At 36.8% G+C, this 72,089-nt stretch overlaps 3 protein-coding genes and 1 pseudogene across 5 annotated transcripts; 3 read left to right on the top strand and 1 right to left on the bottom strand.

Annotated features, from left to right (window-relative positions):
- Nucleotides 1–19,359: 19,359 nt before the first annotated feature.
- On the top strand, nt 19,360–28,149 carry LOC107604997 (Tetratricopeptide repeat (TPR)-like superfamily protein). Of its 3 annotated transcripts, XM_088489241.1 has the most exons (4): nt 23,292–23,691; nt 24,608–24,674; nt 25,931–27,622; nt 27,767–28,149. In XM_088489241.1, the coding sequence occupies exons 3-4, from the start codon at nt 25,966–25,968 to the stop codon at nt 28,060–28,062; spliced, it is 1,953 nt and encodes a 650-aa protein (XP_088345367.1). In that variant the 5' UTR covers nt 23,292–23,691; nt 24,608–24,674; nt 25,931–25,965; the 3' UTR covers nt 28,063–28,149. The 3 variants fall into 3 exon arrangements, with proteins under 3 accessions (XP_088345368.1, XP_088345366.1, XP_088345367.1); XM_088489242.1 differs by lacking the exons at nt 23,292–23,691; nt 24,608–24,674 and adding an exon at nt 19,360–19,784; XM_088489240.1 differs by lacking the exon at nt 24,608–24,674 and having other exon boundaries at nt 23,091–23,691.
- Nucleotides 28,150–29,195: 1,046 nt separating this feature from the next.
- LOC107647386 (uncharacterized) lies at nt 29,196–37,419 on the bottom strand. The gene is made up of 11 exons (XM_088489891.1): nt 37,004–37,419; nt 36,242–36,304; nt 36,034–36,125; nt 34,184–35,008; nt 33,978–34,077; nt 33,748–33,873; nt 32,875–33,624; nt 30,516–32,741; nt 30,353–30,425; nt 29,934–30,082; nt 29,196–29,858 (listed from the first exon to the last, which is right to left on the bottom strand). Exons 1-11 carry the CDS (start codon nt 37,065–37,067, stop codon nt 29,524–29,526), a joined length of 4,803 nt encoding a protein of 1,600 aa, XP_088346017.1. The 5' UTR covers nt 37,068–37,419; the 3' UTR covers nt 29,196–29,523.
- Nucleotides 37,168–42,330, top strand: LOC148562814 (uncharacterized). Its single transcript, XM_088491006.1, has 2 exons — nt 37,168–37,275; nt 39,895–42,330. Exons 1-2 carry the CDS (start codon nt 37,168–37,170, stop codon nt 42,328–42,330), a joined length of 2,544 nt encoding a protein of 847 aa, XP_088347132.1.
- Nucleotides 42,331–58,595: 16,265 nt separating this feature from the next.
- Nucleotides 58,596–63,245, top strand: LOC148562813 (protein FAR1-RELATED SEQUENCE 5-like; annotated as a pseudogene).
- Nucleotides 63,246–72,089: the final 8,844 nt, after the last annotated feature.

Here is a 72,089-nt window from a genome sequence, read left to right as displayed (position 1 = left end):
ATCATTTTGATTATATCACCTGGAGTGGTATCAAGTTGGCACACATGGGGGCGGCCCTATATCGGACTGCTCAAAGTCTTCCTCTCCATGCCACTAAAGCTTTTATGGAGGAGGCCAAACAGGAGTTTGATCGGATGAAGGATTTAAAGGGGGAGCTTGAAGTAAGGGTGGCCAGGTTGGAGAAAGATTTGGAAAATGAAAAGGCTATTTCTACTTCCTTGGCTGGCTCTCTGAAACTGGCCGAGGACACGGCTATGCGGCATAAGGATAGTTATTTGACGTCTTACCGGGAGGTGTTGCGTCTGAGAGAAGAGTTGGAGAATGCCCGGGCTAATTATTCCGAACTCTAAGGTCATCTTGTTGGCAGTGTAACTACTGCCTATGAGAACCTGAGGGAACAAGTTCGGGTTATTGCTCCCAAGGCCGACCTGACCCTCTTTAGCTTGGAGAACGTTGTCAGGGATGGCAAGGTTGTCCCTGATGACGAGGATGAGGATGATGTCGATCCTCTCCCTGTAGCCTCTACCAAGGTGTCGACCTCTGCTGTCCCTGCCGAGGTTGGTCCTCCTGCTTCTGACCCCGACTGCCAGATCTTGAATCGGGATGACGGTACTGTAGATGCCGTTCCTCTCCAGACTCGACCTCCGTCTCCTCAGCCTGATGCTGCTAAAAAATCTTCTGACCCTTAGTTTTAATCTTTATTCTGGATATGTAGTTGGCCCGGCTTGTGGGCTTTTTTAAACTCTTTATGTTTTGCTAACACTTTCTTGTTGTTTGCCTAGCAACTTTTGTTTTTTATAAAAACAAATGGTAGCATGCTTCTACTTTTGCGGTAGGTTTTGGTTGCCTCCGAGGCTTTTTTAGTCTTGTGGATGATAACTTTGTCTTTTGTGCTTGACTTGGTATTTCTTTTTCTATGAATGTTGGAACCCTACAGCTTAACCTCTTTTGGATTGCTTTTGTATTTTGTATTTTGAATCCTTTGTGGTTGTGGCTAGGTAGGTCTAACTAAGAATTTTTTTTGGTTCGTTCTCGCTCTGGTTTTATTTCTGACGATTCGTAATCGATTCTTTCAGGTTGGTCTCCGAGTTGTTTTCGCAGTCCATTTCCAAGTTATATTTGTAATCCCTTTCCTGGATCTTTGTCAGATCTCTTTCAGGAACTATTTTGATAACTTGTTTCTAGTAGGAGTCCGATTTGGTTGTATCGGTCTCCTTTAAGTTATTTGTAGTCCTCTTTCTTGGATCTTTGTCAGATCTCTTTCAGGGACTACTTTGATAACTTTTAGTAGTAGGAGTCCGACTTGGTTATATTGGTCTCCTTTAAGTTATTTGTAGTCCTCTTTCTTGGATCTTTGTCAGATCTCTTTCAGGGACTACTTTGATAACTTTTAGTAGTAGGAGTCCGACTTGGTTGTATTGGTCTCCTTTAAGTTATTTGTAGTCCTCTTTGTTGGATCTTTGTCAGATCTCTTTCAGGGACCACTTTGATAACTTTTAGTAGTGGGAGTCCGACTTGGTTATATTGGTCTCCTTTAAGTTATTTGTAGTCCTCTTTCTTGGATCTTTGTCAGATCTCTTTCAGGGACTACTTTTGATAACTTTTAGTTTGGGCTGACTTTGTCATGTCGAGCCCTTCTGAGTTAAAGTAATCCTCTTTAATAGGGTTGGTCAGACCTCTTTCCAGGGTTTACTTATAACTCGGGTTGACTTGGTCCGACTTCTCAATGTCGGCCAGTCTTAAAGTTATTATTTTAGTGATCCGTAGGACCTCGTCAGGTTCTTTTTTTTAGATCACTTTCGATAACTTCTTACATTATTCTGTGTTCATCTTTGCCGATTTGTAGAAAGTGGTTGTCATCTCTAGATCGTCCTTTGGGTGAATCGTGTTTTCACCTTTATCGGACGGTTTGTCTTTACCGTGATCGTGCAGTGAAATTGTTTTTCACTTTCTGCCGATCTGTCGCTTTATAATCGGACGATGAATGCTTCAGATTAATGCGTCTTGAAATCTTTGTAGAATGTCTCAAATATATTTTATTAAAAGAAAAAGTAGAAATATATACATATGGGATTGTCTGAGTCTCAACTTGGTGCCTCATTAAAAAACCTTTTTAGGAAAAAGAGTGCATCCAATGATGAGATCTTTTATATCCTTTTTTCTAACTGTAGTACCTTCTGAGGTTGCAGGCGTGCCATGACCTGAGAAGCTCTCGTCCGTCGAGTTCAGACAGTCTGTAGTAGCCCTTTCCAAGTACTTCTATAACTCGGTAGGGTCCTTTCCAGTTTGCCGCCAGCTTTTCTTCTCCCGGTCGAGTTGTTCCGATATCATTTCGGATTAGGATAAGATCATTCTCCGCAAAACTTCTCGGCACTACCTTTTGATTGTATCTGGAAGCCATTCGGTGTTTTAGGGCTTCTTCCTTGATCTGAGCTCTTTCTTGGATTTCGGGTAACAAGTCGAGCTCTTCTCTTTGAAGTTGGGAGTTTGCTCCTTCATTGTAGTGAACTACTCTTGGCGATCCTTCCTCAATTTCTACTGGAATCATCGCTTCCGTTCTGTATGCTAATCGGAAGGGGGATTCCTTCGTGGTGGAATGTGGAGTTGTTCGATATGCCCATAGGACCTATGGAAGCTCTTCTGCCCAGGCTCCCTTTGCATTTTGTAATCTCCATTTTAGCCCAGCCAATATGACTTTGTTAGCCACCTCGGCCTGTCCATTGGCTTGTGGATGCTCGACAGAGGTGTACTGGTGCTTTATATTCAAGTCGGCTACTAGTTTTCTGAAGCCTGCATCCGTGAATTGAGTGCCATTGTCTGTAGTTATTGAATATGAAATCCCGAATCTCGTGACAATGTTTCTATATAAGAATTTTTGACTCCTTTGAGCGGTGGCATTGGCTAGGGGCTCTGCCTCAATCCACTTTGTAAAGTAATCCACTCCCACTATGAGAAATTTAACTTGTCATGATCCCTGTGGGAAGGGGCCGAGAAGATCGAGTCCCCATTTTGTAAATGGCCAAGGTGAAGTCACGCTGATGAGCTCTTCTGGCGGGGCGATGTGAAAATTGGCATGTTTTTGACATGGTGGACATGTCTTTACAAATTCTGTGGCTTCTTTCTGTAGAGTTGGCCAATAAAATCCTGCTCGGAGTACTTTTTTGGCGAGAGCTCGCGCTCCGAGATGATTGCCACAAATGCCGCTATGTATTTCTTCTAGCACTTCCTTTGTGTTGGAGGTCGGAACACATTTTAGTAAAGGTATTGAGATTCCTCTTTTAGCTCAACTTGGGTTCCTTGGTTGCTTCCTATTATCACGCCCGCGCCGCTTCCAGTTTTATTTAAGGAACCGTCCACGTAGAGATTCTATTCTGCGGGAGTTTCCGGGGTATCTGTGAATTCTGCGATGAAGTCGGCCAGATACTGTGATTTGATGGCCGTCCGAGCTTCATATTGGAAGTCGAACTCCGATAACTCGACTGCCCATTGTAGAATTTCGCCTGCTAAATCTGTTTTTTGTAGTATTCCTTTTATGGGCTGGTTAGTTCTAACCTTGATGGTATGAGCCTGAAAGTACGGGCGGAGTCGTCGAGATGTTAGGATGAGAGTATAGGCAAATTTTTCTATTTTCTGGTAGTTCAGCTCGGATCCCTGTAGTGCTTTGCTAATGAAGTAGACGGGTTGTTGCCCATTTTCGTCTTCTCTGACTAGTGCTGAGGCTATCGCCCGGCTTCCTACTGCGAGATATAATATAAGTGATTCTCCTTCTTGTGGTCGAGATAGGATAGGTGGCCGTCCTAAGAACTCCTTGAAGTTTTGGAAAGCTTGTTCACATTCTGTCGTCCATTCGAACTGTTTTCCCTTTCTTAAAGTAGCATAGAAGGGGAGAGATCTTATCACAGCTCCTGCTAAAAATCGGGATAGGGCGGCCAATCTCCCGTTGAGTTGCTGTACCTCTTTGACACAGGTTGGGCTCTTCATGTTGAGTATAGCTTGACATTTGTCTGGATTTGCTTCAATTCCCCTTTGTGTGAGCATGAAACCCAAGAATTTGCCTGCTTCAACTGCGAAGGTGCATTTTGCGGGGTTGAGTCGCATGTCATGCTTCCTTATAGTGTCGAATACTTGGGACAGGTCGGACAATAATGTATTTTCGTTCTGTGTTTTTATCAACATGTCGTCCACATAGACTTCCATGATTTTCCCGATGTGATCTGAGAAGACTTTATTCATTAGCCTTTGATAAGTAGCTCCCACGTTCTTGAGACCGAAAGGCATCACGATGTAGCAGTAGTTCGCCTTTGGTGTTAAGAACGACGTTTTTTCTTGATCTGGTGGATACATGGGGATTTGGTTGTATCCCGAATAGCCGTCCATAAACGAGAGGTATCTATATCCAGAGGAAGCATCTACCAGAGTGTCAATACTTGGGAGTGGATATGGATCTTTTGGGCAGGCTTTGTTGAGATCGGTGTAATCGGTACACATGCGCCACTTCCCGTTTGACTTTTTCACCAAAACGACGTTGGCTAGCCATAGTGGATACTTGACTTCTCTTATGAATCCTGCCTCCAATAACGCTTGCACTTGTTCTTCGTTTCTGCTGCACCGGCCGAGATCCTGGATAGACCGCTAACTTGTGGCACATTAACTTAGGGTCTATTCCTGGTATGTCTGCGGCTTTCCATGCGAAGAGGTCGACATTCTCTCGCAAGAATTGTATCAGTGATTCTTTTGAGTCTCCTCTTAGGACCGTGCCGATATTAGTCATTTTATTCGAGGTGTCTCCAATCTGAACCTTCTCTATCTCGCCTTCTAGGTGCGGACGGAGTTCTTCTCGACGCTGAGCTCCACCAAGCTCAATTGTATGAAACTCTTCTCCTCTGCCTTTGAGGTTTAAGCTCTCGTTATAGCAGTGACATGCCATCTTTTGATCTGCTTTTACCGTGGCTATCCCCTCTGTAGTTGGGAATTTCATGCATAGATGTGGAGTTGAGACTATTGCGCCGAGTTGATTGAGTGTTGTCCGACCTATGAGAGCATTGTAGGCTGAACTTACGTCGACCACAATGTAGTCTATTTTGAGGGTCCTAGATTGGTTCCCTTTTCCAAAAGTAGTGTGTAGCGATACGTATCCCAAGGGTTGTATCGGAGTATCTCCTAGTTCAAACAGATTGTTTGGGTATGCCCTAAGTTCACTTTCGTCTAAGCCGAGTTTGTCGAAAGCTGGTTTGAATAAGATGTCGGCAGAACTCCCTTGGTCTATTAGTGTGCGGTGTAAATTGGCGTTTGCCAGTATAATTGTGATGACCATGGGATCGTCGTGTCCCGGGATGATGCCAGACGCGTCCTTTTTAGTAAATGTTATCGCTGGGATGTCGGGTGCTTCCTCCTTTCCCTCAACGTGGTATACTTCTTTGAGATATCTCTTTCGGGACGATTTGGAGATCCCACCTCCTGCGAATCCGCCACGTATCATGTGGACGTGTCTTTCTGGTGTCCGAGGTGACCGTTCAGTTCGTCCATCATCTTCGTCTCTCCGTCTTTTTCTTTGGTCATCATCCCGGGTGGCCAGAAATTGGTCTAATTTTCCTTTTCTTACCAATTTTTCTATGATATTTTTCAAGTCGAAGCATTCGTTGGTAGAGTGCCCTCGAATTCGATGGTATTCACAATATTCCTTCCGATTTCCTCCTCCCCTTTTTCCTTTGAGTGGTCGCGCTGGGGAGATTTTTTCTGTATGGCAGACTTCTTTGTATACGTCGACCAGGGATGCTTTGAGAGGAGTGTAGTTGTGGTACTTTTTGATTTTCTCACCCTGTCGATCTTCTTTCCTTTTGGAGTCCTTGTCTTTGTCTCGGTAGGAGGCTCCAGATTTTGAGGTTTCTCCCAAAGCGTTCTCTTCCATGTTGATGTATTTTTCTGCTCGCTCCTGTACTTCGTCTAAGGAGGTAGGATACTTTTTTGATATGGATTGGCTAAAAGGTCCTTCTCGTAAGCCATTGATAAGCCCCATGATGGCGGCCTCTGTTGGTAAACTTTGTATGTCCATGCATGTTTTGTTGAATCTTTCCATGTAGTTACGGAGGCTCTCCCGATCTCCTTGCTTGATCCCTAGTAAGCTGGGTGCGTGTTTGGCCTTATCTTTCTGGATGGAAAATCTGGCCAGGAACTTTATGGCCAGATCGTCGAAGTTTGAGATGGACCTCGGAGGTAAGTTGTCGAACCATCTGATCGCCGTTTTTGTGAGAGTTGTTGGAAAAGCTTTGCAGGGAACGGCATCCGAGGCATCGGTAAGGTACATCCTGCTTCTGAAATTGCTAAGATGATGGTTGGGATCTGTAGTGCCATCGTACAAAACCATATCCGGAAGCTTGAAGTCCTTTGGAATTTTGGTCTTCATGATTTCCCTGGTGAATGGGTCCTGTTCTTTGCGTGATTTTTCTTCAGGAGTGGTCCGAGGAGCTTTTGTTTTGAGGTCGGCTTCTAATTGCTGTAGTTTTTCTTCTAGTTCTCGACGTCGCCGTACTTCTCTTTGTAGATCTTTTCCGATCTCCCGTTGTTGCTGGGTTTCTTTCTCTAGCTGCTTTAAACGATCTTGGAGTGCTTCCATGGCTCCCGAATTTGGTGAGTTTTTGTCCCTGTTGGATTCCGGTGTATCCTTTAGCGTAGTGTCCGCGTTCTTGTGATGTGTTCTGTTCTCCAGATCTGAATCGTGGTCATTGTCATGGCCGTCCGCCATGGTTTTGGGATGACTTCCAGGTTCCCCGGCAACGGCGCCAATGTTCCGAGGGTTACCTGAAACTGGAGGTCGATCTCGGATGAGATCTTCTGTACTGGTCGGAGATAACGTGTCTGGCTGGCTGATGACGGCCGGAGCTATTGGGTCCGACTCGTCGGATTTGCTACACTGCTGATCCTTGGCCACCGGAGGGTGGGGGGTACCTGCAAGAGACTCCGATGCTTAAGTTAGCACGGGTATTAAGCAGGTTTTTTATGTAGAATCAGAGTATGAGTTATACCTGGGTGCTCCAGTGTATTTATAGTAGCGTGGGCTGACCTTTCTGATAAGATAAGTTAGTTATCTTATCTTATCTTATCTTATCTTGAGTGAAGTCAGCTTATCTTCAAGGGAACCGCCTTTATCTCTATAGGCTGGGATTGCCTTTGGATTCTGGGTCGTGTTCCTCTATTTGGGCCCTTTTATTGGGCTTTGCTGTCGATTTGGCCGAGTTCTTCGTAAAGAAGTCGGTCCGCTTGACCTGAACAGGTCGGTCGCTTCGCTACTGAACATCCCGTTTCGGACAGCTCGACCCTGGGTATGAACACTAAGCATTTTGTTTTCCAGTATTACCACCGGATACATAAATGCCACAGACACATAACTGGGTGAACCTTTTCAGATTGTGACTCAGCTTTGCTAGAGTCCCCAATTAGAGGTGTCCAGAGCTCTAAAGCACACTCTTTTTGCTTTGGACCACGACTTTAACCGCTCAGTCTTAAGTTTTCACTTGACACCTCCACGCCACAAGCACATGGTTAGGGACAGCTTGGTTTAGCCGCTTAGGCCAGGATTTTTTTCCTGTGGGCCCTATCCACTGATGCTCAAAGCCTTGGATCCTTTTTATTTTACCCTTACCTTTTGGTTTAAAGGGCTATTGCATTTTTCTTTTTCTTTCTTTCTTTTTTTTTCGCTTTTTTTTTCTATTTACTGCTTTTTCTTGCTTCAAGAATCATTTCTATGATTTTTCAGATTATCAATAACATTTCTCCTTTTTCATCATTCTTTCAAGAGCCAACAATTTTAACATTCATAAACAACAAATTCAAAAATATGCACTGTTCAAGCATTCATTCAGAAGAACAAAAAGTATTGCCACCACATCAAAATAATTAAACTATTTAAAATTCAAAATTCATGTACTTCTTTTTCTTTTTGCAATTAAAACACTTTTCATTTAAGAAAGGTGATGGATTCATAGGACATTCATATCTTTAAGGCATAGACTCTAAGACACTAGTGATCATGTAATAAAGACACAAACATAGATAAACATAGAGCATAAAAATTTCGAAAAATAGAAAATAAAGAACAAGAAAATTAAAGAACGGGTCCACCTTAGTGATGGTGGCTAGTTCTTCCTCTTGAAGATCTTATGGAGTGCTTGAGCTCCTCAATGTCTCTTCCTTGCCTTTGTTGCTCCTCTCTCATAATTCTTTGATCTTCTCTAATTTCATGAAGGAGGATAGAATGCTCTTGGTGCTCCACCCTTAGTTGTCCCATATTGGAACTTAATTCTCCTAGGGAGGTGTTAATTTGCTCCCAATAATTTTGTAGAGAAAAATGCATCCTTTGAGGCATTTCAGGGATTTCATGGTGAGGAATCTCCTCATGCTCTTGTCCATGAGTGAGATCTCTTGTTTGCTCAATCCTTTTCTTAGTAATGGGCTTGTCCTCATTAATGAGGATGTCTTCCTCTATGTCAATTCCAACTGAATTGCAGAGATGACAAATGAAATGAGGGAAGGCTAACCTTGCCAAAGTAGAGGACTTGTCCGCCACCTTATAGAGTTCTAGGGATATAACCTCATGAACTTCTACTTCCTCTCCAATCATGATGCTATGGATCATGATAGCTCGGTCTATAGTAACTTCAGACCGGTTGCTAGTGAGAATGATTGGCAGCCTTGTCCAGATTTCTAGCAGGATCAGCAATAAGATCTCTCCCCTTCTATGCTACTCTAAGAGAGGAAAAAAGGTTTGAATGGACAACATAGTGTGAGCAGGCATTCCAAGATTTCAAAAGATTCCTGGGACAGCCACCTATTCTATCTCGGCCATGGGAAGGAGAACCACTTATATTATACCTCGCAATAGGAAGTCAGGCAGTAGCCTCAGCATTAGTCCGAGAAGACGACAGTGGGCAACAACATGTATATTTCATCAGCAAAGCATTACAAGGATCCGAGCTGAACTACCAAAACAAAGAAAAATTTGCCTAAGCTCTCATACTAACATCTCGACGACTTCGTCCGTACTTCCAAGATCACACCATTAGGGTTCGAACCAACCAACCCATAAAAGGGATTTTGTAGAAAACAGACTTAGCAGGCAGAATCTTGCAATGGGTAGTTGAGTTGTCTGAATTCGACCTTTAATATGAAACTCGGATAGCCATCAAATCGCAATATCTGGCCGACTTCATTACAGAATTTACAGACACCCCAGAAATCTCTACAGAATGGAATCTCTATGTAGATGGTTCCTCAAATAAAACTGAAAGCGGTGCGGGTGTGATAATAGAAAGCGACCAGGGAACCCAAATCGAGCTTTCCCTCAAATTTGGGTTCCCTGCCTCAAACAACCAAGCTGAATATAAGGCGCTACTGGCTGGTTTGAAACTGGCTAGGGAGGTTGGAGCTCAAAAGCTTATCATCTTCAGCGACTCACAAGTAGTCACTTCACAAATAGCAGGGAGCTACCAAGCCAAAGATCCCACCATGAAAAAGTACCTGGACAAAACCAGGGAACAGCTCAGACAACTCGGGGAATATGAGGTCCGCCACATGCCCCGAGAACAGAATGTCTGAGCTAACGCACTCTCAAAACTAGCCAGCACCAAACCAGGGGGCAACAATAGAAGCCTCATCCAAGAAATGCTGCAGAACCCGTCAATCTCGGAAGAAGAAAAGTCCTAGCCATAACAAGTCCGGATCAAGGATGGATGACTCCCATAATTAACTACCTCAAAACAGAAACACTCCCCACAGATAAGAAGGAGACAAAGAGGTTAAAAAGGGAGGCATAATACTACACTATCATAAACAATACTCTATACAAAAGAGGGATTTCAATACCATTGTTAAAATGTGTACTGACTTCCAACACAAAGGAAGTTTTAGAAGAAGTATACAGTGGCATCTGTGGTAATCATCTCAGAGCACAGGCACTTACCAAAAAAGTACTCCGAACCGGATTTTATTGGCCAACTCTACAAAAAGAAGCCACAGAGTTCGTAAAGACGTGTCCACCATGTCAGAAACAAGCCAACTTTCACATCGCCCCGCCAGAGGAGCTCATCAGCGTAATCTCACCCTGGCCATTCGCAAAATGGGGACTCGACCTTCTCGGACCTTTCCCTCAGGGATCAGGACAAGTCAAATTCCTCATAGTAGGGGTAGACTACTTCACAAAATGGATCGAGGCAGAACCTCTAGCTAACGCCACTGCTCAAAGAAGTCGAAAATTCCTATATAGAAAAATTGTCACAAGGTTTGGGGTTCCATACTCCATCACCACAGACAATGGCACCCAATTCACAGATGCAGGCTTTAGAAAGTTAGTGGCCGACTTGAACATAAAACACCAATTCACCTCCGTAGAACATCCCCAAGCCAATGGACAAGCCGAAGCTACCAACAAAGTCATATTGGCTGGGCTAAAACGGAGATTACAGGACGCAAAGGGAGCCTGGGCTGAAGAGCTCCCACAAGTCCTATGGGCATACCGAACAATGCCACATTCCACCACAAAGGAATCACCCTTCCGATTAGCTTATGGAATGGAGGCAATGATCCCAGTGGAGATTGAAGAAGTGTCGTCCAGAGTGATTCACTATAATGAAGAAGCCAACTCCCAACTTCAAAGGGAAGAACTCGACCTACTTCCAGAAATTCGAGAAAGAGCTCGGATCAGGGAAGAGGCATTGAAACGTCGAATGGCTTCAAGATACAATCAAAAGGTAGTGCCGCAAAGCTTTGCAGAGAACGACCTCATCCTAATCCGAAATGATATCGGAGCAACTCGACCTAGAGAAGGAAAGCTAGCAGCAAATTGGAAAGGACCCTATCGAGTCATAGAAGTACTTGGAAAGGGCTACTACAGACTGTCCGAACTCGAAGGGCGAGAGCTTTCTAGGTCATGCGCCTGCAACCTAAGAAGGTACTATAGTTAGGGGTAATAAAGGATCTTAGGATAAGGCGCACTCTTTTTCCTGAAAAGGTTTTTTAATGAGGTGCCAAGCCAAGACCTACAAATTGCCCGACTTAGAGGGATAAAACTCCCACATGTATATATCTGCATTTTCTTTTGAATAAAATTATTTAGATCTTCTACAAATTCTCAAGACGCATTAATCTGAAACGTTAAAAATTCATCGCCCGATTATAAAGCTACAGATCGGCAGAAAGTGAAAATCAAATTCACTGCACGATCGGGATAAATACCAACAAAGATGAAAATCAAATTCATCAGAAGGTCGACCAAATGGGAATTAAACCCAATTTCTACAAAATCGGCAAAGATGAAAAAAGAATAATGCAAGAAGTTGTCGAAAGTGATCTATAGAAAGGACCTGACGAGGTCTTAAATAAATGGATTGCTAAAAAATAACTTAAAGACCAGCCGACGAAAAGAAGTCGGATCGGTCGAACACAATAACCAAAGTTATAAAAAGTAAATCCTTGGAAAGAGGTCTGGCCAGCCCTATAAAAGAGGATTACTAAAATAACTTCGAAGGGCCGACATGATGAAGTCGGCCCAGAACATAAAGTTATAAAAATAATCCCTGAAAGAGACCTGAACAAGGTCCAAAAAAGAGGATTACTAAAATAACTTCGAAGGGCCGACATGATGAAGTCGGCCCAGAACATAAAGTTATAAAAGTAAACCCTAAAAGAGACCTGACAAAGGTCCAAAAAGAGGATTACTAGAAATAACTTAGAAAAGACCGACATGATGAAGTCGGCCTCCCACAAACAAGTTATAAAAAGTAATCCCTAAAAGAGACCTGACAAAGGTTTAAAAAGATGATTACTAGAAATAACTTAGAAGGGACCAACGCAAAGAAGTCGGCCCAAAAAACCAAAACGTTATAAAAAGTGATCCCTAAACAGAAGACCTAACAAAGGTCCAAACAAAACGGATCACTAGAAATAACTTCAGGCCGAAGTAAGGAAGTCGACATACAAGTTGGACCCAAATCAAGCCACAAGTATGAAAATACAAAGGCAATCCAAAGAGGTCAGACAATAAGGCTCCAACACTCCCAAAAAACCTAAAAGGTACCAGACAGATGCAGACAAACATGTCATAAAAAGCACAAGATATAATAATAACAAACTCAAGAGGCCACCAAAATCAGCCCCAAGAGCTTGAAAACTACTTTGTTTTTCAAAATAAAGTTGCTAAACAAGCAACTAAGAAAGTAGCAAAAAGTCAGAACCACCATTTACAAAATATAAAAAGTTCAAAAGCCCACAAGCCGGGCTATCTACACAAAAATTCAGAATAATCATTGAGGATCCGAAGACTTCTCAGCAACATCAACACGGGGTGAAGGAGGACGAGTCTGAAGAGGCACCGCATCCACTGTCCCATCATCCCGGTTCAAGATTTGAAAATCAGGATCCGACTGGGGATAACCAACCTCAGATAAAGGAATTGAAGAAGTCAGCGCAACAGAAGCTTTGGTGGCAGGCACTGAAGGAGGGTCGACATCATCATCATCAGGGTCATCAGGGACAATTTTACCATCCTTTACAACGTTATTCAAGCTGAAGAGAGTAAGGTCGAGCTCGGGTGCAAGAACCCGGACCTGCTCCTTCAGGTTCTCATAAGCAGCAGTTACACTACCTACAAGGTGGCCCTGTAGCTCGGTATAATCAGCTCAGGCAGACTCTAAATCATCCCTGAGACGCATCATTTCCCTATAGGTCATGACATAACTCTCCTTGTGCTTCAACGCCGTGTCTTCAGCCAACTTCGCAGAAGCCGCCAAGGCAATAGAACTAGCCTTTTCATCCTCCAACTCTTTCTCCAACTTGGTCACCTTCACCTCAAGCTCCTCCTTCAAACCCTTCATCTGGTCAAACTCCAACTTAGCCTCCTCCATAAAAGCCTTTGTAGTATGAATGGGAAGATCCTGAGCAGTCCGATATAAAGCTGCCCCCATGTGTGCCATTTTGATGCTGCTCCAAGTAATAAAGTCCAAATGGCGAAGGAGAAAAACATCGTCAGTAGGGATGGTGCCATAAGGACCAATTTGCTGGTTCACAAACTCGATAGCATCAAAATCAGGGGCATCAAGGTTAAAGGGCTCAGCGGTTTTCTGCTTTTTCAGTGGAAGAGCGCCAGAGGTAGCGACAGAAGCCTGTGGAGGATCAACCAAACGAACCCGAGGAGTAGGAATCATCCTCCTCGGTCCAGGAGAGCTCGGTACGGATGCCTTCGACTGAACCTGAGAAGACCCCTCCCCGGCCATCTTGGCCAAGATGTTCTGAGCTGCAATAGCTTTCCTCGCCTTCTTAAAGGCCTTCATAGATTCATTGTTTTTCACCATCTCTGGAAAAAACACAAAGATTGTTACAAATCAAGAGAGAAAGAACAAAGCTTGACAAAAAAGGAAACAAAACGAAAACTAGATAAGACAACCACTACCCAACTCAGCTCGGAGAAGCGAAGGATCCCCTAAAAACCTTTTTGTGTCAAGATAAGGAGGATGTCCCCAGTTCTCCTCCAGCACGTTAACAAAGGCCTATTCGACCTCATCCAACATCTCCCACGTATACCTCGACACTAAAACATTCTTTTGCCACTCTAAGGAAAAGGCGGGCTCATCGTTCTCATCCAGAAAAAAGGGATGAGCTCCTTCAACAGCTCGAACCTTAAAGAAATAATTCTTAAAGTCGCGAAAAGATTCACCAAACATGGAAAAAACTTTCTTTCTCTGGGAAGCTCAGAAAGAAACCCAGGCGGCCTTCTTCTTAACCACCCCAGTCTTTGCCAAAACAAAGAGATAAAAGAAGAGGGATTGCGAAGCAGGGATACCTAGTTCATGACACAGCAACTGAAAGATTTTTATAAAACCCCAGGAATTGGGGTGAAGCTATGATGGAGCTACGTTACAAGACCACAATAGGTTGGTCTCAAAGGGGTCTAAAAGAAGAGTAATATTCATTTGACTAAAAAAGAAGTCGTACGCATAGAAAAATGGGCGTTCTCCAACAATTCGGGTAGAAAAATAAACCATTTCTTCAGAATTGGGAGATACAAGCTCATAATTCTTTTCATCACTACCATTACTACAAATCCTATGAAATTGCCTAAGCTGCTGACAAAACTCAGAGTCAACCAACGAAACACACAGAAGAACCATAGAATCCACCCAATCAGCCATGCCCTCAGGGACTTGGGAAGATGTCTCAACAATATTTTTGCGAGAAGACATGAGGTCAACTAGTCCTACAGCAAGAAAGAAGAAAATAGATTACCAACCAAAACATCTCGGGCAAAGTCAAAATCAACTCATAGCAGAGCATGACTCAAGCATACAAACAAGTAAAAGGAAAACCCCAAGACAAGGTCCAGGGCATCCTTTAGAGGCAGTGACAGAGTAAGGACTTAGAAAAAATCTACAAGACTAACATCCCAACAAAACTCTCAGCAAAGAAAAGCCCTTTTCCAAAAGGCAACATCCTGAGAAAAAAGAGATAAAGACAAAACAAAGTCATCAAAAGAGCAACAAAAATAGTAGTTCAATCAGAAAGCAAAACGTGCAAAGCCCTAATCATCAGGAGAATGCCAGAAACATGCATCACAGCAACAATTGAGCATAACGACGCGAAAAAGTTCAAACTTTCCAGCATGTATTCAAACGAAAAATCAAAGCTTTACCAAAAAACCGAAGGCAAAGCGATGAAAGAAGTAAAGAAGCGGAAAGTAGAACCAACCTGGAAAAAGGAGAAAGCTTCAAAGAAGTTGAAGACGGAAGATAGAATCTGGAATCGCCTTTCGGAACAAAGAAAGCACCAACAGCGTCGCAAAGGAAACGCAAAACAAGAAGACAGAGAGAAAAAGGAGGGGAAGTTACAAAGAAAAGGAAAACCATTTTTTGTGTAAAATTCAAAATAAGGGGGGCAAGTGAAACGGAACATTAAAGATCAATTAATGAGGGTATTAAACCCTTGCACATTCCCAAGGCTAGAGCGCTAATGCAAAAGCGCGTGCTTTTAAAAAAAACTTACGAAAAGGAAAAAATGTTCCACATTCAAAAAAGAAGAAGACTCTACAAAGAAGAAGTCGACAAAATGCTCGAGTTTGGCTTCACCAAAGAAGGATCGAAGTTCTAAAACTAAGACTCGACCTCCAAAAAGAAAGACCGAACTCGAGCAGGGGCACTGTTCATACCCTGGGTCGAGTTGTCCAACCCAGGATGTTCTATCGACAAGACGACCGACCTCTTCAGGTCAGGACAATCCGACCTCTTCTCAAAGAGCTCGGACAAATCACCAGGAAAGCCCAAAAAGGGTCCAAATGGAGGAACATGACCCAAATCCAAAGGCAGCCCAAGCCTATAGAGATAAGGGCGGTTCCCTTGAAGATAAGATGACCTCACTCAAAAATAAGATAAGATAAGATAAGATAAGATAACTAACTTATCTTATCTAAAAAGGTCATTCTACACCATTATAAATACACTGGAGCACTCAGGTATAACTCATACTCTGATTCTACTAAAAACCTGCTTAATACCCTTACTAACTTAAGCATCGGAGTCCCTTGCAGGTACCACCACCCTCTGGTGACAAAGGATCAGCAGCATTACCAGTCCAACAAGTCGGACGCGACTGCTCCGGCCACCGCCCACACGCCAGACACGTCATCACCGATCAGTACAGAAGATCTCGTCCGAGATCGACCTACAGTTTCAGGTAACCCTCGGAACAAATCCCATGCCACCTTCATGTTTCATCAAGCACATAGTTTTTCAGCTAATTAGGTGCATTTTTCTTTGATTGGGCTCATCACCCCAAATGAAATTCTTCTATAGCTTCTCTACTTTGTAGCATATGACTTTTGGGACTTTCTCATGTTGCATTTGGTAGCTTAGAGTTGGGCTAACAGAGGATTGGGTAAGAGTCATCCTTTCAGCCAAGAACCAGCATTTACTCTTCCAACTTTTTAGTTTACTGTGCACTCTATCTATCACATCTTTGAATTTTTCTTTTCCTTTCTTATTGTGTATGATTTGGGGTCCAAGGTACCTGATAAATCCATATTTTATGATATATTTTGTGCTCAATTTAGGTGATTTATTCAATCCTTCACTCACTTATTCATGTAAATTGCATGGTTTTACTTTCCCTTCCTTATTATGTGATATATGTGAAATACATGTTTCCTATGCTTTGAAAATTATTTATTTTAATTACCCTTTATTACCATTCGATGTCGTGATTTGTGTGTTGAGTAGTTTCAGATCTTCTAAGGCAGGAATGACTTAAAGGATGGGAAAGAAACATACAAAAATGGAAGGAAAGCACAAAATGGAGTTTTTGAAGAAACTGGCAGCAACGCGAACGCATGGACGACGCGGCTGCATGCCTAGCGCGAAAAGGCAGCGACGCGAACGCGTGACTGACGCGGATGCGTATCTTGAGCAGAACGCAGATGACACGTACGCGTGACCGAAGCGAACGCGTGACAAGGAAAACTCCCAGATGACGCGACCGCGTGACCCACGCAGACGCGTGACAGATGCCACGCACCAGAAACTGCAGAAAATGCTCCCAGCGATTTCTGAAGCCCTTTTTGGCCCAAATCCAAGTCCAGAAAATACAGATTAGAGGTTATAAAGTGGGGGAATTCATCCATTCAAAGAGAGCTCTCGAATCAGTCACTTTTCATGATTTAGATGTAGTTTTTAGAGAGAGAGGTTTTCTCCTCTCTCTTAGGTTTTAGGATTAGGATTTTTTATTATTTCAATTTAGTATTCCAACTCCTTATCAGGTTCAATATTCCTTTTGCTTTATATTTCTCTTTTGCTTTCAGATCTTTTAAAGCTTTCTTTTAACTACTTTTGTTGCCAATTTGGCTTATGAACCATTCATGTTTAGATTTGATTTTCTATTTAATATAATTTGAAGTATTTCAGAATTATGATCGCTTTCCTTTAATTATATAAATAATTTATATTTTTTCCTTTTGGCTTTGGTTGATTAATTGATAACTCTTGAGTTGTCAAACTCATCGTGATTGATAATTGTTATTTTTGCTAATTGAATTGAATTCCAATAAATCTAGTCCTTTCTTAGGAATTGGCTAGGACCTGAGGATCAAACTAATTAGTCTGCTTGACTTTCCTTTGCTTTAGTAAAGGTTAACTAAGTGGGATTAGAACTCAATTCTCATCACCATCAATAAGGATAACTAGGATAGGACTTCCAGATTTTCATACCTTGTCAAGAATTTATTTTACAGTCATTTGTCATTTAAATTGCTTGTCCCTTACTTTCAAAACCCCCAATTTACAAAACTCATAACCAATAATAAGAACACCTCCCTGCAGTTCCTTGAGAAGACGACCCGAGGTTTAAATACTTCGGTTATCAATTTTAAATGGGTTTGTTACTTGTGACAACCAAAACATTTGTACGAAAGAATTTTCTGTTGGTTTAGAAGCTATACTTACAACGCAAATACATATTTTTACATTTCTTTACCGATAGAAAAACTGTTCGTCAGTACCTTCCTAGCTCTTTCTATTCTTTATAATTAGTAATATTGCCACTTTCTTTCTTATGCTAACTTCTGTATTCTTTGAGAAAATAATAGAAGTTTTTTTCTCATTAATGACATGAGAAAAATCGTCTGCAAAAATGAGTAAATCGTTTGCAAACATGAGGTGAAAAACTTTAGGTCCTAATCTCCCAACTCTAATCGAGTTCCACATCCCCTACAGCACTCTTTCTTCAATGAGATGGGATACTTTATCCATACATATCACCAAAATATAGGGAGATATAGGATCTCCTTGTCTAATTTCTCTTTCTGGTATGAATTCTTCCGTTCTACTTTCATTTCAAAGGATATTGTAGGACACAGTGCTGACACATTGCATGGTAACATTGACTATCTTCTCTGAAAGCTTGAAGTCTTCCATGCTTACTTTCATGAACTCCCAATTTAGTCTATCGTATGCCTTTTCAAAGTCTATTCTAATTGCCATGAATCTTTTTTTTTCTTTCATCTTTTTCATGGTTTGCATAAGCTCCTTAGCTATGATGATGTTGTCATGGATTTTTCTCCTAATATAAAGCTAGATTAGAGAACTATGATCCTCTCGTTCAGATGAGGATTAATTCTATCAACTAAAATATTGGTCAAAATCTTGTAGTTAACATTGCATAACCCAATGGGTCTAAATTGGTTGATGAATTCAGGATTCTTGAGCTTCGGGATAAGAGCGATAGGGTTGAATTGGCTTGTTTGATATGTTCAAGTTCATTCTAACATTTTTGGATGAAGTCACACACTTTTTCCTTCATGATGTCTCAGTTTTTTTTTAATGTCAATGCCAGAAACCCATCACTTCTAGGTACTTTAAGTGATCCTATGTTAAAGAGAGCATTCTTAATTTCATTCTCATTCGGTGCGACTATGAGTCTCCTGCAATTATAGGAACTAAAATTAGGAAGTGAGTAGTGGATTAATCCAAAAGGAACAATTGTTACTTCTTCTTGGTACAAATTCTTGAAATAATTGACTATGTGGTTTCTGATCTCCTCCCCTTCTGTTATCCAACCTCCATTAGTTGCTTTTAAGTTTGAAAATTCTGTTTTTTCCTTTCCTAACTATGACTTTGGTGTGATAGAACTTGGTACAAAAGATTTTTTATTTGCCTAATATGTCATTCAGCTCTTTATTTAAGCTAAACTCTAACTCATCTAGGTAGAATTTTTTTCCGTATTCACAGCTTCTTTGAATCTCCTCTATCCTATTTAAGATTCTTCTTTTGCTCTTGAAGATATTGTTAAAGCAATTCTTATTCCAATCACTAAGGTCTTTCTTGAAAATGTCTAAAGAAATAGGTAGAGAACTATTGCTATTCTTCCAACTCGTATTTAACAGATTCTGAAAATTTGGATGTAAAGTCCAACTTCTCAGCGATGGTCAGCACCTAACAATTGCTTATCATCTATTTTCTTGTATTTTGTGGAGTTACTCATTTGAGATGATTTTTTTAGATTTTTTTTTTTTTGCCCATATACTAAAGGGAAGACCTTAAAATTCGAATAGACCAAACTTATAAAGCCCGTAAATTCAAAAAAGAAAAATTAAATAGTAATTGAATATCTAAGGGAGTCAACCAAGGTGGATTGATCGAGTGGTTAATTCACTCGCCTACTTAAACAAGTATCAATAGTTTAAATCTTATTTTGTGCATTTAAGGTAGTTATAAAAATCAAACCAATCCAACTGACCAGATCAAAAAATTAGTGAACCGACCACAGAATCAGTCCGAGCAGAACATAAGATTGGATAAAGAAAAGAACCGATAAAAACCGATTTGACCCAAAAGGTTTTGGTAAAAACTGGTGAACCGAAAGTTTGTGAAACCCAAACGGGTTCAATTTTTAGAAGGAAAGAAAAGAACCATATTCCAACGAACGATCTCCCTCCCTTCCCCAACCCACTCACTCTCTCACTCTCAGAGTCTGAAACGGGCCAAACGGCGGAAGCTCAACGCGGTGCCTTAACCTTCTCCCTCTCATCGCACGGTCACCATCTCGTCGCCGGCAACTCTGCGTCCGCCAGCTCCTGCCCTTCCCTGCTGTTGCGTCGTTTGTACCTCCGTCCGCGTCTGTCGCATCCGTCTGCGTCGCGTCGTTCATGCACCTTCACTACATTCGCCATCTCCTGCGCCTTCACTGCGTCACCTCACCGGTCTGTGCTTCGTGGTGGCTCGCTTCTCTTCCTGCGGTCAAGGCGTCAACCATCCCTGGTGAGTTTTTTTAATTTTTTAAAATTATTTTATATTAATTTTTAATAATTTGAGTGATTTTTGTTGTTCATATCTTTTAATGTAGGTTTAAATGGTTAATGGTTAGTCACCAAAAAAAAATGGTTAATGGTTGATTTTTGCTATTTTTTTTTATGATTGTGGTTGCTTTTTTCATGGTTATGGCTGGTTAATGGGTGATTAATGCTGCTTGGGGTTGATTTGTTTTATGTAGATGATGTTTTGTGGTTTTGTAAGAATGTTGATTATTGATTTAATTTATAATAGGTTTAGATAAATTGTATTTATATGTAAAACTAACTGATTTAATTTGTGTATTTTATCTGAGTTTGTTGTTTTTTTTATTCGGTTATTATGTGTTGTTTGTGTGTTGTTATTTAGTTCGATTTGGTCTTGTTTGTTATAGATGTAGTGTGGTGTTATTAGGTCTTCATTGTTTGTTATGGTTTATGAGTATTTGATCAAGAGGCGTTGGATAGGAGTTTGGTGTGTATGTTATGGGGTGAAAAACTGAAAATGACCTAAAATGGGAAGGGGGATCACTAAGTAATGCTGAAGGTATTCTATGTTTGTGGGATAAAGAGTTGGGTTAACTACTAAAAATGTTCTTAAATTATTTAAATTTAAACGCGGATAAAAATATACTCAAATTTTATTATTGACAAAAATGTCTTTAAATAATTTTAAAATACAACAAAAATATCCAACAGTAAATATATTTTTTCAAAAAATACCTTAGATATTTAATTTTGATATAATTTTTTGCAAGTATGATTATAAAAATAAGATATTATTATACTTAAAATTTGGTGATTTTTCGTTAAGTATACTTTTTTTATAATTTTTTGTTAACAACCAATAATATTTTTAAAAAATCACAAAATAATATATACTTAATAAAAAATTACCAAATTTTAAAAATAATAATATCTCATTTTTCTAATCATTCTTGCAAAAAATCTCATCAAAATTCAATCTCTAATGTATTTTTTGATAAATACATATTTAATGTTAGTTTTTTTTTTTGCAAGATTATCTAACATTAAATATGTATTTCTCAAAAAATACATTAGAGATTGAATTTTGATACAATTTTTTGTAAGCATGATTAAAAAAATGAGATATTATTATCTTTAAAATTTGTGATTTTTTATTAAGTATATATATATATATATATATATATATATATATATATTGTAATTTTTTTGTTAACAACTAATAATACTTTTAAAAAATCATAAAAAAAATATATACTTAGAAAAAAATCACCAAATTGTAAGAATAATAATATCTCATTTTTTTAATTATGATTACAAAAAATTACATCAAAAGTCAATCTATAAGGCATTTTTTGAAAATATATATTTACTCTTGGACATTTTTGTCGCATTTTAAAATTATTTAAAGGTATTTTTGTCGATGGTAAAATTCGAGTGCATTTTTGTTAGCGTTTGAATAATTCAGAGACATTTTTATAGTTAATCCAATAATATACCATCAAAAGCCATTTTTATTTTATAAAGCCATTTTTACCCGCCACAGTTGCTTTTGTTAAAAGAGTAAACTACCAACCCGATCCATCTCCATTTCTCAGAATGACAACGCGACTCCTCATAATAAAAACGATCAACTTCGATCCCTGTTATCTACTTCCGTGACACAACGCGGTCTCTGTTGGTGTTTCTTCGTCAACTCTAAATGGAAAACGTTGACGTGTCAGGTTTAGAAATGGACAGAGGCATAATTGTCTCTAAATTCAAATTGGTTAGAATTTATTTGTCCTTATTCTTTAAACAATATTTTTTTCAAATTATTTTTTTATTATTATATTAATATTCTTTTTTCAATATTTTATTGAATATATAGTATAATAAGTACAAATTAATTAATAAATTATTTAAATTTAAAAATATCTTTAATTAGAAGATACATTTGTATGATATAATATTTTTTATTTTTCTTAGTTTATTAGTTGTAAGCTCTAAGTGGTCTCATGCATATTTTGATATGAGTATACTTATTTTAGTGTGAGATGTATGAATACTCAATTATTATTATCCCAATATTTTTAGTTCATTATATAAATATATTTTGTTTAAGGATAATTTTTATTATTTAAAAATTATTGTATGGTATTATTATGTATTTATTTTTATTTTATAATAATTAATTAATTTAATTAAAAATATAGGATTATATATATAATTATATTTCCAAATATTAGATTTTAGATAAAAAGATTATTATAAATATCTGTTTATATATTTATATATATATATATATATATATATAAACAGAAATTAAAAAAATATGAGGGACAAGAGGCTATACTTACATAGAGTAGCTATAGGTATACTATTTGTTATGTTTACAAAGTGATGTAGTAGCCTTGTAAAGTATAGCCTATTCTTTTGAATTCTGGTAACTATTAGTGCTAAAAAGCGTAACATTTGGTCCTAAACAGCATCACTTAAAAAATGCATCATATTCTCAAAGGCTAAAAGTGTAACATTTGATATAGAAAAGTGTAGCCTTTGAGAATAGGCAACACTGGTGTAGGTATCCCTCACAAAAAGTCTCTGAAGCCTAAAAAACGTAACCTTCACCTAAGGCATAATTTTTTTTTCATTTTTGGCTACACTTTTCAAGTGTACCTGAACGAGTGTTTTTCTTGTAGCGAATAAGGACAAATAAACCGCTAACCAATTTGAATTTAGAGATAATTAGGCCCCTGTCTATTTCTGAACCTAACACGTCAACGGAGAAACATCCACAGGAACCGCGTTGTATCATGGAAATAGAAGACAGGGACTGAAGTGGATCATTTTTATTATGAAGGGTCACATTGTCATTTTAAGAAATGGATAGGGCCGAGTTGGTAGTTCACTCTTATTAAAAAGTAGGAGATTGACTTTTGCTCTATAAGCTTGTGCCGGTGGCACGTACTTTTAGAAAAAATAATTATAAAATATTTAGAGGCAAAAGACTCTCAAAAGTCTACCCAAATTTCGTTGTTATTTCTAAATTAGTTATACGTCGATTTTTTTAAACACAAGCTAAGTGAGTACCTACAAAAAATATTTTGATATCCAAATTAACACTAATATATATTTATTGTTGGACATTTTGTCGCGTTTTTAAATTATTTTTATCAATATTTGAATAATTTGGAGGCGTTTTGAATGGTTAACCTAAAGAGTTTATGAATAATGATGTATATGGTCACGAAGGATGAACTGTGGGTAGCAATTAAGGGTTTCATATCAGAATGGTGGGTGTAATTTGCATGTTCTGAAAATCGGACCAAACTGACCGGTCGAAATGGTCTAACTACAAACCGATAATATTAATGATCTGGTCAGACATAAAACCATTGATCAAAAAACTGATGAACAACTGTTGAACCGGAATAGAACCGGTCGGTCGAACCAAACGAGACCTGGCCGGTTAAGAAAAAACCGGAAGCTCCTTCGTTTCTTTCTCCCTTTCTTTCTTTCATTCAGAAAGAAATCACAGAAACTCAGACGAAAAACCCTAGCCCTGTAAGCCTACACCACCGCCGCGAGGAGTGGCATACTGCACCGTCCGTCTATCTAGCTTCCCTCGTGCTCCAAGTCTTCAACCCCTGTTCGCTGTCACCGATCGCAGCTGCTTCCTCGAGCTCGGCGTCCGTCGTCTTTGTCTACTCAGCCGCATTTCCGCCGCCGTTTGTTTGCCGTTCAACCGTCGTCTTCGTTCGCGTTCTTCGCCGTTCACCGTTCGCGTCACTCGCCGTTCACCGTTCGAGTTCGCATTCGCGTTCGTCTGGAAGCCACGTTGCTCTGCTTCAAACTCTGCGACCAACCCGCGCGCTCCACCTAGCCGTCGAGCTGCTCCTTTTGTCGCCGCCGTGAGTTCCCTAAACCCGCCACCAGACAATACACCACAACACTAATACTCTCCTTCAAACTCTGCAACTTCTGATTTCTATTACAATAAGTAACTATTTGATTTGGTAGTGGTTTGGATTTTTTTCATAGACTGAATTAAAGTATACAATAGTTATGCTCTCTTCTCTATCACATTGATATTAAGCTTTGAATTCTCTTATTTCGTTTTACTTTTACCGCACTCGACATGTTTGATGAAATGCTTTAACCATATTTCTCTCGTTGGTTTTATAATTTCTAGCTTTTAGAAACTTAGTAAGTTGACTGCATGTGAAATTAGAATAATTGGATCTTAGTAATTAGGAAATTTTAACTGCACAAACAGCAGCTTTGCAGAAAACCTATTAGCATGATGATTCCACTTGAATTTGCTAATTGTTCTTGTGGTGTTGTTCTGTTGTTCTTCTGTTATTTTTAATTATTTTTTTCTGTTTTTGTTGTGATTTTCTGTTCTTGAACTTGTTAAGTTAATAATTTGCTAAATTGTTTGGCTGCTGTTGTTTTAATTTGCTAAATTGTTAGGTTGCTGCGATTTAATTTGTTGGATTTTCTATTTAGGTCTTGTTCTTGTTTATTTGCTAAATTGTTGTTGTGTATTTATTGTTGTCTTTGAGATTATTGCTGGATATTGGTGATCATTGATTTATTATATGCTTCATGCTTTCATTGTTTTCTTCTTCCGAAGGGAAAAAAATCTGTTTTCATTGTTTTGTTGATTGTTTGTTTTGTTTCAGAAATCAATTTTTTTGTGATCAGTGCTCAAACTCTGAATGCTGTTCTGCTGGGTTTGCTGTGTTTGTTTTGTTTCAGAAATCAATATTTTGTGATCAATGCTCAAACTCTGAACGTTGTTCTGCTGTTTTTGTTTTGTTTCAGAAATCAATTTTGTGATCAATGCTCATACTCTGAATGTTGTTCTGATTTAAGGCTGTGTTTGGAAGAGGTGATTGATTTCTGAGTGTTGTTTTGTTTTTGTTTTAAGGCTGCGTGTTGTGTTCAATTTTCATTTTGTAGGAAATTCTTTGATGTATATAAGAATTAAGAAGGAAGACTATTTCAACTGTATTACTCTGTTGATTCTGGCCTGCTACAAGCTTGAACATAGAATTGAAGAGAGAAACCCTTTATTATTTCATCATTGGCCTATTTTTGGTATTGCATATTATTGTAGTTTGTTTATTCATAGAACTAGTTGTTTATGATCCCCTTTTTAAGTAAAAAAATGCAGCAGAAGAGTGTTTAGAACCAGTTGCTTTATTCATTGAATTTTTATAGAATCAGGTGTTTATTATAAAACGGTTTTTTTGGTTGAACTACGATTGAACCGGTTGAACCAGTGAACCAGTAATTAGAGCTGTTCGATGACCGGTCCGGTTTTTAGAACCTCGGTAATTTGTTCTATTTATTGACCACAAGTCAAAGAGGAGAAGAAGGAACAATGGAGGGTGTTGATTGCATTAAAAATAAGGTGTCGAGTGCCGATTATGATAGGGGTTTTTAATGAAATTAAATGGAAGTGGGGGTCTCAATGAAAAGTGGGAATATGATATAGAGGATAGGAGACTGAGAAGCTGTACCAATAATGGTTGAGATGTTGATTATGTTTGGGGTTTTATGCCATATGATTTCGAGCTCATATATCATAGTTTCTGGGAGATGTAGCATATCTTGATGTTGATGTGTTTTGTAAGTCTGCGTAGTTTTGTGTTCTATTTTGTGGAATTGATCTTGGATAACAATAAGATTTTGGGTGCTGGTTTTGTTTTTGTTCTGCTGTGATGATATTGTTTCGGATGTATGATTGCCTAAGAACTCACCTTCCCATGTTGGATCATTTACGAGCGTTTGAAGTATATAAAAGAAATCAATGAGAAATTTTTACTATGAGTGTGACTTAAAATTTTTCTAGAGGAATGTTCATGTAAAAAAAAAAAATCATAATTTCAGCCTTTGCATTATAAACTTCAATTTTAGGGGGTTTTTTTTTCTTGATTAATCTGTGGACAACTAATTATTTAAGTGAGACTAGGTCAATCGGTTCAACCAATGACCCATCAGTTGAACCGATAATTTAGTGACCCAATAGTCTGATCGGTTCGATTCTGATAACTATGCATGGCCACCAACAAACCCTTAACATCATTCTTTTCTGCATGAGCATCTTCCTTCTCAACATCATTCCTTTTTCTCTGTCTTCAGGACCCCGTCTTGATTCTTGATGACCAAATTTAGTGATGAATCGGGAGGCGCGAGACCTGGCAGTTCGAATAAGCAGAGCTCTGATCTCAGCCTCATCACCCACCCGCCACTCATGGACTCCCTCCCTGGAGCACATCCTCCATGCTCTCCGCTGCCGCCACCACCTATCGCCTCCTCTCGTCTCCGCTGTCATCAACCCCTTCCTTCTCCGCCACCACTCCCTCGCATTGGGCTTCTTCAATTGGGCCTCTAACCAGCCCAACTTCGCCCACACTCCCTCCACCTTCCACTCTCTCCTCTCCTCCCTCTCCAACTCCCACTCCCAACACCACCAAAACTCCGTCCTTTCGCTCCTCAACCAAGCCAAAGCCCTTAACTTCCCCCTCCATAGCTCCATTCTCCGCTCCGCCATTTCCTCTCTTCTTGCAACGAACAAGATTCATAATGCATTCTCTATGTTTAGGGAATTTTCTACTCTTGCCAACGAATTGGGTGGCGCCACATGTAATAGGTTACTGGCTGCACTTGCTTCTGCTGGGTACTTGGACAGTGCGTACAAGGTGTTTGATGAAATGACTGTTAGGGGTGCCCCTTTGAGTACCATGGGTTTTGGGGTGTTTGTGTGGAGGGTTTGTGAAGAGGGTTGTTTAGATAGAGTTTTAGCTGTTTTGGATAAGGTTAAGGATTGCTGTTTGGGGATTAATGGGTCGGTTGTGGCAGTTTTGGTTGTTCATGGGTTGTGTCGTGCCGGCAGGGTGTCCGAGGCCTTAGGGATGTTAGGTGAGCTGAGGGGCAAGGGATGGAAACCTGACTTCATTGCTTATTGGGTTGTTGCCTCGGCACTGCGAAGAATGCGAGATGTGGCTGAGGAAGTGAAGGTTTTGAAGATGAAGAGGAAGTTAGGGGTGGCACCGAGGATTGGTGATTACAAGGACTTGATACTTGAATTGGTTTCTGAGGGGCGGATTAATGTGGTGAAAGAACTCGGGGAGATCATTGTTGGTGCTAATTTTCCCATTGATGATGATCTTCTCAATGCCTTAATTGGATCAGTTTCGAGTATTGATGCTGAAGCTACAATTATCTTTTTTGAGTTCATGATTCGTAAAGGGAGGTTTCCTACCATTTTGACTATTAGCAATTTGAGTAGAAATCTGTTTAGGCATGGGAAGGTAGATGAGATGTTAGAGGTGCTCCGAGTTCTGGATTCTCATAACTACTTCAAAGATGTGGAGGGTTACAATGTGATGGTGTCGTTCTTGTGCGAAGCTGGAAGAGTGAAAGAGGGCTACGCTGTTCTCCAAAAGATGAAGAAGAAACGGATCATTCCTAATGTGTCATCTTATAATTATGTGATGGAAGCGTGTTGCAAGGAGGATCTGCTGCGCCCAGCAAGGAAGCTTTGGGATGAGATGTTTTCATGTGGATGTTCTGGGAACTTGAAGACCTACAATATTCTGATAAAGAAGTTCTCTGAAGTGGGACAAACTGAAGAGGGTTACAAGCTCTTTCAGCACATGTTGGACAAAGGGTTAACACCTGATCACACAAGTTACACCTCTCTTCTTGAAGGGCTTTGTTATGAGGACAAACTTGAAGCAGCTTTTGAGCTCTATAACAAGCATGTAAAACAGGACATTATCCTTGCAAGAGATATAGTAAGCTCATTTGTATCATCACTATGCAAGAAAGGTACTATTCAATTGCACAGATATTTCTTACTTAACAATGTTCTATGGTGCCCAATGGAAGTTCACAATTGAAAGCCTGGCTTGTACTTTGTAAGCTTTGCTCCATCATAAACATATGCTCATATTTTATTTCTTTTCCATGCAGGTTATCTTATGGATGCTTCCAAACTACTTTGCAGCCTCAATAATGATATAGGAAACACAGAGGCCCATGTAGTTTTGCTGAAATGTTCGGCTGAGGCAAAAGAAATTCCAATAGCCATTGAGCACCTGAAGTGGGTTCAGCAAAAGTCACCTTTAATGTTGCAAGATATATGTGCTGGACTTTTAGCTTTTATTTCTTCTGCTACATTTCCGGAGCCAATATTACAGTTACTGCAAAAAATACAAGACTTTAATTTCCCAAATAAAGGACATCTTGAAGGATGTGTACATAGATGATTATGGTGGTTGAATTCTGGGATTACAGCAACCTTGTTTGGAAAGAAATTTTAACTAGCTAGAGGTAGGTTGAGAGCACAGAAATAACTACTAGACTTTTAGTATAAGATCAATATTGGCAAAAAAATGAGAAACAAACAAAAACAAAAATTAAAACAAAACAAAAAGAAAAAGAAAAAAAGATGTACCAAAATAGCAGGCTTTTTTTTATCATCTAATCTTTTAATAATAAATTATGTCTAATATTATATCTGACTGAGTACTTTTGTTCTTCGAAAACCTATAAGCCATTATAAATTGTCCAATATTTATTTGGTATTTATTTTTCTTTCAAGGACCTACAAATTCATCGTAAAATTTTTAAAGGATCTTAGTATTCTTAGGTAGCATTTGTTTTGAGGTATTGAGACAGAAAATGAGAGATTAAGACTCAATATCATGTTTGTTAGTGCAGAGACTAGTACTAAAATTTCTGTTTTTGTCTCCAAAATTTCAGTATTTCAGTACTTCCAAAAAATAAGGACACAGAGGACTAAAATTTAATTTTTAAAGATGAAGACTGAAACTTTAATAACATTTTATACCTAAAATACCCTCATTTCAATCAATTAATTCCAATTTTATCCTTTGTGCAAATTAAATTAGAATTTCATTCTTGTTTTAATTTCTATCTCCCATTTTGCACTAAACAGAATACTAAGATTTATTTAAATCTCTATCTCTTAGTCTGAGTCTCAGTCTTTCCGTCTCTATCTCTCCACCAAACACTACCTTATAGTCTTATTACTCTTCTGTTTAAATAATGTGTGGCTTTATTAGGCGATAAAAGGATAGGATAGATAGATAGAATATACGTTTTAGGATTTCTGCCCCCAACCGAGTATGCAGTGCAATCCTTTCATATGCGAATACGAACATCATTAATTTTATTTCAGATAACATTAATTTACAAGTTACAAACATTATACAATAACAAATCTAAAAAATCCTATGAACAATCGACTATTACATTATTCATTTGGCACTGACAATGGCTTAAAATTGAACATAATTGTGACTTACATTGTACTGAAACTAAGAAAAACTATAGCAAGTAAATAAACGATCCGCCGCGAAAAGAAAAAATAAGGGGATTAAGAAAGTAATTAGTTGTCATTAATTCTACTGTCCCGCAAAAATCGCTGAACCATCCGTCATACGAGAATGCATAGCTTCCTCGAATATACACTCATCAGAGACTGTACACACTAGTCATCGCCAAACGGGATTTCAAATACAAATATCTATTGCACCTATCGTAAAAACAGATGTATTGAATATTATAGCTATGCTATATAACGGCCTGTACACCATTAAACCCTAAAAACCCCTCCCAAATAAAAAAAGAAAGGAAAAACTATTTCGAAGAAAATAGAATTGAAAAAATTTACAAACTAATCTACATCTGCAAGCAATAAAGTATCAATCATCAGGGCGTTGAATCTCACCCATCATGATCCGGTTGCTGGAGACCTTGAAACCAAGTAGAGAAGGATCAATCTGCTTCCCTTTCTTTCCTTTCTTCTTGCCGCTTCGCGCTGCCTGGAACCCACCATCAGATGGCTCGGTGGCACCTCCACTGGCTGCATGTGCATCCACCTCAGGAAGAACAGGCTTTTTAAGCATGTCTATAAAAGATGTTTCCGCCACAGCACCTTCACTGAAGGAAGAAGTTCTAAATCGAACTTCTTTCTTTGCAGAAGCCTGAGCATCCATCATGCTACTCATTGACGAATTTCCAGATGGTTCTCGTCGTCCTACAACAAATGTATTTTCATTGAGCCAAGATATTAAAAACAGAAAGGAAATGTAGGCAGTTGAAAATTACATACCTTCACCAGATGCAGCATTCATTATATTGTTCGGGTTAGTATGGGATCCAGTTGGTTGGTCTGACTGAACATCAGGGGAGGATAAAACACGAGATACATGGGGTCGCTTATGGAAAGCATTATCAAACTGTTTCGTTGAACTAGCGATTCTGAAAATCAACAACAAATCAAACTTACATCAGTTATAACCAGCATTTTCTGTGGCGATTAAACCATTTATACCAATGCATTCAGTTAAGATAGAGGATGACAGACATGAGCATCAGATACATCCAAGATACCATTTTTCAACAAGCTGCGATTCAGATAAAATAATTGAAAGCTTCTTATAGAAAGCCAGCAGACAGATCAAAACATTTACTAGTGTACAACTAATTAAAACTTGAGCCAAAGCATAAATATTCTAAGAATATTGTTACCTGTCACTAGAAACCTCATCTGCACGTGAGTTATTCAAACCCATATCACGACCAAATGAGCCCCCATCACCTCCTGCATAGTACCATATAGTATATTCAACTATTATATAAAAGCACAAAACAAATAAAAAAAAAGCATTTATGCATTTGCAATATATATTACCTGCACTGCTTAGTGAGCTATGTCTACTATGGGCCATAACAGGCAGTTCCATGGAATTCATCGTACTCTCCACTTGATCGGACAAGTCTAACATCCCAGGAATAGACTTGCTCATTGTGCCACCTACAAATTCATGCCTCTGCCCCTTATTTGTCTCCAACTCAAGTAAATCTTTTTCCATAGATTTACCCATCATGAGAGGAATTCTGTAATTGGGATTTAAAGTATCCTTATTACCAGATAACAGAGATTGCTCTTCCAGTAATGATCCAGATCTAGACCGAAGAGGCATTCTCTCAGTATTCCCTATATTATTGTATTGCTCAGTAATGTGCATGTTGGCTAAATGATCATTCAGTAGGGAATTGGATTTAGCACTCGAAGCCATTTCTAAAAATGGATCATTAATATGGACTTGCTGATCCGGTGGAATCTCAAAAGGATGGATTATTGAGCCAGCCTCAGACACTTGCCAAGATTTTTCATGACTTATTGATGAAAGAGGATGCCACTTATCAACAGTTGAAGGTTGGGCAGAATGAAGGCCCAGTTTTTGATTAAGTATGTCCATATAACCATGTGCTGAACTCTCTTCATGAGCTCCCATAGATGCAGAAATGTTCAAATCTGTTGATACAATGGTATCCCCTAACTCCCTCCTCTGCCTCATAGCTTCAAGGTGTTGCAGCTGCATCCGTGGGTCAATCCAGCTGTTCTCAACATGTCCGTTGTTGCCAGAGAGGGAACTCTTGAATGCATCTGAGTGATGACCATAAATATCATCAGATGATTGTAGGTGGTGAGAAGATAAAGAACCCAGTGGATCAGTTGGGTGCATATAACGACGACGATCTTGTAACTCCCTTCCATGGACAGAAATAGGTGCAGACCTCTCAAACATCATGGGATTAGTATCAAAGAACCCTCTCTGATTCTGCTCAGGAAGATTCCTTCCTAGATAATTTAATTGCTCCTCTTGTGCTAAAAGCCTCTGTTGCTGGTTGTGGATATCTGAAACATTAAATCCTGCTGAATGACCCAGTTGATGGGTTGGTGGATTTCTTACCAACTGCCCTGTTTCATTGATTGACCAAGACCTACCAAAATGTCTTTCCCCTTCCAATCCTAGCTGCTGTCTAAGAGCCATTGACATCTGGTGCTGTGCCTGCAGCTGATCTTGCTGAAAATGAAGCTGTTGCTCAGAAGGCAAGATACTCCCATGCCTCGCTTGCAACAAAAGGTCTGATAAATCAGCTTGCCTCCCTTGGACAGCATTGAGGCCCATATTTGCTTGAATAATCTGTTCCACTGATGGATCAATGTGTCTTAAAGAATGTGAATTCTGCTGCATGTCATTCAGAAATCTCCTCAATTGTACCTGATCCATCATGTTATCCCTAGAAAGATCATGCTTTGACTGCCCAAAATTGGGATCAGAGATTTGTTGATGCAAAAGCTGTTCAAGCAGCATTTGCTGAACTTGGGCCTGTTGCTGGGGTTGTAGCTTCATATGCTGTTGAAGCAGTTGTTGATGATGCATATCTTGTTGCTGTTGAAGCTCAAGTTGGCGTTGCTGGATCTGAAGTTCCAGAAGACGTTCAAAGTCTGACCCCGAGTTCTGCATCATTTGCTGGATATTGGGGTTTTTGCTCTGAGTGTGAGGAAAACCTGGAAATCTCTCTAAATCAGACCCAGTAAGATGTGCAGGAAAATGATTAGATACAGTAGCCTGCTGCTGCAAGCGTTCCTTCTGCAGCTTCTGCAGTATCATACGCTCGGATGCATCAAAATTATTAAAATGTTGCCCCACATGGGACATGAACTGGTCTTCCAATGAACCTACATGCATATTAGGGTTAAAAGGCCTATTCATCCCATATTCATCAGGCCATGTATCCCGGAGAGATGACTGATTAATCATTCCCCCAATAGAGCTTTGATCAGCAAAAGGAGCATCCCGATCAATTAATGGATCTACAAAGTGACCCTGATCGCCCAATCTCAAAGAACTATTGGAAGATTGTGCACGCCTTAAATGAGTACCATCTCTGAGTTCAGACATCAATAAACCAAATGGATGCAACTTATCAGCCTCATTATGAGCATCACTCCCCAAAACATCATTGTTGACAGGTTTGTTAGGATGAGGATATGAAGAAGCAACATCCACAGGCCTCATCAAAGGGTTGTCATTGCTGCTTCCAGCAAATTTAGATAATGAAATATCTACAAAGAAGCATATATAAATAGATATTAGAATTAGAATCAAATACATATGTAACATGAAGACACAAATTTCATAAGCAGAATAGTAAATATCAAATAAGTGACAATGGCAGATGGAAAAGCATTATATTACCCTCCTCTGGCGCAACAATATTACTGAACGACTGATCGTCAGAAAATTGGACCTCAGAGCGATAATTTTGACTACGTATTTGAGACTGAACACCAACACACGCGCTAACATCCGGACGGGATAAAGACCAAAGTTGATCATCATTAACAGCTGACCCATTGAAGTCAAAATTAGGCACATCTACTTTTAGGTTCCTTTGAATGGCATCTGATGATTCTGATTGAGCCACCAGGTTCGTACCAGAACTGAATCCTGATTTTCCTTTCAGGTGAGGCATGACATCACCAAGTTCTTGAAAAGGTGAACCTTCAGGTGCATCTGACAAGCGAACTGGTAAGTCCAACCCAAAAAACCCTTGTTCAAACCACAAAATTATATCAATCCCAAGAAATGGTCCTTGAATTGCCCCTTGAGGGTCCAGATAGCACAAACTTAACTCCTCAGGAACAGCAGCAATTTCATAAGAATATGCATTCTCATTAAATTTCAGGTCCTGTTGATTAATACTTGGATTTTGCTCAAGAGGCGAAAATCCAAATGCATCAGGCAGGTTATTATTGAGTTCTGATGCAGAAAATGAATCAACACCATGATTGGTATGCCCCTTATCGCCATCGAAGGTTTCTGATTCAACAACTTTGTTTATGGTGATACTTCCCTCCCTGTTATTGTTGTCAGAATTCTCCTCTCTCCCATGCACAACAGCTGATGACATATGTTTCTGCTTGCCTAGTTGGAAAGTTGCAACATCTGAAAAACAATAGTGACTTGTAACCATCATTAATCCATTATATGTATAGAAAACAGAAGATCTTAATTTCAACTTAATAAATCAATAGCATATAAATATAAAATCAAATACTATTTTCTCACCATTAACTGCATTTCTAAATGAGCCAACAATTTGATCAGAATCATTTGAGATTTCAATTCCCGAGATAACCTTTCCACCACCGTCAATTAAAGTTTGTTTTCTTTCACTTAAGGCTGTACCAGGACCTGAAATAAGTCAAGAGGGACCATAATCAGGGAGAGTGGGGGAAATTAAGATTAGAAGATTATTTGACCAAACTATAATACACATTACACAGAAAACTTGCAACCTGAAATATCATCATTCAACCCTCCATCCTTTCCTCTAAATGAGTATCCCGAAACTTCACTACTAGTAATTTTTCCATTCCATATATCCTTAAGGACAGCCTGAAAGGAATACACAAATAACTATCAATGCTGAATACTTGAGGTAGAAAGAAGACAAAATGATAGCATAATAACATTGACCATTCAACTCGTCTGTTCATTATACCTCTTCTTCAGCAGCAGGAGCAACAAATGCTAATGGCTCTACAGAATCCAGTTGAGTTATGGGTGAAGTATGCTCCAACTCAGGAGGCATACTGTCAAAAGTTGGATCAATCTTTTGCTTGCGATATATGTCAAGAATCTTACCCCTGGGATAGTAATATGACTCGACACCAAGGCTAGACTTCCCCAGTATAGTTCTATTCTTATCCACAAGTGCAGAGCCCACACTAGAGCCCAAGGGAGGCCTTCCAATTTGCAGATTTCCATTTATATTTGCCCTTCCTCTTCCAGGTGAAAATCGCACATTTGTTCCCTCTGTACGTCCTTTATCCATCCCAAATCCAGGTGCAGCACGGTATGTGGCCACACCAGCTGCTTGAGCTTCCAATCGATGACGTGGTCTCCATTTATCACGAGAATCTGTGTCACGATCAGACCCTTGTCGATTGCTAACACCAGAAGATTGTTTCTCTGCATGACCATCTTCCTTCTCAACATCATTCCTTTTCTCAATTCGAGAATCCTTTTCTTTGTCTTCAGGACCCCATCTTGATGACCACTTGTTCTCTCTCCGAGAGTCATGACCAGAACCACGACCATCATGCCAGCGATCAGCAGGCAAGGATCGGTTCTCTGAGGTTGACGTAATCTCCGTACGACGCTCTTCTTTTCTGCGATCCCTTCTCCCAAGCAAGCTTGTTTCTCTCTCCTCCTCACGCCAGCGACGACTTATGTCAACATCTGGAGCAGTCCTCCTCCAATCTTTCTTGTCTTGAGAACCCTCCAAACGCCAACTATCTTTCAGTATGGGATCAGTGGGGTTCGCCTGTGGCAAAGAACCAAAAGCACCGATATATCTATATAAATTTTGTGATGATGCAAATCCTTTGAAAGTCACAAATTTAAAAGAAACAAGTTTTTAAACAAAAATACAATGGGAATAAAGACTCCAATTCAACTGAAAAAGCATATGCATACAAAATATTCTAACACTAGCCCATAAATTGAAACGGTAACCAACAGATTTGATATGATTAAGCAAAGAAACAAACAAGAGCTCGTCCTCCCCCCCCCCCCCAAAGGGGCACCAAAGATCCCGTTATGTTATTATTTTCTAATATAGAAATATCACTCTTTACAAATATATAACACAACAATTCTTGATATGATAATTGAACACGCAATCATTTTCAATAAGAATTTGAGAAACTGCCTCATCAGCCAAAGAAAATAATTGGAGAATCTGAAAAATCTTAAGAATTAAGACACATCACCATTGCTTTGTCTTTCAACATTCATACCAGGTCAAAATGAAAACAAAAGCTTAGCTGTTACATTGAATAAAAAATCAAACAGGGTCTTGAGATTGACTAACAATCCATTTTGCCTTCAAAAGACACAACAGATACAAAACCTTTTACACTAGGCAGGAAAATCCAAAAGAGAAAATCATATTTTTCTTCAAATATTTTGTGATTGAATTATTGAAAAGACCACTTATTCATCACTTAACCACTCTGATGCTCTTACAAATACCATACAGACACATGTCAAACTACCAGCCACAGCTCTACTATACATTCCCCCTTGACCCCTTGATGTACAATAAATTGCATAATAGATAAGATCAATTTACAAAACAATACAAGAAAATGCAATGTTATAAAATTCAATGTGACCGAGGGGAGAAAAAATATTTCCGTGAACAAAACTGACATGTTTATTCTTTACTCTCCAACATGATAAAGCAAAGCAACAGCAAACTCCACCAGATAGCAATATATTTTACCAGAGGAAAAACGAATCTACACCATGAAATTCAAATCCAAAGAAGCAGTGAGTATTACATACCCCCACTGGGTTGGCAGTTGCTTTTGAGTCAACAGGTTTGGAATAAAGCCACTGCGGGGATAATGGGATGCTGCTGTCCGATGAAACTTGATCTGAAAGTGAAACCAGCTTTGTGTCAACACCAACAGCTACCACACAATGTATAAATGAGGGCAACTCAACTAGCTGTTAGCTTTAACTTCAATTCTGACATATATCAACATCTTACCTTTCGAATCATCAAGTAGCCCAGCAATCCCTTTCTCCGTGCCATGTGCTGCGGATGCTTCATCTAACACAATCAAAAAAGCGAATGTTAACTATCTCATTCAACTTAGCAACAAGCAATGACGCGATCTATATCGTCCACCACAGCTGGCAAATTACATAATACAGATAAAATAGTGAACAAGCAAATCAAATCAACCCTCAACATCTGGAGAAGACAACCCCCTCCCCCTCAAACCCAGTTAAATCAGCTTACTATTTTTAACAAAATATATAGAACAAATTTCCGGATTCAGATTAATAAGAAATCTCACTCCATCCATCCCAACACAGCTTCAGAGAAAACAACACAGAACCCACTCGCACTAGCTAAAGCATTGACAGGAACCAAGAACCAAAAATAAATATATAAACAAATAAAAATAAAGAGAAAATGTAGATCAATCTTCATTCCACAGTAAAGTCAACCCCAAAAAAACACACAAAACAACATTCAAAATCAGGTATCCATTATCAATTAACCAAGAAGGAACATGCGTGTTGAGCATGCGATTGACAGAGAGAACGAATCAGGGATTGAGATTCAACGGATCAAGACAGAGAGAGAGCGAACAATTATTGCAAAAACGAAACGAGAAGCGAGCATTTGAAAGCGATTTAGAGGAAAATGAAAATGGAAAGGGAAAGCCCTAAAAGTAAAAACAACGGAAAAAATCGAGAAAATAAAAAAATAGAAGCGTTGGAAGCGGAAAATCGATCAGACCTTTGGAATCGGAGGGCTTGGAGGAGAAGAGATCGTCGGGGAGATTGACCTTGCCGTCGCCCATGTTTGGTGGAGCTTGAAATTGGTGGAATTCGAAGGTGAACAGAGAGATCCAGAAAGAACGGAAGAAGAACGAGAAAGAGAAGAAGAGTATGAAGACGAAGATGAAGATTAAGAAGATGAAGAAGATTGTGACGAGTGGTTTGGAAGGCGAAGGGCGAAGGGCGAAGGGAATGGGAGGAGCTAGGGTTCCGAGATTCAGAGAGAGACAGGTGTGTAGGGTTTGCTAATTGCAGGGTATAAGATTAGATAGATAGAACACAAGAGGAGAGAGTCCGAACGAGAAAGAGAAAGAGAAAGAGAAAGAGAGAGAAGAGGGGTGAGGGTTTGGGTGTGTAACATCACAAACAGCCACAGGGACTGCGCGATATATTATTCGTTTTTTTTATTCTTTCTTTTTTTTTTCCTCTGGTTTCTTTTTTTTAATTCGAAAAAAAATTATGATAAGTGATTAGGATTTGTTTTTATTTGTAACAAAATATTTTATTTATGTTTTTATATTGTTATGATAAGTTTTTTTTTTTTTTTTTACAAAAAAGATAGAAAGTCGAACTCACAATTTCTTTAAATGAATATGAGGAGATTATACTATTTCAATTATAACTCATTAGTTTATAATAAATGTATTTATATTTTTATATTGTTATTGAATACTCACAGTAAAAAACAAATATTCAAATAGCTACAGAGATTTGATACTATATACTTGAAATGTATAACATCTTAAAAAAATGTGAGTGCATATGGGATATATTACATATCGATAGTTTAAAATTTTAAAATTACAAATTTTTAATTTAAAATTTTGATAAATATAATTTAAATTAATAATTTAATTTAATTCAGGACAAATAAATTTATTCATATTATTATATTCAGTTAATTATGATTATATATTCAATTTTGAAAAAAAATAGTTTAAAGCTTTTAAACTAAAAAATTAATAATTTTAAATTTTAAATACATTCAAAATATATGTAAAATTAACTTAGGACTTGATAAGTTTAAATAATATTTTGTATCATATTGTGTTGGTTTATTTTTATTTTTCTATTTCATCTAATTTTATTCAAATAATTTAAAATTTTAAAATTATAAAAAAATTTATTTTAAAATTTATATTTTTTATCAAATATTGTGTTGGTTTATTTTTATTTTTCTATTTCATTTAATTTTATTCAAATAATTTAAAATTTTAAAATTATAAAAAAATTTATTTTAAAATTTATATTTTTTTTATATCAAAGATAAAAAGACTCGAACCCACAACCTCTTAAGTGAATATGAGAAGATTCTGCCATTTGAACTATAATTCATTGAAAATAGATAAGTATTATCTAATTATTTTTAATTTTTTTAAATATGAGTACGTTTATTTGTATTAACTTAAATTTTAAATTTAAAATTGTATAATTTTAAAATTTTAAATTATTTAAATAATATTAGATAAATAAAAAGATTAAATCAGATCATAACGTATTTCAAATACACTAGGTTAATTTTTTTTTGCTTTATTCTGAATATTAAATATGTATATCTACGCAAATATAACATAACCCGATACATTTAAATTTTTTTTAAGATGTATTTATTTGTCTTTTGTTCTGTGCATCCTATATATATATATATATATATATATATATATATATATATATATATATATATATATATATATATTATGCGTGCATATTTTAATAAATAAAATATTTAAATAATTTAAATAAAAAATCCGTAATTATCGTTATCCAACTAGGGGGTGAATTCTATCCATTTTAGTGGGTGTTTGCTGTAAATAAAAGATTAAAAAACGTTATGCGTAAAAAAATACCAATTAATATATATATATATATATATTGTGTGTGTATTTCAATTAAATAATCAATCAACAAAAAATTAAACATATCATAATAAAGAAGTAAAATAATCAAACTTAAGAATAATTAATAATAAAATTATTTATTATAGCATGATAAAATTCTTTTAAATGTTAAATATGTATTTTTGTATACATATTTCTTGTAAAGATTAATACGCAGTATTTTTCATAAATTTAATAAAATAATAAAAACATTTTTTGAATAATAAAAAGTCTAGTGTGTCTTTGAATTGCCTTTTCTAAAAGAAAAATGATATTTCAACTATTCAGAAAAATACTAAATAAAATTCTTAAGTGAAGGTGGTAGAACTAAGGATATAGACAGGGACGGATACATGGGGGGGCAAGTAGAGGCCTGGGCCCCCCCAGCTTTTAAAAAAAAAAAATAGTAGTCACTAGTTAGAAGCCCAACCTAACATAAATAAAACATTAAAATTTAAAAAAATCCCTAAAACTAATTCTGTTTCTTCACTTTTTCTATTCTTTTCTAATCCTTTTATTTCCTAACACCGTAACACGCGCCGTCCTCAGTTCTTAGTAGGTCATATCACTGCGACACTGCCATTGTCCATTGCCAGTCTTTAGTGAAGTCAAGGACTCAAGGTATTTATTTTATTTTTCAATTCTTTTATATAATTACATAAAATTATTAATTAATAAAGTACATTGTTTTATTATGAAATAATTTAATTTTATTCTTTTGTATTTACATTACATAGGCAAATTATTGACTTATTTTTAAGATTTATTCTCTCTTATTTTTTTATTTTATTTTTTAATGAAATTGATAGTGATTTAATGAAAAATTATTATTATTGATATTTAATTAATAAAATATACTTAGACTTTGTTTATTCATGTAAGTATATAATTATTTGAGTTTTTTTTTTCAGGTAAAAAGAAATTAGAACATTTTATGATGAAAAAGCAAAGTAAAATTGATGCAATTTTTAAGAGAAAGGTTATTGATAATGTTGGAGTTCAAACAAGTCAACCCTCTAATCCTATTTCACAAGAAGGTCAAGTAAGTGAGCTCTCTAATCTTACTCAAAATACATATCAACATGAAACCAAAGTACCAAGATTAGAAAGAGATGTTGATATCTCTTTACTAGAAAGGGATCCAGGAAAGCGACGTCCAATTTGGCAGTATAATGTCAATGAACGTGATAAAATTCGTAGAGCATACATAATAGCTGGGCCATACCAACCAACAAATATTAGCTATCCAGCTTCTGGTAATAACAATCACCGTCGATATTTTCAATCTTCTTGGTTTAAGAAATTTCCAAGTTGGTTAGAATATTCACCAGAAAAAGATGCTGCTTATTGTTTGCCTTGCTACTTGTTTGGTAAACATTATGGTGCTCGCAATGATGGAAAAAATGCATTTTCAGAGTTAGGATTTAGTAACTGGAAGAAAGTAAATAATGGGGTAAATTGTGCATTTGTATGTCACGAGGGTTCTATTCCTAATTCTCCCCATAATTTATGTGTGAAATCTTGTGATGATTTAATGGCTCAATCTAAGCATATAGACAAAGTTCTTGATAGGCATAGTGATGAAACTATTGCAAATAACCGTTTAAGGTTGAAGACATCTATTAATGCTATTCGATGGCTTGCATTTCAAGCATGTGCATTTAGAGGCGATGATGAAAGTCCTGGATCTTTGAATAGGGGGAATTTTATTGAGTTAATTAAGCTTTTAGCCTCCTGTAATCAGAATGTTCATAATGTTGTCCTTGAAAATGCTCCTGGAAATGCTCAATATATATCTCCCAGTGTTCAAAAAGATATATTGCATATCTTTGCTAGAAAAGTGCGTGCAACAATTCGAGAAGAAATTGGTGATTCTAAATTTTGTATAATTATTGATGAAGCAAGAGATGAGTCAAAGCGAGAACAAATGTCTGTGGTTTTGAGATTTGTAGACAAGCACGGTTGTGTTCAAGAAAGATTTTTTGATCTTATACATGTTTCTGATACATGTTCTTTGACATTGAAAACAGAAATTTCATCAGTTCTTTCTCGTCATAATCTTGATGTCCAAAATATTAGGGGACAAGGGTACGATGGAGCTAGTAATATGCGTGGTGAATGGAATGGATTGCAAGCTCTATTTTTGAAAGATTGCCCTTTTGCTTATTACATTCATTGTCTTGCTCATCGATTACAATTAGCACTTGTTTCTGCAGCCAAAGAAGTTTGTTATGTTCATCAATTCTTTTCAAAACTTACACTAATTGTGAATGTTGTGACTGTTTCTCCTAAACGTCATGATCAGTTAAGGGTTGCTCAAGCAAATAATGTTGCAAACTTAATTGCCAATGATCAAATTGTGACAGGAAGTGGACTTAATCAAATTGGTACTTTGCAAAGAGCTGGAGATACTAGATGGGGGTCTCATTTGAATTCTGTACGTAGCTTGTTATGCATGTTTGATGCTACTTGTGAAGTTCTTGAAAAAAGCACCGAAGAAGGTAATTTCTCCACTCGTGGTGATGCTAGTGCTGCTTATGATGCTATCACATCCTTTGAATTTGTCTTTGTTTTGCATTTGATGAGAAATATTTTGGAAGTTAGTCATGATCTTTGTCAAGCTTTGCAACGAAAAAATCAAGACATATTGAATGCTTTAACTCTGGTTTCTACTACGAAGACTTTAATCCAAAGAATGAGAGAATCAAGTTGGGAGGCTTTCATAAAAGAAGTAATATTATTTTGTGAGAAACATGAAGTTGAAGTTCCTGATATGAATGCATTGCATATTCCTAGAAGAGGCCGAACTCGCAAAATTGTTGATCAAATTTCAGTAGAGCATCATTACCGTGTTAATTTATTTCTGGCTGTAATTGATACACAATTGCAAGAGCTTAATGGAAGATTCAATGATAATATGGTGGAATTGCTTACTTTAAGCTCAACTTTAGATCCCAGAGATAATTATAAGTTCTTCAGTGTCAACAAAGTATGTGAATTAGTAGAACGGTTTTATCCAGGTGACTTCAGTGACCAAGAGAAATTTCACATTAGAATGCAAGCTCAACATTATGAACTTGATGTTCCTAATCATGTTGAATTAACTAACTTGTGCACAATTTCGGAGTTATGTCAAGGATTAACGAAGACAGGAAAGTCTTTAACATACCCTTTGATTGATCGTTTGATTCGCTTGGTATTAACTCTCCCTGTTTCAACTGCTACAACTGAGAGATCTTTCTCTGCTATGAATATTGTGAAGAATAGACTCAGAAACAAAATGGAAGATGAATTGCTTGCTAATTGTCTTTTGATTTACATTGAGAAGAAGATTGCTGAAAGATTTGACACAGATTCTATTATCGATGAATTTTATGATATGAAGAATCGACGTGTACCACTTCGTTAGTAAAAAGTACACTTTTTTTGCACTTTAAATATATGTTCTCTATCAGTATATTTTTGTAATGCATCTTACATTATAATTTATTTGCATATATTTTTTTATATTATATATATATTATTGGCCCCCCCATGATAACATTCCTGGATCCGTCCCTGGATATAGATTTGGTAAAATTTGGTTTTTTTTTTTTTCAAAAGTAGTTTATCAAAGATAGTTTCTAAAAGTTGTAGTAGTTATATTTTGTAAATAAAAATAAAATAACTTTCAATTAGCATACACTATAACAATTGTATTAAATATTGGGTAAATAAATGTTTTGATAATCAATTTTTAATCACAATTTTTCAAAAAGTTATATATTTTTTAAAAATATAACAGAAATGGAGAGACTATAAAACCAAACAGAGAACATTCTTATAACAAATATTTTTGGGGATGAAACATCAATATTTGAAAGAACATAAATTTTTTATTTTTATAAATAACAGAATATAAAGAAGAGAAGATGAAAGCACAGCAATAGTAAAGGAAAGAAATCATGGCAAAAGAAGAAGAAAAAGAACAAATATCAAGGAGAGGAAAAAAAAAAGGAACTTAGATCCTTTGTTTTTTTGGGACACTACATATTTTGAAACTAATATTTCATTTCATATAAAGCTTAAATAGTTATTATCTAAAAACACTTTTCATACTTTTGCAAAATTTGGCATCATCTTTTCCATATTTATTTTCACCTTCAAGCTCAAAATCCAACTCATCAAATTTCTTAAACTTACAATTATTTATAGAATAAAAACAAATGATATGGTTATGCAATATTATTATTGCAATAACAATTTGAACTTGTTTTCCGTGGCTAAAACTTAACATTTCTACCTTTGTATAGTCATTTGAAGTATGCATGATATTTTTTTTTTTTTTGGTGACTTGTAGTGTGCATGATATGGTTATGCAATGTCATTTCTACCATTTTTTCTAAATTCCAAATGGACGTTATTTAACACTTATAAATGAAAAATGAACATAATTATACATATCGTGGTATTTAAAGGTCTATTAATACGATAAAATTTAAATAAATAATATCTCTTCCTTTTATATGTCCTGATAATTTATCTTTTTTGGATAGTATATATCCAATAAATAAAATTTACTTGTGTATTGTCAATTCTAACGTGGCATAATAAAAAGAAAGAGTATATACCTATTTTGATCCTCAAAAGAATTTTGAACCAGATACTTTAGTCGCCAACTAAAATTAATTACTCGATTGGTATCTAACAATTAATTCCGTCAGTCACTTAGGTCTTTAGTTCCGTCAACTCTAACGGAAGACAAAATGGTCTCTGACAACTCTAATAGGAGACAAAATGATCCCTGACAACTCTAACAAGAAACAAAATTATCCATGACCCCTTTATTCAAAAACGACATTATTCTTCCCCAATTTTTATCATATCTCGCATAACCCTAACATTCATACTCTCCTTCTTCACGTTCACAATCTTCTTTTCCATCTTCCTCTTTAGCTCCAAGATTAAGCTATGGTATAATTGTCACATGTGTCGCACCTACCTCAACATGTCATGGACCACACACTTCCTAAATCTTTGTGACTGGTACATCCGCCTCCTCTGCACTTCACCCACCAGATGCATCAACTTCCACGTCTTCGATAACATTACCTCCAACCCCGACAACGTCTACGACATCCTCAACACCAAGTTCCACAACTACCCCAAGGACACACCTTTCTCCACTCTCTGGCAAGCAATATAAATTGTTGGACATTATGACATCATGAGAAAATTCTTCTTCGACATCATATGTAAATTCTCATTTGAAATAGACACCGAATGTTTCATTCCTTCTTTCCCAGAGTCCAAATTGGCAGACAGCTTCGACCTCGCATCCAAGTTATCAGTACAATGAGTAATGTCACCGTTGCCGCTCATATGAAAACTGAAATGATTACTGAACATTGGTTCGGAGAAGAAGTTGAAGGAAGCGATTGGAGTGGTGGACAATGTGGTCATGGAAATGATAGGGCAGAGGAGGAGGGAGATGGCAACGACGACGACAGATCTTAACAAATCAGACTTGCTGTCTAGATTCATGAGATCCATCGAAGACGACAAGTAGTTGAAAGATATAGTCATTAGTTTCCTGAGTATGAATTGGTTGAGAACAAGTTGAGGATTTTTTTTCTTGTGAACATTAAAGTTATAGAGTATGTCTTGTGTAACTTGATGTTACAGTATTAGACTGTTAGTGTTATGCGAGATATGATGGAAATTGGGAAAGAATAATGTCATTTCCAAACAGAGGAGATCAGGACCATTTTGTCCCCATGTTAAAGTTGTCGGGACTATTTTATCCTCCATTAGAGTTGATAGAGTAAAAGACTTAAGTGACTGATGGAGTTAATTGTTAGAGACCAATCGAATAATTAATTTTAATTAGAGACTAAAATGTCTAATCTAAAATTTTTTGAGGATCAAAATAGGTATATACTCTAATAAAAAACTAAGTACGCTCATAATTTATAATTTAGGTGTGAAGGTGAAGTACAATAAAATGGTAGTGATTTTGGAAAGTTCGATTCAAATGAACCAATTGTATTAGAGAAACTTATTGTGTTGCTATTTATTTAGATGATCCATCTTATTTTCAAAGTCTCTCAATTTTTTTTTTTGAAATTATTTTTTGGCTCTTTAAATTTTAGATATATAGTTTTTTGAGATTGTATCCTCTTATTTTTTTTTTTATTTAAAAGAGTAAAATATAATTTTTCATTATACATTTTATAGGTAGGACAAAAAAATTATAAAAAAAATATTAAAAAATTAAAAATTATACTTATACTCTCAATTAAAAAAAAATTAAGATGATTCATTTCCATAATTTCTTCAACATATTGTATCTTTTTGTTGTATATGCTATAAATTTTGGACACCGACAAAAAAAAAAAAGAAACAACATATCATATATGATTTGGGATTAGACTAAGTAAATTTGTCTTTTGTATAAAGTACAAAATAATGTAAATCGAAAACATGAAAATATGATATATTGGATTTTCCTCATGCCCATATCTTATAAGGAGTTAATATGATGATAGATCTAATAAAGATTTTAATTTGAATTGAGATATTATATTTAGTGTCTCATCTCAAAATGCTTTAAGATAATCGCTGTTTTAATGAATGATATTATATATCTAAATGTTTTTGATAATTAAATTTAACTAAATTAATTTAAATTTAACAAAAATTAACTTCATTGTTAACGTGTGTAAATACATTATCTTTTCATATCTCATGTTTCTTATTTGTATTTTTCTTCTTTTTTACATTTTTTTTCTTTTTCGTATTTTTTCTTTTTGTTTACATATTTTTTTTGTCATCATTTTTTTATTACTTTACTATTACTGCACTTTTTTTTTTCTTTTCTTAGTAATTTTTGTAACATTATATATGTTTTCTTTTCTTTTGTTTGATTTTTTTTCTCTTTTTTTTTGTTTTTTATTTTTTTATGAGGGTGAAGTAAAAGATTGATGAGAAATCGAAACCAAAAAAAAAAAAAAAAGAGAATGAGGAGTTTTAAGTTACGTAAAATTTATCATAAAATAATACTAAATTTTTTTTACCTTGACATAAAAGTTTCTTAATTTTAATACTAAAATTTTTTAACTGTAACACTAAATAGGTGAAATAAAATTGTGAAAGAAGAAGAAAAAAGGTAGGAGGACGAAGATGAGGTGGAAAGAGAGTTTTGAAATATTATTTAGTTGAATGAATATATGTTTATATTTATTGGATTAAATTCTTACCATAAATAAAAATAGCATAAAAATTCATAATTTTAATTCCAAAATTTTGTTACAAAATACAAAAATATCTTTTTTTAATGTTGCATTTTTTTGTTTTTTATTTTTTGTTTGATTTTTTTTTTTTTATTCTTATTATGAGGGTAAAATAAGAAGAATTATGAGAAGTTGAAATAAAAAAAAAAAGGTAGAAGAAAATGATGATGATAAGGAAGAGAAAAAAAAGGAGAGGAGGTGTTTTGAGTTATGCAAAATTTATTAAAAAATAACATCGAAATTCTAAAGAATAATACTGAAATATCTTCTTTAATGCTGCATTTTTTTACTTTTGTTATTCTTTCTTTATATCTTTCTTTCTTTCTTTTATGTTTCTCTTACTTCTTCTTTTAGGAGTATTGCTTCTCATATTAGATTTGAATGAACATGTTTGTACTGTATTACAATCTTATTTAGTTGAATGAATATAGGTTTATACTTATTGAATTGAATTCTTGCCATAAACAAAAATAGCACCGAATTTCTTAATTTTAACACCGAAATTTTGCTATAAAAATATAGATTAATCTTGTCTTTAACGCTGTATGTTTCTTTTTTTTGTTTTTATTCTTCTTTCTTTCTTTCTTTTTCTGTTGCTCTTACTTCTTCTTTTAGAAGTATTGCTTCTCATATTAGACTTGAATGTACATTTATTGGATTAAAATCTTACATTGCAGCGAAAAAGAATGAAGGAGAAAAAGAATCACTGTGACGATAACGATGACGACGACGACGACGGCGATGGAGGAGGAAAAGGAAGGAGGAAAAAAAATTCGAATTAAAAGGAGGGAGGAGGAAAAAGAGGAGGTGGCAGCGATGATGATAATAACAACGACGATAACGAAAGAAAATGATGAGAAGAAGAAGAAGAAGAAGAAGGAGAAGGTTATACAACTTGGTTTGATTTAATTGGGTAAATCACTTAGTTATAGAAAATTTTTGTTTTCTAAAAGCATTGTTGTTCTTTCCATTTCTTGCAAATTTATATTTTTTTATTTCAACAACCTTATTTTTGTTGGAGTGTTTTAGGAATTGAGAAGTCACAAACAATGGTGTTTTCTTTTAAAAAAAATTCAAAATCTAAGTTAAAAAATTTTACTATCATAATCAAATCTAATAATAGAGATTGTAAGTCTTTTTTCATCTTAAAATTTTTTAGAGAATTCAACAAATTTTTTAAAACTATCATCTTTAGAAATTAAAAAAATAACTTATATAAATCTAGAATAGTAAAAAATTAGGAAAAATTACCAAAAGAACCCATAAAGTTTACAAACGCGGACAAAAGTATCCATAAATTAAGGAAATTAACATTGTACCCATGAAAGATGGGTTCTATACGACAAAAGTATCCAAACTCTAATTTTTTATTGATTTTTTAATAAAATTCCTAAACTACCACACCATAACCTCATTCTACCGTCACTCCCTCTCTTCTCACTTCTTCCTATCTCCTCACTTCTCCCTCTCTCAAAAACCCTCACAGAGTCACAGAACTCTCTTCCTACTTTCTCACCACCGTCCGCCACCCACCTACCCGTCATCACCAATCTCCCCTCTCACTGCTTCCCCCTCTCATTCTCAAGGTGACTACAACACCTTCGTCGTGCACCTGTGACCCAACCTGAGGAGAACATCGCCATGGCGCGCTTGTCCCAGTTGAGAAGAACACCGTCGTCACGCGCCTGAGAAGAGAGACGGGTCGTGGCGCTGCTGCATGCAGAAAGAGGGTTAAGTAAAAAGAAATCGGAGAAAAAAGGGAGGTGGCGCTGCTGATGGAGATTCTGTCGTTGACGATGTTACAGTCGGCAAAGAAAAATGTATTTCTCTTTTTTCTTAACATTTTTATTTTATTTTTCTTCTTTTCATAAATTGATTTAGTTATTACTAAAAAGATACTGTTCTAATTTTTTTTAAATCTTCTTCTATTTTTTATGAAAGCAGAGACTGATTTACAGAAGATTCGTTTGATGGCTACTTCTGCTTCTGATTTTTGCTGAAGTAAATTTCAAATTGGATGAATGGATTTGTTGATTTTCGATGGTTGATGGTTGTTTTTGCTTCTAGTTTTGCTAAAGTGAATTGAAATTGGATGAATAGATTTGAAATTTTTTTTGTTTTGAGTATTTTTTGGTGTTTGATTGATTTAGTTTGGGTATAGATTATAAACTTATGATTGAACTGGTTGAGGTCCAATCCTCACCACTACCACCATTGATTTTGGCCTGATCTGTTATAGGAGTAGTTTCGGACTCCATGGCAAAGGTTTTAAAGGTGTAGGTTGAAAAAGTGAGTTGAGGTTGAAGGTGGGGTAGTTTGGAAATTTTATTAAAAAAAATTAGGATTTTGATACTTTTGTCGTACGGAACCCATCTTTCATGGGTACAACGTTAATTTCCTTAGTTTATGGGTACTTTTATCAATGTTCATAAACTTCATAGGTACTAGGGGTGAACATGGCCCGGCCTGATTCAAAGATCTGGCCCGGACCCGAACAATTTAGGGACTAATTTGGTGTGATTTTACCGGGTCTAGAGTCGGATACGAGTCTCAACAATAGACCCGGTTATTATTTAGGGTCCGGTCCGGGTCAAGGCGAATCCGGCTTCACCCGACCCATGTGCACCCTGAGAAAACTAGAAAATGTATATATGTTTTAAATTAATTCCAATTTTATGTTATATTAATTATAAGCTTATTGTTTTATTTTTATGACACTTGTTGAATTAGAAAATACTAAAATAGATTAAAGAAGCATCAAATTAGAATTTATGGACAAATTCAAGTTCAAATATAGATATCAACTTCTCGGTAACAAGTTTCTTCTTTATAAATAAGTTTCTTTATAAATTATTGTTAAAGCTTTTAAAGGCTTGATTTTCACCCGTTTTGGACCCAGTATAATTGTAGCCCGAAAATGTTTAGATTTTATTGAGTTTAGGGTCGGGTTATGGTCTAAAAAATAGATCCAGTATATATTTAAGGTCAGAACTGAATTAGAACAAATCCGATTTCACCCGTCCCATATACACTCCTAATAGGTACTTTTGGTAAATTTTCCTTAAACTTACATGACTACGAGCAATGGAAGATAATAAGTTAGTTTAGAAATAATGTTAGGCGCCCGATTCATTGCTCTTAATATATTTTAGAGCACTGAAACTCCATATAAAAAGTTGAAGAAAAGTTATTGTTTATTATTATTTTTTATATTTTAAATTTGTTTCGGCTAAATCTAAATTGTTTAATTTGTTTGTTTTTTTAGGTTTTTTCCTAAGTTAGTGATTTTATTTATTTATTGGAATGGAATGAAAATAATAAGGGTGAGTCAAATATTTGGACAGTCTAAACTGAATCTAATGAGGTTTTGTTTTAAATGTTTTATTGGCACAAAATAATTCTATTGTAATTAGCTTAAGAATTCCCTCTGCATTTCTTCCTCGAGCTCCATGGCAGCAGCGTGAATGGCATCCGACAATGAAGATTTACTCTAAAAAATCAGCAAGTTCCAGGCGTTCCATATCTCCAGATAATCATTGTTGCAATTGCTATATGCATGTTCGTACCTGAGGTGAGTTTACAAATTGGTGAAGTGAGAAGATTGGAAATTCTGACTTTAGCATGCACAGAACCAGGCCGAGTGAGCAACCTGCAAAATACTCCGATACTAAAGTCATTAGTGCTTTTTGGTGATATGGAACAAGTGTCTTTACCTACTATGTATCCTTCCCTTTATACCTACCCTTTGGGGATGCTGTTTTACCAGCCTCTAATGCTTTTATATCGCGTTACTATTGTCAGGATTTGACGGTTTTGGCTTTAGTGGTATAGTCGTTATGATGTTCCCGGCATTATCTCGTAACATTAGATTCTTACTTAATTGTTAGTCCGTTATGATCTTATTTGCCCAGAACAGTGCCCCCAACTCGGATTCCTAGACCTTGGCTCTTTTGTCAAGGGTATAAGAGTTTATGAAGTTGGGTCTGTTTCTAAATTGGGACTCTGGAAGTTTATTAAAGAAACTGAACATTTTTTTAATTTCTTTTAGAGCAGTTGTAATTCCCTCGTTCTACGAATCGTCAGCCTACTTTTTTATTTCTCTCTCCAACAATAAATGCAACATTAACTTGAATTTAAATAACTTTTTATTTTCACACTACATTCCATTTGCTCTTTCCTCATTTGCCATCACTTCTCATTCTTCAAATTATTTTTCAGTCACAAGCAGTCTCTTTCTTCTCTCGGTGAGCGTCTTTCGCTCAAATTTCTTTTTCGGCCTCATTTTCCATCGTTGTCACATTCTGCCTCATTTTCCATTGCCGTCGCACTCTCTATTGCATTAGGGAGAATTACCAGTACTTTTCAGTGGATTTTTCAAAGGTCTTTGATTAAGGTTAGTGAAGGTTCTTCTTTCTCTTTTCTATGTTTTTACTAGGGAGGATTGCCCCTGTTCTATTTTTCCTCTTCTGGTGATGTTTGTTCAAAGCTTTCCCTCACATTTCTTTATATTTGTTGCCTTTAATTAGGCTCAATGTAGTAGGGGCACCACTATTTCTCCAAAATAGTTGATGATTACTATTTGCTCCCACTCTTCGCAGTTTTCTTTTTGTGTTTGGCTGCTCGTGTTGTGTTTTGAGCTAGTTGTAGCTATAGAATTTATATTTTGTAGGGTTTTCCCCTTCTTTTTTGCTTCAACATAGTGGTGGTAAAGTAGTGGTGGTGCTCCTATAGGTTTTCATGAGAGCGCCAAGAAGAAGGTCATTGTGAGTCGAGGGTGTGGCGGTGCTGCCAATCCGCTGAGACCCTATCCTCCCCTTTTAATGAACAGTAAGCTGGAGGTGGATATTTATTCCTGAGTTTCCAAGGAAGTCAAAGGAACGCCTTCCACAATCACTCAAGAAGAGATGGACAATTTAAAGGAGGCTCAAATCATCGTTGATTCTGACTTAAACAACCTTTATATCTTCTCTATCCCGAGGTTTAGAGATCAGCTATGCCACATAAACAAGCATGTCATACTGTTCAGGATTGGTTGTGGATGTACGAGACTTTATTTTCTCAGATTGGGGTCCACTTACCTTTTACCGATTTTGAAATAAGTCTTCTAGCGCATATTGGATGTGCTCCTTCACAACTCCATCCCAATTCTTAGGCCATTATCCAGGGTTTTGAGCTTTTGTGCTCATTTCTGGATATTGAGCCTGCTCTTAAGATTTTCTTCTACTTTTCACTCCCACTATCCTCTTTAGATCCCAAGGTCGAGGGTTTGTCTCTTTTTGACGCGTCCCTAATAGGAAAATTTTTACTTTGTTTGAGGAGTCCTACCACTGATTCAAAATTTATTTTTTTAAGATTGAAAGGGTAAAGGGCACAACTCCCTCCTTTCTAACTTTGGAGGGTGCCAAAAGATTTAATCTCTATTAGAACTATAATGTCTCCTCACCGAAAATATGAGTTTCCGATGTGAATGCCAAAGAACTCCTTAGTATCAATTTATTAATGATGTTGTGGAATGAGTGTCCTCTAGTTTTGAGGGACATCCTCATAAACGAGCAAGCTGCTCGGAATGCTATTAGTAAGCTTCCTGTCTTTCATATCCTTATTTCTTGCTTTGGTTCATTTTTGGTTTCTCTATCTTATGGATTTCCTTCTACTTTGTTTTCCAGTTGATATAGCTAGGGGACTTGCTGCCATTGCAGAAATGAAGAAAAGATTAACGACCCAACCTCTAATCATGGCTGGTGGTGACAAAATTTCCTCTTCTGCCACTGTTAGCCGTCAACCACAACCCGAAGGGTTGAAGAGAGTGAGGAATGGTAAGGTCTTGAAGTCCACATATTGGAAGGAGACTCTTCCACCAACTCCCCAGCCAGGAAAAAGCTAAAGAATGTTGGAAAAGATGATGTTGCTGCTTCATTCCCTACCTCCTTCAAGCATGTATTGGATAAGGGGTTCTGAGCTCTCGAATTTTTGGATCAGCATTTTATGGACAAGGACACCAGGGGTAGTCTTGCCAAGATGTCTCTGGAGGATACCCTTCCCTGAGTTCAGAGGATGCTCTTGCGCTCTGCGACTTATGTCCGAGACATAGAGGTGGAGATCTCGAGTCTTCGCTCAGAGTTCCTCTCGATGAACAAAATAATTGTTAAGGCAAATACCCAAATTTAGAAGCTAAACAACTCAATTACTGACCTTCAAGGTAAGCAAACTTCCCTAGAGAACAAGGTAAAGGGTTTGAAGGAAGACAAAGCTGCTTCTGAATCAAAAGAAGGAGCACTGAAAAAACAAGTTTCTGAGCAAATGAAGAAAATTAAGGAGCTCGATCTCTCAATTAGAAAGGCTGAACATGCGACTGTTGATGGCATTTTTGATGCTGAGAAGAACATCTTTGACCAAATCAAATTGAAGGCTCTCAACTTGGACGTTTTCGAAGTCGATATCTTTAAGAAGGTGGTGGATGAAAAGGTTGTTTCAATATTATAAGCATGATTTGCAACTTATTTTCCTAAGTATTTTGAACTTGGTAATTGTGAACTGTGGTACTTTTGTGACACCTTCTCCCGTCGTTTCTTTGGGATTTGGCTTTGTGTGTTCTCATTATACTCGGGATTAACTTATGACTGTTAACGTTTTATTGTTTCACTGCTTGCTATATATCCTTCTTCGTTAGATCGTTTTATTTTAAACTCTAGTTTCAGTTCAATTTCAACTTTAAACGAATAAGGGGATATTTAATGCATAACATGAATTTATCATAGGATTCACAAAAGAAATTAATAATTAAAATGCTTATTCGAGGTATACTTATTTGAGGTATAAAGTTGTAAAGAAAGTTCCTTTTGCCAAATACAAGTAGGGCCTCATTAAAATCTAGATTCCTAGGAAAATAGTGCCCTTATTCTACTTAACAAAGAAAAATAAAGGAAAATTTCCAAAAACTTCCAACATTTCCTAAGAATAATACCTTTTCAAATGGGTTGCATTCCAACTTCTCAAAATTTTGGAACCATCCATGGTTTCTAACTTTTATGTGCATTTTTCTAGTGCTTCTTTCACTCTAAAGGGCCCTTTTTAGGTTGGGGGCTAGCTTACCTCGTGTTCCTAGTACTCCGACATCGGCTTGCCTTAGAACTAGATCCCCTGCTTGAAAACTTCTAGGTCGGACCTTTTTATTGTACCTCTTGGTCACCTTTTGCTTCAAAGCTTGCTCTGTTAAATTAGCCATACCCCTGACTTTGTCAATTAGTCCCAAGCTCTCATGAGTTACCGAGGTTCCCAAAAGTATTCTTGGGCTTGGCTTCCCGAGTTCTACCGGAATTATTACCACTTTGCTATAAGTAAGTCTGAAAGGTGTCTCGTTGGTAGTGGAGTGCACTGTAGTTTGGTATGACCACAGCACTGACCACACCTCGTAAGTTCAAGAGCTCAGGTGCTCATCCAATTTTTTCTTCAACCCATTCAAAATCACCTTCTTGGTAGCTTCGGCTTGTTCATTTGCCTGCGAGTATTCCACCGAGACAAATATTTGTCAGATCCCTAAGCATGACACTAATTTTTGAAACCTAGAGTTTGTGAATTGGGTATCATTATCCGTGATAATGGACTCAGGGATTCCAAATCTTGCAATAATTGCTTTCCAAACGAACTTCCAACATTGAGCGGAACTAATACTAGACAGGTGTGTGGCTTCAATCCACTCGGTAAAATAGTCTATAACAACTATAAGATATTTTACCTGGCCGGTCCTTGTGGAAAATGTCCCAATAGGTCCAAGTCCTACTTGGCAAATGGCTATGTCGGGATGACAGATACGAACTCATGGAGAGATGCTTGGTGGAGGTTGCCATGCTGATGACATTTGTCACATTTTTTCACATACTCTATGGCATCTTTGATGAGAGTGGGCCAATAGTATCCGGCTCATATGACATTTTGCCAATGACTTTCCTCCTAAATTATGTCCACAACAACTCTCATGAACCTCCTGCAACACATACATCGTTTTTTGGTCATTTAAACACTTCAATAATGGTTGGGACACTACCCTTCTGTACAGCTATCTATTTATCATGGTATATTTGGCCGCTTTAAGTTGTAATTTTTTTGCTTCCTTAGGATCACTAGGTATGGTCCCGTGTTCTAAGTATGCACAAATCGGGTCCATCCAAGTGTCAAAACTGGATGAACAGAAAGTCGGAACATCGGGCTTTGTCATAATGCGCTTTGTAAGCACCTCCTATATCAGATTACGATTCTCTGTTATGGGCTTAGTGCTTGTGAGTTTGGATAACACATCAGCCCATATATTCTGTTTTCTAGGCACATGCTTGATTAAAAAAGAATCAAAGGATTGTACCTCTTGTTGTACTTTTTTCAAGTACTGTTGCAATAGCGGATTCTGTGCCTGATATTCCCCCTTAACTTGGGAGGTCACTAACTGTGAATTGCTAAATATGGTTACTTTTGTAGCTCTGAAATCCTGAGCCAACGCCAATCCTGCAAGCAAGGTCTCATACTCAGCCTAATTATTTGAGATAGGGAAGTCAAATTTAATAGAGGCTTCGATCACTATGTCATTTTCCTTGGTTAAGATGAGGCCAGCTCCCCCACAATAGACATTGGAAGCTCCTATATCGGTACGTTGGAGTCTGGGTGCGTCATCTCAGCTAGGAAATCAACCATCACTTTAGCCTTAATGGCTGAGCATGGTTCATAGCGCACATCAAATTAAGATAGTTCAATAGACCAACTCATCATCAGACCTGCTAGGTCGGGTTTTTGTAAAATCTTTTTTATTGATTTGTCAGTTCGCACTATTACCAGGTAACTTTGGAAATATTGGCATCACCGACCGGCCGAGGTAAGTAATGCAAAAGTAAGTTTTTCAAATTTTGTATATCGTAGCTCAGGTCCTGAAGAACCTTGCTAACAATGTATACTAGACACTAATGTTTATCCTAATCCTCTAAAACTAAGGCCAAAGCCAAAGTTTATTTGGTTACGGATAAATACAAGAACAAAGGCTGGTCGTGTTCGGGTTTTGCCAAAATAGGAGGAAATGAGAGCAAATTTTTAAAATATTGAAAGGCGGTCTCACACTCATGTCCAAAAAAAGTCAACATCTTTTCTTATCAAATTAAAAAATGGTTTGGCCTTAATCGCGGAATCTCCCAAGAACCTTGATGGTGCAGCCAATCGACTTGTGAGTCTTTGAACCTCTTTAAGATTCCGAGGACTCGACATGTCTAAAATTGCCTGACACTTCTCAGGATTAGCCTCCATGCCCCCTTTGGGTAACCATGAATCCTAAAAATTTATCTCCCCAAACTCTAAATACATACTTTGTTGGATTCAACCTCATCGTGTGAAATTGGAGGCAATAAAAAACTTCCTTCAGGTCATCGATCAGCTCAGAATCTTTGTTTTTATCAGCATATCATTGATTTAGACCTCCATATTCTTCTCAATCTGTTGCTTGAAAATTTTTGCTATTGATGTTTGATATGTTGCCTCTGTATTTTTTAAACCAAAAGGCATTACAGTGTAGTAATAAATCTCCTTAGGGTGATGAAAGCTGTTTTGTCTTCGTCAGATTTATGCATCGGGATTTGATTATATCCACTATAAGCATCTAGGAAGCTTAGTATTCAATATCCCAAGGAGGAGGCAATCATATTGTTTGTGTTAGGTAAAAAAGCAGTGTTTTGGGTAGGCTTTGTTTAAATCTGTATAGTCTATGCACATTCGTCATTTTCCATTAGACTTTTTTACCATTACCACATTTGACAACCATGTTGAATAAGTTAACTCACGGATAAACCTGGCATCCAATAACCCCTGAACTTGGCTTTTAACCTCGGCTGCCATGTCAGGCAAGATCTTCCGACATCGTTGCGCAATCGGCTTAAACTCGAGGTTAATAGCTAGCTGATGGGACATGAATATTGGATCAATTTCGAGCATGTCGGCAGGTTCCTAAGCAAATAAATCTATATTACCTCTCAAGAAATTTTGAAGTTCTGATTTCAAGGGATAAGGTAATTCCTTATTAATCATAGTGTACTTTCTGGCTCATCCCCGATTTGAAATCTCTCCAGCTCTCCATTGGGCTCCGACCTCGATTTCTCTTGGATTCGGGAGTCTAGGTCAATAAGGAACACCCCCGTGGATTCCTTAGCTTTATCCCGGAGTGTAAAGCTAGCCTTATTGCATTTAACTGCAGACACCTAATCTCCTCAAACCGTTACAACCCGATTTTTTGCCGTCAAGAACTTTATGACCAAAAATTTTGTTGAGATGAAAACACATTGATCATTGAGCGTCTTTTTCTCCAAGATTACATTGTAAGCTATAGAATCTTGAAGAACGATGAACTCAGCCTATATTGCCCTTATATTAACACCTTCCTCTATAGTGAAAAGGAGGTCCACATCTCCATCAGGTTTGATATAGTGATCTCCAAGTCTAATAACCCCTAGGAGACGAGGCTTCAAATGTTGATCCTTTAACCACAGGGCATCGAATGCATTTCTGAAGAGAAGGTTTGAATTTGCGACCGTGTCAACGAGGATCCTCTTCATGATGCCATTACCCAACCTGGCAATGATACCAAGGGCTCATCATCATCTGATGTGGCGATTTGGAAATTCTTTGCCGAGAACTATATTGCTGGAATGCTAGTTACTTTGAAAACTTCAGAGGTCGTGACTTTGACGTCCTTTTTTACAGTATTGTTGGATCTCGGCAACCCATTCCTTCCAACAACCACATTGACCACAACCTAAGTTGTGTCTTCTATGTTTTCTGGGGATCTGGAGTTCCTTGGGTTTCTGGTTTCCCGATCTTCGTCCTCGTTACGTCGTCTAGGTGGTCGTACGTGCTGGATGGATTTGGGAAGCTTTCCATCTTTAATTGCTTGTTCCAAAGCATCTTTCAATGCAATTCTCAATCTTGTGACCATAGGATTTGTGGTAATCACAATACTGAGACTTGTTTAATGAGGCTCTGGGTCGAATCTGTCTTGCTTTTGGTAATATACCTCGATGAGAAACTTACTGATATACCTCGGCAAGTAAGGCTACTAAAGGAGTGTAGGAGCAGAACTTTCTGACTCGTGGAGTTGGTAGTTTTGGTTATGAGGTTTGCCCCGAGCTTTTGCCTTTTTGGGGAAATGACGCTAGGTTCTTCCTTTTTGTGGAGACCACCTTTGAAACGTCTTCATCTCGCATGTACTCCAAAGCGATCTGATGAATTTCCTCCATGGACTTTATATCTTTGGAAGTCAGGTGCCTATGGAAGTCTCCTTCCAGCAATCCAGTAATCAAGCACAGACACACGACCTTTGGGGTTTGAGTGTTTACCTCCAAGAGTGTTTTGTTGAATCGGTCCAGGTAATCTTGGATGCTCTCACCTACCCTTTATTCCACCCTAATAGGGAATTGGGTGCTTTTCTTGGGTCCTTCTGGCGGTAAAGTGGGCCAAAAACTTGACCTTAATGTCAACAAAGGAGGAGATCAATCCGAAGGGTAGCGTGTTAAACCACGCCATAGTTGGTCTCGACAAACTGACCAAAAAAACTTTGCATCGAATTGCGTCTTCGACTCCTTCTAAGTTCATCCTTGCCTCAAAGGCATCAATGTGCTCCTAAGGATCCATTTTTCCATAATACTTCAAATCAGTAGGCTTGTCAAAATATTTTAGCAATCGAACCTAAAGAACGTGGGAAGCGAATGGGGTTTGACCCATTATCACGTGTTCTCGAGACTCCCTGTGCCTTTTAGGGCTAGGACTCTTCTGTACAGTTTGTCCTCTTTTAGATTGGGCAGATCATGATTTTTTCGCACCCGCCTATCTGCTTTCTGAGAATCGACACGCCGTCGTGGTTACCTCCTCTCATTTCTTTGATGTTGGGGTGAGCGTGAGCTCTGCCGGTGGTCTCGCGCTTGTTCATGGTTTCCGGGATTGTGCTCTTCGCGTTCCCTGGCTAGACGACTTCAAGAACAAGACTGTCTAGACAATGAGCGCTCAGCCAACCGTTGTTCATGTTCCAATTGGTAGCACTCCAACTCTTGTACCCGATATCGCATTCCCTACATGGCATGGTGATAGTCAGCTCCAAGGCCAGCGAAATGACAAACTTCTGTGTAACGGATTTCTGGGTTAAGGGATCTAGATTTTCATAGTTGGGGGGAGATTCTTCTTGACTTGGTGTAACATTAGTCTCGTATCTGTCCTCCCAGTGTTGGCCCTTCAATGGAGTTTCTAAATTGATTATGGAGTGAATTCGATGTTCGGCCATGATTCTTGGTAAAGTAGGATTTTCCCATACATGGCGCCAAATGTTCATACCTGAGGTGAGTTTACGAACTGGTGAGGTGAGAAGGTCTGAAATCCTGACGTTAGCATGTACAGAACCAGGCCGGGTGGACAACCTGTAAAAGACTCCAATGCTAAAGTCAGTAGTACTTTTTGGTGATATGGAACATGTGTCTTTACCTGCTGCGTATTCTTCTCTTTATACTTGCCCTTTGGGGATGCCGTTTTCCCAGTCTCTACTGCTTTTATGTCGCGTTACTACTTTCAGGATTTGGCAGTTTTGGCTTTAGTGGTACAGTCATTATGACGTTCCCGACATTATTTCGTAACGTCGGATTCTTACTTAATTGTTAGTCCGTTATGATCTTATTTGCCCAGAACAATGCCCAAATCAATTTTGTTCTTTCCAAAATTATTTGTAAATTATCAACAGATTTTCTTTGAATCAATGAGTTCTAATTTTTTAAATTGGTTATGGTTTGAAATTGTGAGAGGAATATAACTTGGTATAGTTATTGATCGTAGTTGTCGGGACGTTATTGTTATCACAGACGTCATAGCTTGAGGGATTGCCAGTGATTTTATGGCATGCTCATTTTCGGGTGGTGGAGTTTGTCGTTAGTTACGTTTGCTGTCGTCGCAGCCGCCGTTGTGGGTTTCTGGGTTTGTTGGAACTTTTTGTTTTTACCAACATTAATACTGCAGAGCAGTGACACAATGATGAAAAAGAAAGAGCAGGAGGTATGTTGAAATAGATGTGGTGGATAGACAACAACTTGAAAGACAGCGTGTAGGTGTGACTGAGGGGGCATTTATTCAATAAATTATAACAGTAGTTAAAATTTAAGATTTTTACATTTTAGATAAAAGAATGAATGGGGATTTAAAAAAAATAAAAATGAAAAGGAGAGTTAAAATAAAATTTTCATAAAGGTTTTTTAAATAAAATATCATGGAGTTTTAAAATTCTAAATAATAAGGGTGTATTATAACCTCCACCATAGACCGTAGTGTTAATATAAGTTTAAGAAAGAAGCTTCTTTGACGTGTATGACCACTTTAGAATATAGTTTGAAATCAATTTCTAAGGCAGGGTTTGTTTTTAGTAAGCTCAAGTGTTTTGAGCTTTTGTGATGAACACAATAAATAATTTATATATAACTCATATAGGGTTTAATAATAATTATTAAATTTTTACCTTTACTACAAATATTTTTAAAATTCATTTAGGGAACCTACATTTGCTACCTTCACTCAGTGACCAAACCCACTAACACACTCTTTACTCTCTTTCTCTTCCCTTTTCACAGAACCCATTGCCATCAACAACAATCCCTACCCACTACCATCAGCCTCTCTTTCTCTTCTCTTTTCACAGAACCCACGTCTACTGCCAATTTATTTGAGAATTTTCTTTTCAACATCAGAGTGTCATCGTGCACCGCATCATTCCGTCGCCGTTCAGCGTTGTCGTTCTCACTGATCAGTGCCGTCGTCCTCAGCAGGTAGTGGTGGCATGTGTCTCAGAGAGCCAGCATCGTCGTCAGCGTCGTGATGCTCGGTCTCCCCCTTCATCACTACACTTCAAGAGTTTCAATGGAGCCTCAACCTCAGGTATAAACTTGTTTCATTTAGCTCATTTTTTATCTCTTTATGTTTTGCTGTATAATTTTGTTTCGTTAAAATCAGTCAATTGTTTTTTTGTTCTACTTATTTCACTCAATTAGTGATTTTATTCGGTTTACTTGGTTGTTTAAAATTTTTGAGTTAGGGTACGGTTAAAAAATTTTGGTATTTGTTTTTATGATTCTGATTTCAATTTCTCGGTTTATGTCTCTTTTTATGATGTTCTATTTTTTATTTGCTATTGGTGTTTGATTTCTGTTCATGATTTCAATTTCTAGGTTTATGTTTCTATTCAAATTTGGTATTTGTTTTTATGATTCTGATTTTAATTTCTGGGTTTATGCTTCTGTTCATGATGTTTTATTTTTTATTTGTTATTGCTGTTTGATTTCTGTTTATGATTTTAATTTCTGGGTTTATGTTTCTATTCAAATTTGGTATTTGTTTTTATGATTCTGATTTCAATTTATGGGTTTATGTCTCTGTTCATGATGTTCTATTTTTATTTGTTATTGCCGTTTGATTTCTAATGATGGGTTCAATTTCTGGGTTTATGTTTCTATTCAATTTTTGTATTTATTTTTATGAATCTTTGTTTTATTTTTTATTTGTTGTTGTTGTTTGATTTTTTTTAGTGTGTTTGTAAATTCATAAATTAGTACTATGATTCCTTTTGAAAATTCAATAGTCATTGGTTAGTTTTACTTATTTGATTATAAATTGTACCTAATTTGTGCTATTTTGTTGGGAAATTAACGTTAGTCACCATAAATTACATGAAGTATCAAATAGTCAAAGACACACAAGTGATGAAAATGCGCATAATGTTAGTGATCATGTGGATGAAGATGCAATTTTTGATGCGGTGGATATGGATCAATATCGCATAAATTCTTGGGAAGATATTGGTAAGATCAATTTCTCAGGTCTATCTATGGAAAATATTTGTCAATTGCACTTTGCTGATCTTGGCTTGGCATTCGAATTTTATAATTCATATGCCAAGACGAGGGGCTTCAGTGTGCGAAAGAGTGGGAGTAGAATAGTTGATGGAAAAGTTAGAGAAAAAGCATATGTTTGTTCTTGTGAAGGGTATAGATTAGAAAAATGGAACCATCTGAAAAATCGAGTTAGGGAGCCAAAACCAGAGACAAGATGTGGTTGTATGAGTAAACTTGATGTTTTCTTCGATGCGGTAACTGAGAGTTGGGTAGTGAGAGATTTTTGTGATGAACACAACCATGAGTTTGTTGTTCTAAAGTTAGCAAGAATGTTAAGATCTCACAAGAAAATGACTGAGCCTGACATTAGTCAAATGAACCATATGAAAGAGGTGGAGATCATCATACCAAACATATTTGGGTCATTAGCTAGCCAGTGTGGTGGGTACGAGAACGTTAATTTTTCAATTAAGGATATGCACAATCAAGTTGCGAAGAAAAGAAGACAATTACCTGATGATTTAACCTCTGCAATGGCTTACCTGGAAACGCTAGCAGCAAGGGATCAAAACTTGTTCTATAGTGTTGAGAAGGGTAGAAAATGAGTGTTTCGGCAAATTTTTTAGTGTGATGGCCGGTGCTAGTTGGACTACGATCTGTTCAGGGATGTGCTAGCATTTGACGCCATATATAAGAAGAATAGATACAGATTGCCGGTGGTAATATTCTTGGGAGTTAACCACCATAATCAAACCGTTGTATTTGGTGCTGCAATACTTTTGAATGAGAGGAAAAGTACATATGTGTGGTTACTAAAACAGCTTCTCATAGCAATGAAGGGAAATACACCGATTTCAATAGTTACGGATGGTCATCCATCGATGGCTATTGCTATTCAAGAAGTGTTTCTGAATGCACATCATAGGTTATGTGCATGGCACTTGATGTGTAATGCAACAAGCAATATTCACAAACCTCAGTTTACGAAAATGTTTACAAAGTTAATGTTAGGTGATTACGAAGTTGGTGTATTCGAACAAAAGTGGGAGGAAATGGTTGGATGCTTTGGAGTGGAAGATCGGGAATGGATAGTAGATATGTGTGGGAAAAGAAACATGTGGGCTACCGCTCATATTTGAGAAAAATTCTTTGCTGGGTTTAGAACGACTTCGAGGTGTGAAAGTCTACATGCTGTCCTCAAAAGATATGTTAAATCACGCCATAATTTGACAGAATTTGTTCAACACTTCCAGCGTTGTTTGAGCTACATGCGGCACAGAGAGGATTTGGCAGACTTTAAATCATCAACTGGACAACCTGTGATGCAGACACATTTCAACAATTAGAAAGGTCAGCAGTTATCATTTATACCCGGCAAATTTTTATGTTGTTCCGTTCAATGCTCCATAAGGCCAGCACATTGAAGGTAATATATGAAAAGGAAACAAGTTCTTGCAAGATTTATCAGGAGTCAAAATTTTACAAGCCTAACATGATATGGCATGTGTCCTTTCACGGAGAACAAGATGAATTTAAATGCTCATGCATGAGAATGGACTCCATAGGTATTCCATGTAGTCATATACTTGCTGTTTTGGGTTTTCTAGACATTGCAGAGCTGCCAAAATCATTAGTGCTGCGAAGATGGACTAGAAAAGCGAAGGAAGGCATTAGTGGATATGATGACATAGGCAGCTTGATGGAGGATTCCTTGGCTATCAGTCGGCGTGCATGTTTGGCACATTGGTGTAAAGAAATTATGAACGAAGGGTGCTTAAAAGGGGATCTATTTAATGAATCACGAGATACATTGGTAAATATACTTTCATGGTAAATATACTTTCATGGATTAGGGCTAATAATCTCGCCACCCATTTTGAAATAAGTTGTTATTCCCTGTTCGAGTTCAAATAATTTCTATTAAAGCATTATTTCCGCATCATTCAAAATTGAAAATTCTAATTTATCAACCACAATAGTTAGAAAAAAACGGAAAATAAAATAAAAAAGAACATTTGACCTTTGGTTTCCTTTGCACGACCAAATTTTGCAGTCCAAAAATAGATAACCGTTTCGATTCTGCGCGTACACGTGCAGTAACTGGCGTGCTTGATGCTCATACTGCTTCTCCACGGGATACTTGTGCATCAATTTCAGAAGTTGATATGTGACGTGGTCATTGCACACATTTGAACGCCTACATACAAAATGCGGGCATTATAAATTGATCCCTTTTACAATAATATACAATTGCATATGGATGTGCAATAATTTTACCTCAACTATATTCTGGAACCTGGTTCTCCTTTCACCAGGTCCAGGGAACCATGGCTTTAATATTGGTTTCGCCCTCCCTTTTCCATTTGGCTGGGGTGACATTTTTTGACATTTCATAGAGGGATTGCTCCGATGGACAGCAACTTTGCGTAGATCTTGGCAGGTTATAGTTGTTCGATCTAGTTCTATGACATCATCCTCATCATCTGACACATCAAGACATATATTTTGATCCACATCCATATTAAATATTAACTTGGGTCACTCTTTTTGTGATTTTTCATACTTTTGCATGTCTTATAAAGGGTGGCGATAGGATTGGTCTTACTGTTTTTCAGACGTCTTTCACTCTCTTTCAACTCAGGATTGACATAAATGGAATACTATTGTTAGCTCTTTTGATGTCTTGCAGGTAACAGATACAACATAGGTAATTTAAAATACAAATGCATTGAAACTTAAAAATAGGACACAAATATTTGTTGGTCTTACATACCTCTAAATCAGCCATAACTCTTCTCTCAAAGGAGTTCATCAGAATACTTGGTGGTGCACACGAGTCGGGTAAACTGAACCAATAATGATAATAATAAGATATAATTCAACTAATAATAGTAGCAAAAATAACAACGAAAGTATAATTGAGTGTAGCCTTTACCCATGGCTATTATTGGTTGCCATTGATCAGAGCAATTCTCCTTCTAGGTTTTTTTTCTCTGAACAGACTCTTTTCTTGCAAGATCCCGTCACATACACTCCTTTAATCCATTGATATCATCTCTACGAATTTTTTTCAATATCAGTAGAGATATGACATAATCGGTCCATTAATAGAAATTGATTTGATTTCTTAACTGTAGATTTTCTTTTCGATTTATTTTTCAAAATATTCTCTAATTAAGGTAATCAATCAATAAAAGAAGAATGTGAATGCATGATTAAAGGAGATGAGAAGTTGTAATTACCTGACAGCGCGTGCACCATGACGATGATGAGTTGCTGCATCGTCATCGCCATCTCCCACGCTGGCCATCTCCATGGTTGCGGTGCTTTCCATTTCCCCTTCTGTTCTCGCATCAACTATTATAGATCTTGGGCATGATCTATTTTGTCTTCACATTTTTTAAGTTTCTTTCCTGAGACTTGAAACATCTCATATGATTAAGTCTTGGAAAGAGCAAATAAATGTCTCTCGTTGTTATCTCGACAAAGCTACAAAGAGGATGAAGAAATAGACAGATAAGAAGAGGAGGTATGCAAGCTATCAAGTGAGAGATAAGGTAATGATTAAACTTGTTTCACAATAATTCAAAGCCTTTCATAAGGTTTATAAGGATTTGATCTGCAAATATGAAGGGCCATTTGAGATCATTGGGTGTGTTAGGAAGGTTACTTACAAAGTACAACTCTCTCTCTCTATCAAGATCCATCCAGTCTTCTATGTAAGTATGCTGGAACTATATCATGGAGACCAAGAGGAACTGAGCAGAGGTAACTTGAAACGGACTCCACCCGTGGTAATTAGATCATTCGATAAAGAGATAAAAAAAATCCTAGTTAATCGAGTTGTGCGGCAAAGAGGAGTACCACCAAGTATCCAATATTTGATCAAGTGAAAGTGACTCCCAATAATAGAGGCTAATAAGGAAGCTTGTGAAGATCTATGACAATTCTAAGAACACTTAGAGCGCTATTATGCACAGAACGTAACGAAAACGTCTATGCAATAAGTGAGGGAGAATGTCATGGTAACTTTTAGGACGTTACATTTAACAGTATTTGTATAATATTTTAAAGTGTTTGAGATTGCTCTCGATGATTTTGAAATATTTTAGAATGTCCTAAAAGATCCTTAAATGTCTTAGAAAATTCTGAAAGACTAAAAAATTATAAAATATTATAGAAGAGTGTGGATATATATAGAAATATAAATAGTAGTATAGAATAATCTAAATATATTTAAGGTTTAATTACTCTGTTGGTCCCTATAGTTTTGCGAAATTTTCAATTAGGTCCCTATACTTTTTTTCCTTTTAATTGAGTCCTTGCACCAAATTTTTTTTTAATTGAGTCCCTACACTTTTTTTTTCCTTTTATTTAGGTCTCTATATCAATTCTTTTTTTTTTTAGTTGGGTCCCTATAAAATTAAGCCAATTACTACTAAGATGGACATAATTGAAAAAAAAAATTAGTGCAGGGATCCAATTAAAAAGAAAAAAAGTATAGGGACCTAATTAAAAATTTCACGAAACTATAGGGACCAACAGAGTAATTAAACCGATATTTAAAAAATATGATAAATAAGATATTTGTAATAAAAATTTTGAACACTTGATTTAAACCATTAATTATATTTCATTATAACCGTCTATTAAAAAATTAAATGACTATAAATAGGAGACTAGAGTTAAAATTCGAATATAAAATTAATTTATAACAAACATTTAAATAATATGACGTTCTTTCCACTTTTTTTTCTTAGTCTATTGATAAATATTTATTCGAGTAAAGTGATAATTAGGTCTTTGAGGATTTCGCATTTGGACAAGTGAGACCCTGAGAAAAAAAAGTAACAATTAGATCCTCCAGAAAATGAAACATGAACACGTTACATCTTTCTGTTAGTAAGACTAATGGCGTCTCTGACGTAGACTGTTAATGTGATTGAGGTGCCCGTTAACTGCCACATTGGAATTACTCTAAATGATGAGGATAAATTGGTCCTTTTATGTTATTTGATTTTAACATGTCCCAAAGCCTAATTGTCTGAAATCCCCAATTATTCACCCTCAAACAAAATCTTAGCTCAACATAGAATGAATAGCACTGGAAGCTCCAGAAGCACGAGGCGCCAAATGGAAAGGAATAAAGGCAACGATTGAAATTATAGAGCTGACTCAACACATGGAAGAGGTTTCAGGAATAAAATCACTCCCAAGTGTAATTGTCAACTATATGCAACAATATACAAATCTGGAATAGTGGAGAATCCAAATAGGTTATTCTTAGGGTGTCCAAACTATAGGATAATTGTTAATTCAATTTATTTTTATTTTTTGAGTTTTGAGTGTTCCATTGAATTGAAATTCATGTTTGTCTTTCATGATATATTTTTTGGTTCTTATTACAGGGCAATTTACTATATTGCAAGTTCTTTAGATGGTTGGATGATGTTATTGGAGATGTGGAGGTTCAAAATTCTAAACAAAGAATGGAGAATAGATTAATTGATTTGGAGGAGAGAATTGTGAGATTAGAAATGGATTGTAGAAATCAGAAAACTTCAAGCAAAATTACTAGTAGTAGATTTAGGAATGTTGTGTATTTTATGGTTAGTTTTTTAATTGCAATTATTGTGAATGTGTGGAGCAAAGATGCTGGGTGAGTCAAATTAGATAGCTCAGCCATGAATATAGTAGTATTTATAATTGTATTATTATGAATGTAGTAATGAATAAGTATTTTTGAATCATTGTATGATCTATGATGGATGTTGATGTTAATGAATATGATGTTCACATTGATGAAATGAAAGAAAGAAATCACATAACTATAATAGGCATAAGAGCATTGTTATATTATCTAAGCTTTCAAAAGATTGTTTCTAATTACAGGGTTCTTCCAAAAAGAGACTGAACACTTGTCTGTGTTACTAAATCAAAAGAAAATCTACATGAAAACATTATCATAATTATACAATATATTGTGCCTAATTCAAAACAGGATGTAAGTCCAAAGAAAGTTTGCATAAAATACTAGACAATCATATCCAAAATACACAATCGATCACATCCAAAATACTATAGTTTCATCCATTCATGATTTCAACTAAGGCTTAAATCTCGGGGTGGGAATGAACTGGAACATTCTTGAATCTGTTTTTGAGCTTGTTGTAGCCAGAATTTATGTAGAAATACCATCAGTTGAACTTGTTGTTGATTGTTGTGGTGAAATATATTCAGGCTTTACAATTGATTGTTTTTTTTCTAAATAAGGCTGGATTCAGTAGCTTAGCAACATAGAATTTTAACTGGACTTGAGTTGGAGTTCTAGCAATAGAGACAGAAACCATTTCCATGTTTTTTTGGTCTCTGATGCAACCACACATAAGCCACCACATAGAAATGATTATTCGAATCCTGAGACAACAGATAATAATTGTCCCCCATAATAGCCCTTTAAATAACACCCGTCCAGCCCAATCAATAGACGACATCCTGCCTTGAAACCTTGCTTACATGCATCTAGACAAATGTAAAGTCTATCAAATAGCGGAAGAGATTATGGAATTGGCTCAACTCCTAACAAGTCTGTGCTGCCAGGATTGCTTTTCAATATCTCAGCCAGGTAATCTCTTAATTTGCCATACTGTTCACTTTTCTTACCAATTACTAACTCTCTTGCCTTCTTAAGTGCCCTTTGCATACTCTTGTAGTGAATTTGCATGTTATAATCATGCTTTATATGTTCTAATGCTTCTTTTCGGGTGAGCTTTGGCTGTGTCCATAATCGCTTCTCAAGTTTCTCAGTAAGCCGTCTAACATCTGTCTGATTGCTTTCAAAGTCCCGATTGCATGTATGCTCAGGAAAACAAAGTCTTAATTCGGAAAGAATCTTCACATGAATTCCATGAGCAAAAAATTAAGAAGGGACAATTTTTTTCAGCACACTTGGCTCTTGACCTTCCCTTGTCATTCTTTAGCCACTGTAATTCTCTACCCTGAGTTACTGTCCAGTCCTTTAGCGCCCTCTTGAACTGGTCCAGAATGTCAAACTTCATACCAATTTTTAGCTTCACTTTCCCAAATTCAGCACCCTCCGAGAAGTCATTAAAACCAATCCTGTGAACATCATCCTCTGCATCGTTTCCAATAGGAGTGTGCAAGTCCTCTGATTCATAGTCAAACACTTTCTCATCACCTGACTCCTTGTGAGCGCGTGTTTCCCCTAAAAAGGACCCAATAAAAGGGTCATTCTCAACCTCTTTAGCATTTTTCGGATGTTCATGATGTTCTTCATCTCCATCATCTCCAAGTTCAATTAGGGGTTGACTTGAATTAGAGTTCTCCACGTGCTGTGTAGCCCGTTGTTGCAGTCTTGAATTCCTCCTCACTTTCTTATATTCCTTCTTCTTTCGATGTTTAGGGGAATTGCTAAGTACATGAATATCTTCATTAGTAACTTTCTTTCCTTTTGGAGGATGGTTAATGTCTGCAACCCTCTTCTTTTTCATCACTCTTGCATACTCCTCTTTGATATCAGTGTCTGATGGATCAACACTAGGAGGTGGGGACTTGTACAGTTCATCTTCAGCGCTCTCGTAACTATTATCATCATGGTCATCATCAGAAATAAGGGGATCACCAGCTTCATCACACCCTATAGCATCTTTACCCCCAAGAATATGAGGCTCAAAATATATATAGAACTCTTCACACTCCTTGTTTTGCATCTTGTGCTCCCTTAAAGCATTGATCTCTGAATCTCCAAAAATAGGATGCAATCCGGCTTCAAAATTAACAGCATTCAGATCAAACCACACCATTGCTTTGTAATAATCGTATCCCAAACTTTTGAACAATTCCTTCAAGTCAAATAAGTTCATAAGGTTCAGACCTATCTCTGAAAACCTCTCAACTAACCCATCCCATAACTCAACTTTCTCCATTTGTTCCTCACAAAATTTTTTCCATGGTTGAACACAGGAATAGAAAATTCCTCCATCTGCTAAGTAGAAACACAATTGTCATTTGAATCAATTGGGACAACAGTTAACTAAAGAATTAGGAACATGCTTGTCTTTTTTTATTATGATATAAAATGATACTAGCCTTTCTACTAATCATTAGTTTCAGCAATCATAAATAAATAAGCGAAAGCCCCAAAAATAACAACAAATGCATAAATAATTCTAAATGTGTCAAAATATGCATGTAAATAGGTTGAAGTGCCATGCTTTGCAGAAGATTAAACAATTTGTTTCAAACAATGAGACTACCATGAAAGGAACTGATAAAGAGATACACTAACGGACAAAAGCATCAATATTTTTTACTTGAGTCGAGGATGTCTCCGCTAACACTGGTTCTCTTGACTATGTCTTCTTTCTTACTGGTACATTGAAGAAAGAATCATGACTTTTGTTACTGCAGAACCAAGACTTTTTGACTTCATCTTCTCTCTTAGGGTTAATAAATAATAAGTAAAAACAGGGTAACGGGAGGATAAAGGCAAAGTAAAACAAATATAAACGAAGGAAATTTATAAGACGATATCGTCTAACTCCAAATGTGTCAAAAACAGACACGTCAGTTCATATAACAGAACAACAAAATAACTCCGTTTTATTTTATTACATAGACTGATAAAAAGATGTAACGTGTTCAACGTCTCATTTTCTGAATAATCTAATTATTATAATTTTCTTTTTCAAGATGTAACTTGTCCAAACGCAAAATACTCATAGACCTAAGGGACGCTCTAGTGTACAGATGCAAGTTGGGAAAGATTACAGAGAATTTGTCTTTCTGCTTGGAGAAGGACATGTGTGATGTTCAGTTTCCAAAACGGAGCAAGGTATCAGCATTGGTGTTCTCTGTAGGCTTACTAGCCGATATAGTTAAGTAGTCTAAGCTGTTGAGACACAGGGTGGATGGCTGGGAGGGTCATTTTCGGTTTGGGCTTTGGCCAACAAAAAGGATTGATTGTAAGTCCTCCGAAAAAAAAGTTTGTGTAGTGTGTTGGAAGGGATACATTATTTCCACGTTCCAGGAGGGTCACAAAAAGGGGCAGCCCATAGTGAACCGCTGATTATTTAGTGGTCTAATTCATCGGTTTATGAAAGGACAATTTGTGGGTTTAAATTAAAACAGATCAAAATTAAATTGCTTAGGCAGTTTAATAAAAAATGAAAATCTATCATAGTGGCACTAAATTAGATTTGAATGAGGTTTTTTTTTGTATGCATAAGAAATATCAAATATTATTACTATCTACAATATAATTATTTTTACACGATTACATGGTATTTATTAATATTAGTTTACGACAAATACATATACTATATAAGAACATTAAAAATATGAACTAATTATTTAGTTACTAAAATAGAAAATATTTGCTATGCTATGAATATAAAATTAAACAACCTTTATTATGACAAAGTGCTAGAATTTTATATACGTATTTAATAATAACTGGATTATAACTTGTTGATTATAAATTGTTAAAAATTCATTGATGTTGAAATATTAGTGACGCTATATATATATTTTAAATTTTACTTTTACGCTTTAGACCATTTTGTATTCTTTATTTACATTGAACCAGTTCTATCGGTTAAACCAGTAACTCAGCTGTCGACCTAATAAACTAGTAAACCAGTTGTCCGACCAATACGAATACTGGTTCGGTGCTGACAACTATGACACTGACCTTGCATGAAACCGGTCAAACCAGGCAAGTACCGGTCATGCCCCGTGAAAAACGCCGGTCACCCTGTATCCCTTCTTGTTAACAAAATCGCGTCGTTACTCGACTCTCAGTCCAACCTATTGGCCCAGTCTTCCCAAATTTTGCTCAAAACCCCAAATGGCCAACATAAAACATACGGTCCCCCACTAAATTGAAACGACACATCTAAATTGCATCTATACTCTATTCACTTGAACGTATCTTCCCACTTTCACTTTTTGGCAATACTACATGAACTATACTGTCATTGTTAGTGAAACACTTCCTACTTTGTTCCTACACAGTTAATGCTATCTTGGATGAAGAACGTGACGGCCACAGGGCAGAAGATCCATCAATCGATCCGGAGAGGCAACTATCAACCAGTACCTCTTACAACATCGGAGGTTGAACATCGAGTGACAGATACATATAGTGATTCAAAGGATGTTTACCACCCTCTTCTGAGATTTGACCCTGGCTTGAGCGTCGTTGTCTCCTTTGCAGTTTTCACGTGCTGGTTGGGTGAGCGAGACACTCTTAGCAGGACACACGGTAAACAGGCATCGCAGGAACTCCTTTTCAGTGTCGACAACGTATATTTTGGGGTCTAGTTACAACAATAATAATAGAGGTTATTGACAAAACTCATAATATTAATTACAGGGTCACGTTAGTCGAAAGTCCTCAATGAATAAAGGCAACTCAAAATACTTTTAAAATTTAGAACAATTACAACATGCATGAAAACCCCATTTGGTAATACAATATTAAGTGATACGTCAATTTCTAAATATATTCAAAATTTTGTTCGAACGAACGATATTATCAACCCTCGAACATTACCTTGCATACCATCAGGGACGGACCAAGTAGCAACAATGAGGGGGCACTTGCCCCCACGGTATTTTTAATTTTTTTAAAAAATATAGTTATATATAATATACTTCCACTTCAAATTTTAAATGACTCCACTATAAATAAATTAAACTCAATTAGCTAAAGTTTCAAATTCACTTTTTTATTTCTCTATCATTTTGATTATTATTGTCACTCCTTTATTCTCTTAAACCCTCTTTTTATTTTTATATTTTCAACTTTTTTTCTATTTCTTATCTAGTGGTCATCTTCTCTTCATTAAAAAATAAATTTTAATTTTTTTTATTTTTTTTACATAGCTCTCCATAACTCTATGTATCTTCCAATTTCATTGTTTCTCTTTTTGATATTTTCAATTGTAAATTTTAATTCAAACAATTATAGTTTAAGTATTAATCTAATATTT

Source organism: Arachis ipaensis, chromosome B6 (assembly GCF_059453495.1).
Source record: "Arachis ipaensis isolate K30076 ecotype BB chromosome B6, ASM5945349v1, whole genome shotgun sequence".
NCBI lineage: Eukaryota > Viridiplantae > Streptophyta > Magnoliopsida > Fabales > Fabaceae > Arachis > Arachis ipaensis.
This window is presented reverse-complemented; position numbering and strand designations above follow the sequence as displayed.

What these genes read in the sequence shown, in the direction of transcription:
- LOC107647386 (XM_088489891.1), bottom strand. Translation starts at nt 37,067, where the DNA reads ATGGGCGACGGCAAGGTCAATCTCCCCGACGATCTCTTCTCCTCCAAG. An exon ending in TATTGTTGCGCCAGAGGAGG is followed by an intron (nt 32,742 to 32,874) that starts GTAATATAATGC and finishes GCTTCTTTGTAG; the next exon opens with ATATTTCATTATCTAAATTT. An exon ending in GATGAGGTTTCTAGTGACAG is followed by an intron (nt 30,083 to 30,352) that starts GTAACAATATTC and finishes GTTGATTTTCAG; the next exon opens with AATCGCTAGTTCAACGAAAC.
- LOC107604997 (XM_088489242.1), top strand. Translation starts at nt 25,966, where the DNA reads ATGAATCGGGAGGCGCGAGACCTGGCAGTTCGAATAAGCAGAGCTCTG. An exon ending in ATCATCACTATGCAAGAAAG is followed by an intron (nt 27,623 to 27,766) that starts GTACTATTCAAT and finishes TTTTCCATGCAG; the next exon opens with GTTATCTTATGGATGCTTCC.
- LOC148562814 (XM_088491006.1), top strand. Translation starts at nt 37,168, where the DNA reads ATGAAGATTAAGAAGATGAAGAAGATTGTGACGAGTGGTTTGGAAGGC. An exon ending in CGAGATTCAGAGAGAGACAG is followed by an intron (nt 37,276 to 39,894) that starts GTGTGTAGGGTT and finishes GCAATTTTTAAG; the next exon opens with AGAAAGGTTATTGATAATGT.